The sequence below is a fragment of the Trachemys scripta genome, chromosome 2, assembly GCF_013100865.1.
Source record: "Trachemys scripta elegans isolate TJP31775 chromosome 2, CAS_Tse_1.0, whole genome shotgun sequence".
NCBI classification, from domain to species: Eukaryota; Metazoa; Chordata; order Testudines; family Emydidae; genus Trachemys; species Trachemys scripta.
The window spans coordinates 116,387,947-116,460,035 of NC_048299.1; positions in this window are offsets into that span (position 1 = coordinate 116,387,947).

A 72,089-nucleotide genomic window follows, 5' to 3' on the forward strand; every position below is an offset into this window, starting at 1 on the left:
AACAAGTGATGGAAGACTGAACAAACACATTCACACAGGCCTTCATGGTATAAAAAACAAATCCAAATTCAGAAGGCCCATTGAAGACAAGCAAGCTGCTAGGATTGTCAATATCCCAGTTCACAGCAGGAACAACAGGCAAGAAAATGGCAACATTGGTATAGTCAGGAATGGCTTGCTCAAGGAAGCAACTGTCTACCCTGGCAATACTGTGGCCCTAAGAAGGGCTGATTCCTCCACTGATAAAAACCAAGAGACCCAGCAAATGGAATGAAAACCAATCTTGACAGCCAAGTTATCCACTGAGACCCATGTAAAATTATAAACATCAATTAAATAAACCAGTTTTGTTACAGTTGCTGCAATAAGGGAAGAGACAAGACTCCTGGAAACAATGCTGGGAATCCTCATGGCAGGGTTATAAACAAAGAATTAACAAGGAGCCCTGGGAACTCCAGCCTCCTATCCTGCATCCTCAGCTAAAAATCTCCAAGCATTAAAAGGGCTTTGATAAAACTGAGTAACACCTCAAAATTGAGGCACCGAGGGTCCGGCAAAAAGTTCCCAATTAAAATCCAACCCCCTAGACCACCAAACAAAATGAAAGGCCATCTGCTTACAAGGAACAGGCTCATTCCCAAAGAACAGATGCTGCAAAGACTGTAACTGTAAAGTAGCAACTCTGCTCAAAAGATCAATGAGAGCTTGATCCCCTTCTACAGCAGGCATGTACAAAGTATTCTGCCTCAGCCAATAATGGCCAGACCAGAAAAAGTTAAAAAAAAAAATCCTTCTGAACTTTTTCTAACAAGAGTGAAGGGGGATTCAGAACAATACACTGATGCGACAACATAGAGGCAAATACATTATTAATGACTAACACCTAGCTTTGGAAGGAGAGTAGAGACAAAGAGCACCTCCACCTTTGGAACCCCCTCCAACTTTTCCACAATTCCCTCCCAATTCTGACACAAAATATCATTTGCACCTAGCATAATTCCTAGTTTCTTAAAGCCAGTTCAGCTCCAGAATAGACCCCAACAAAGTCAGGGGGTGGGAGATCACTCAAGCCCCCTGCAGGAGTGTAATCTTCCATCCATTTATGCGAGCTGAGAAAGCCTGCTCAAAAGAGTGCTGACATTCCATCAAAACCTGGACAACATAATCACGAGTAATAAAAATAGCCACATCGTCAGCATATGCAAAGACTTTCACTAGAGTACAAGCTGGAACAGGGAGAAAAAGGCCAGAAAGGTGCTTTCACAACATGCATAACAGAGGCTCGATAGAAAGAGCATAATGTAACCCAGAGAGGGAACAACCCTGACTGATTCCACTGCAGACTGGAAAGGGGGCACTCAAAACCCCATTCACCTTAATAGACTATATATATATATATATATACTGAATGCAGGAGACAAACACAAAACCAAAAGCACAAATTACGAAACAAAAATCCATGATCTACATGACCAAAAGCCTTCTCTTGTTCAAAAGAAATCAACCCAACATGCAAATCAAACATTTTTGAGGCCAAAATTACATCAAGCAATAATAAAAAGTTATCAAAAATGGACCTGTTGGGGACTCAATAGGTCTGTTCAGGGTGCACAACTGAACCAATCGCAGTTTTCAGTCTATTTGCCAAGAAATTTGAAAAAAAATATATATATATATATATAGTCGGAGCAAAGCAGGAACACATGTCTCCAATTCTTTACCTCCCCAAGATCCACCTTCTTAGGCAACAGGGTAAGAACTGCTTGATGACAACTACGTAGTAATATCTTCTTGCTGATGCTTTCCTGAAACAGCTGGAGCAAGTGAGGCCGAAGAAGGATCAATAGGCAAAACATCAATACCAGGTGCCTTCCTTGAAGCAAAGCCACTTAGGGCAGAAATCAATTCTGAGAGTGTCAAGTCCTGTTCAAGTCTGTCCACAACCAACGTTGAGATCCTAGGAAGATCCTCAAAGAGCTGCTGAATCTTATATAGACACACAAGCTCTATGAATACAGGTCTGAGAAAATATTCACAACAAAATTTCTAATACCCACAGGATTTGAAAACATTTGGCCCAACGATGTCTTTAAATGGCCATTCATCTTCCTCTCTGCATGTTTCCTTTCCAGGCCAGAATAAAAACTGAGTAGCAGCATCCATTTGAGAAAGGCCCTGAAACCAGACCCTAACCAGTGCACCCTGAACTTGGCTATCCTGCAACTCAGCATCATTACTACCAGGAACGGCTTTTTCAAGTTCCACAGTCCCCAACTCTAATTATTTCTGAACAGAGGCCCAGGGTTGTCTGCTGCATGTATTGCTGACAAAAACATTTAATATTAACTTTACCCACCTCCCACTATTCCCTCAAGGAGAGGAAAACATCCTGTGAGGCAACCCACGCTCCCCCAAAATAATTGAAGGGTCCTGAAAGTGAACATCTTATAAAATGTGAATGTTAAAATGCCTGCATGGAAGACAGTCCTGAATAGAGGGAAGAGATTATACAGATAAAACCAAACCATGTTCTGAAATTCTGGTAGGGACATTTGTCTCATTTGCGAGAAAGCAAATGAGACCAGGGGCAGCCCATCCATATAAGTGAACTAGGCAGTTGCCTAGGGTGCCAAGTTAAATGGGGTGCCAAATTTGAGAGGGGGAAATCAAATTTTAAAAAGATGAAATAAATACAAATAAAATAACGAAGATGTCATTATTTCAATTTCCGTGCGCATACAGAGGGAATATGAATTATAATTCATTTTGCTACATTTATGAAAATTTATTAATGTGTAAAATCTTTTATTTACTGCAAAAATAAATAATATTTTTGCCAAAAAAAAATCAATTTGTGATGTAGGGTCAAGATGACCCACTCCGCAAATTTGATAAGCAATAACTCAGCCACAATTAAATACATCCACCAGCGGCAAGAGCTGCAATGCTAGTGACACCTAATTAGAATATACATCAAGGTTGCATAGCCAGAAATTCATATAGAGCGGAGATATTGCGAGTTGATACATGTCAAACGGTCATTTTAACACACGTCGCGGGTAGATGGTTAAGAATCGAGCGAATATTGTGGAAAATTGTGTTTCTTTGTGACAAAGAATAAAGAATAACATCTTTCAGCATTATAAATCCAAAATGTGAGTATCTTTAAGCATTATTAAACCTTAGTGTTATTATCGGGCTGTATAATTATGAACTTTTCTTTGTTATAACTGTTTCACATGTAATAAATAAGGTCCATAAAAGAAAAGGAACAGTGTTCATGCTTAATAGACTACGAAAGTGATGATATCACACTCCAAACGGGTAACGATGAGGAAGGGGATTACTTTCCAAACAACCGGTGTTGGGTTATAATGTCAAAAAAGGTCATTTTGTTTCCATGTAAACGCTGTAACTAACTGTTTTAATAGATAAGTAAGTGTATGTTACTAATCATTGAACCTTTAAACAGTGAAAAGACATGTTGGGATGGCTGCAATGTGGTTTAAATCACCAACCATGTGGTGTGTCAATCATCCTTAACGCTATAATGCTTGCAGTTGGGAGCATAGTACATAATAATATTCAAATGCCCCATGGCAGAAAGAACAAAAAGAAAACCCTCAGGAGCTGAGTATCATAAACAAAAAGCTGAGAAGGAAAAGGATGAAGCAAAACAGCAGGGATCCTTCCTGAAATATCTTCTCTTCAATCCAAATAAAGATGGAAGCAGTTCACAGCATCCAGATGAAGGAAGTTTACTTGGAGAGGAGGTTAGCTCATATCCACATGGAAGCAGTTTGAAACAAGATGAAGGTATATTACTTCAAGATGAGGATAGCTCAGCCTCACATCCACAAAAAAGCAGTTTGGAAACTCAATACGATGGAAACACTTCTAGATGAAGGCAGCTCACAGCATCAGACTGATATGGAAGTGGAGAAAATGTATTCACCTTCAGAGATACATGCATAAATTGAAGTAAATGAAGCATAAGGAAGAAAGGATGAGGAAGTTACAAACAAGTTACAGTATGGAGACCCAGCTTCATGGCCCAGATGTGATGACAGTGTGCGGCAAATTCTCATGGAACATGGACCCGAACAAGTTCATGAATTTCCCTTCCCTGAGGATAGAAATAAAAGAAAATTCTCTGCTCAGCATTACAAGAGGAAACTCAATAATGGGGAAGACATTCATCGAAACTGGTTACAATATTCAGTGTTGAAGGACCCTGTGTTTTGCTTTTGCTGCAAGTTGTTTAGAAATCAAGCAACTGGTACATCACTTATTGAAAACGGTTCGAAGGACTGGAAAAACATATCTTCAATTCTATCTTCCCATGAAAGAAGTATAGAACATTTGGAATGTTTTCAAAATTGGAAAGAACTTGAATTACAATTGAAAAAAGGAAAAACGATTGATGAAGCAACAGAGAGTCCTGTGGCACCTTTAAGACTAACAGATGTATTGGAGCATAAGCTTTCGTGGGTGAATACCCACTTTGTCAGATGCATGCGTGGTATTCACTCATGAAAGCTTATGCTCCAATACATCTGTTAGTCTTAAAGGTGCCACAGGACTCTCTATTGCTTTTTACAGATCCAGACTATCACGACTACCCCTCTGACTATTGATGAAGAAAATTTACATGTGATCAAGGAAAAAAAGAATATTGGCAACAAATACACTGGTCTACAATTTTTGAGAAGTCGTCTGCTTCAGAGATAAAATGTGCTATTTATTATATATTTTGATGTGCCGAATTCAAATATGACAATTAAAACAACTGATTGGCTACTGTTTCTAAGATATTTAAGTTTTTACATTTTATGACTGTGTATATTGTGTAGATAGTAGAGTAAAATCATAAATTGTAAACCTAGGTCTTTTCATGTGTTTATGGTTGCTTTACATGATAATATTTCACCTGTCCTGTTTATGTAACACTTTAAAAATCAGCAGACGGGTTATATAAATAAAATTTATTATGAAACAAAAGGCAAAAAACTATTATGTGCATAGTTTAGTCCTATTCAGTGTCTACTCGGCACTTCTTGCCTTGTCTCTTATATTCATTAAATGGAGCATCTCTTGTCACTGTCCAGCAATAGTCTGCAAGCATTGATGGGCTCCATTTGCCCTGATAGCGTTTCTCCATTGTTGCAATGTCCTGGTGAAATCGCTTGCCTTACCTGTCGCTCACTGCTCCGCACTTCGGTGGAAAAAAATCTAGATGAGAGTGCAAAAAATGTATCTTTAGTGACATGTTGCAACCAAGGCTTTTGTATGCCTTGAGGAGGTTTCCACCAACAACCTGTAGTTGTCTGCCTTGTTGTTTCTGAGAAAATTTATTGCCACTAACTGGAAGGCTTTCCATGCCGTATTTTCCTTGCCACACAGTGCATGGTCAAATGCATCATCTCGAAGAAGTTCCCGAATCTGAGGACCAATAAAAACTCCTTCCTTTATCTTAGCTTCACTTAACCTTGGAAATTTTCCACGGAGGTACTTGAAAGCTGCTTGTGTTTTGTCAGTGGTCTTGACAAAGTTCTTCATCAGACCCAGCTTGATGTGTAAGGGTGGTAACAAAATCTTCCTTGATTCAACAAGTGGTGGATGCTGAACACTTTTCCTCCCAGGCTCCAATGACTGTCAGAGTGGCCAATCTTTCTTGATGTAGTGGGAATCTCTTGCACGACTATCCCATTTGCAGAGAAAACAGCAGTACTTTGTGTATCCAGTCTGCAGACCAAGCAAGAGAGCAACAACCTTCAAATCGCCACAAAGCTGCCACTGAGGTTGGTCATAGTTTATGCACCTCAAAAGTTGTTTCATGTTGTCATAGGTTTCCTTCATATGGACTGCATAACCAACTGGAATTGATGGCAAAACATTGCCATTATGCAGTAAACAGTTTTAAGACTCGTCTTTGATGAATCAATGAACAGTCTCCACTCATCTGCATTGTGAACGATGTCGAGGGCTGCCATCACACCATTGATGTTGTTGCAGGCTACAAGATCACCTTCCATGAAGAAGAATGGGACAAGATCCTTTTGATTGTCACGGAACATGGAAACCCTAACATCACCTGCCAGGAGATTCCACTGCTGTAGTCTGGAGCCCAACAGCTCTGCCTTACTCTTGGGTAGTTCCAAATCCCTGACAAGGTCATTCAGTTCACCTTGTGTTATGAGGTGTGGTTCAGAGGAGGAGGATGGGAGAAAATGTGGGTCCTGTGACATTGATGGTTCAGGACCAGAAGTTTCATCCTCTTCCTCTTCCTCATCTGACTCAAGTGAGAATGATTCTGGTGCATCAGGAAACGGCAGTCCTTCTCCGTGGGGTACTGGGCGTATAGCTGATGGAATGTTTGGATAATGCACAGTCCACTTTTTCTTCTTTGACACACCTTTCCCAACTGGAGGCATCATGCAGAAGTAACAATTGCTGGTATGATCTGTTGGTTCTCTCTAAATCATTGTCACTGCAAAAGGCATAGATTTCCTTTTCCTGTTCAACCACTGGCGAAGATTTGTTGCACAAGTGTTGCAGCATACGTGTGGGGCCCACCTCTTGTCCTGATCTCCAATTTTGCAGCCAAAAGAAAGGTGATAGGCTTTCTTAACCATAGTGGTTATACTGCGCTTTTGTGATGCAAAAGTCACTTCACCACAAACACAGCAGAAGTTATCTGCACTGTTCACACAAGTACTAGGCATCTCTGCTCACTTTGGCTAAACAGAAATGTGTCCCTTTGCAAAATCAAACACTGACAAATAAGAGAGCACGACACTGTATGATTTCTAGAGCTGAAATAGGACAATTTGTTCAGCAGGGTGATGTAAGCTTTGTTATGATTGCATCAGCCATGACTTCTAGGAATAACATGATGCAATTCATATCATGTATGATGCAATACCCGCTTCAGATTGCATCATTCATTTTTTTGCCTAAAAAGCAAGTACTGTCCAAACCCAGTCATAGATTTATTCATAGATCCAGTCAAAGATGTATTTTAGTCATTTCTGGTTTAAATTGAGATCCCTTCCCTTTATAACTCACTTATCCTCAGCCATTCCCAAGTCAAGGGTCATATATACTGACCCAATAGCATATCTTGAAAACTAGAGCCAATCAACAATTTTAAGCATCATTTTCATTCTCAGTGACCCAGAATTAGTAAAGTTTGACTACATTTGTTTCAGAAGCATTTTGGCTGTAGAGCAGTGATATTAGAGCATCTGATTGCTTTAGTGAGAGTTCTCAGTGGGCAAAATTTAGCATGCTGCGATAGAAATGAAAAATTATACACTCCGGGTAATGGAAACTTTTTAAAACTTGTTGAATGCCTAGCTTTGTTTGATCCAGTCATGAAGGAGCATCTATGTAAAATAACTGATCATGAAACACAGGTTCATTACTTAGGAAAAAATATGCAGAATGAACTGATTAAAATCCTAGCAAATGTCATTAAAAAGAAAATTGTAGAAGCTGCCCATTCTGCAAAATACTTTTCAATAATACTGGACTGTACAGCAGATGTGAGTAATTTTGAACAAATGGATAAGGAAATGTCTGCAGGTTTTGAAGTGCTCATAAAGGAACATTTTTTGGGTTTCGTACTACTGAAGGAGACGACTGGAGAATTTATGACTGAAACTATTTTACAAGAGCTTGAACCAATGTCATCATATGTTGAAAACTTACGTGGCCAATGCTATGATAATGGGAGTAATATGAAGGGTAAAGACAATGGTGTGCAAAGGAGAATGATGGAAATCAATCCTAGGGCCTTTTTCATTCCGTGCAGTGCACATTCTCTGAATTTGATTGTCAATGATGCTACTAGATGCTGTTTGGAGGCAAGAAGTTTCTTTGACCTGGTACAACGTGTTTATGTGTTTTTCTCAGGCTCAACACGCCATTGGGAGATTCTGACTCACCATGTGAATTCTCTAACTGTGAAACCACTTAGTCAGAGAAGATGGGAGAGTCACATTGATGCTTTGAAGCCTCTTCACTATGAACTTGGAAACATTTATGATGCCCTACTTGAAATTTCTGATTATAATACCTTTATTGGATCATCTGGCAAAACGGCACATTCAGTTGCAGAAGCTCTTGCAAATGGCCTTTCCAAGTTTAAATTTGTGACTTCACTCATTTTGTGGTATAATATCCTTTTTGAGATTAACCTCACTAGTAAGCAGCTTCAGGAAAAGAACTTGAACATACATTCTGCTATTCAAAAACTGCAGCAAGCTAAAAATATTCTGGAGGAATTCCGAAGTGATGAAGGGTTCGAAAGAACACTGGCAGATTCTCTCGAGCTTGCTGAAGAAATAGACTTTCTGACAGTATTTGAACCAGAGCCAGTTCACATTCAGCAAAAGAAACAGCAGTTTTCATATGAAGGATGAGACACACCAGAATCCAGACACATTCAGAATCCAAAACAAAGGTTCAAAGTTAATTTCTACTTCGCAGTCCTTGATACTGCTATTCATACGGTTGACGAAAGATTTCAACAGATGCAGCAGCTAGAGTCAGTATTTGGCTTTCTATATGATATCCACAGCTTGCAAAAGAAAGCAGCAAAACAGATAAGAGAATTTTGTATAAAACTGGAGTCAGCATCGACTCATGAAAATTCAAAAGATATGATTGATGCTACAGATTTGTGTAGTGAGCTTCAGGCTTTTTCAAGACAACTTAAGAAACATTCCACTCCTGAAGAAGTACTGAAATTTGTAAAATAAACTCACAGACAGTTTTCCAAACATTTTTATAGCTCTACGCATTTGTTTAACTTCGTCAGTTTCCGTAGCTAGTGGGGAATGTAGCTTCTCAAAGACAAAATTGATAAAAACGTATCTGCGTTCAACAATGGTGCAAGAGAGACTGGTTGGACTTGCCACAATGTCAATAGAGCATGAAATAGCTGGAATACTGGATCCAAAAGAACTAGTGACTGAATTTTCAAAACTTAAAGCAAGAAAAGTCATGTTTTAAGAACACAGAGTGTTTTTTTATTTGGAGTGTTTTGTAAATGCAGGTTAAAGTTATTCAAGAGTTTTCTTATTTCTTTCTATATTGGATGTGGTGGTAATGGCAGTTAAAGCAGGATAGCATAATGGATGATTTTGTATTTGTAATAATAAAAATTATAATTAAATTTGTAATGCATTTTTATTTGAAATCAGACTGAAATATCATCTAGCTGTCATTTACAAATCTATTCTGAAAATTTCGTGTCTCTATTTTATCTGATTTCAGAAACGTTGGTTGGACGGACTTACAAACCGAATAATTAAGCCACTGTTTAAAAAAACAAAACAAAAACGCTTAAAAAACATTAAAAGGAAAAAAAGGGGCAAAATGTTTCCCAGTTTACCAAAAACCTCAGCCTAGATCTGCCATTGAGGTTTGGGAGCGGGGAGCGCCGATTGCATGGCTCACCTAGGGCGCCAGTTGCTGGCAGCTAGTGTAGGGCCACCCCTGAATGAGATAAATCATGAGTGAAAATATCAAAATGTTACAAATGGGCCATAGAGAAAGAGCTGGTCCTAGTATTCAACCAGATGTGCTACTATACATAAGGGTGAAAATGTCGCCACACATTTGTTAGGTCAGAAGTCTGTAAAAAAGTTGAAAGTCACTGAGCAGACAGTGGCTGCAGTTCCAAATGATTCCCTTCCAATCTCTTATTAAGAGCACAATTAAAATTGACCCCCAGAATTAAAATATTACTTGTCAAACAATTTGTCAAAAGAGCATCCAAGCTCTAAAAAAACACACCCTGTCTTTCCCTACAGCAGGAACATAGCCATTAATAAAAAAAGATGATTTTGTTCAAAAGTAGCTCAAACCATCAATAGATAGCCTGGAACAACTTCCTGCACAACCATTGAATCAGGCTTCACCTTATCTGCAAAGAAAATGGCAATCCCTGAGCATTCAGTGGACCCATGACTCAGAAAACCTCCCCGCTCCAATCAACAAGCCAATCAGTTTGGTTACTATCATCTGTGTACGAGCCTTGCAAAAATAAAGTGTGCATCTTTTTCTGGGACAGGTATTCAAAAAGAACCATACATTTTTTAACACCCCTGCACCCATTCACATTCAGAGATCCTCATACAAAATTATCCATCAGACCAGTACTCATCAGAAAAAAATAAGAAAAAGACAGACACAGAACCTATCCGCCTCCAAACCTCAAACAAAAATACTAAATTTCCATTAATCCCCAACATTTCTATTGGTCATAGAATATCAGAATCATAGAATATCAGGGTTGGAAGGGACCTCAGGAAGTCATCTAGTCCAACCCCCAAAGAGACATGCACTTTGGTCACCATTTTTTTCAATCTGTAACACTTCTGTCTGTCAAATTCAGACATAGATACACATCTCATAGTATACTGAGCAGACAACAAAAACAGATTACAGTCAGGAAACCCATCTGCCACCTCTACTCCATTTTATCCTTAGTCTAATCCAGAAACCTACCAATAGCATCTGGGACATATCCCCACTCGGGGAGTTCAGGACCCAAAGAATCTGAGTTTGTCATCCCCCACACTCTGAGACTCAGAGGCACTATCAACTTCAACAGGGGGAACCTCAGAGAGACTAGAGGGAAGGGGTTGTGGGAACCACAGGGGCAAAACTACTCCCTGAGAATTGTCCATGCCCCCAACCAACAACAACCCTCAACAGCACCTTCAACAGCATGCTTCCCAGCTGCATTGACCAAACTAACCTTCTTCGCAGCACTCTCAGGAACTGGAGCCCCTTCTGCCTTTTTTCTGGCTTTGCCAGCAAACCAGAATCCACAGTCATGGCCATGGATTCCATAGCAACAGGCTCAGCCTCCGTTTTTCAGCCAGGTTCAGACTAAGAGGTCCCTGAGTCAGGAGCCACAAAGGGGTTGCAAAGGGATCACTTACCGCCCAGAACCAACAACCCCAGAGACATCTGCAGCCTCTTGGGACCCAGGCTCTGCCTCAGCCACCCCACCCTGTGCTTCACTTTCAGAACCCTCCCCCCACCCCCCTCCCCGGCACAGGGTCACCATTCCCGGGGGCAGCCTGCCTCTTCTTAGATTGTCCAGATATGTCAGATTCCCACAATGAAAACAGGCCATGTCCTCAGTGGCAACAAACACAATATAGTCACAGTCCCCAGTCCTATATTTCAGGGAAACTTTTCACACTTTGGAAGCAACATTTAATATCATAAAAACCTGTTTATTAAAGTACAAGATATTCCAAACCACTTGGGCTTTACAGCCCAAAGGAATCCTCCTAATAGGGCTGGTGATCTTTCTGCAACTCACCAGGTCTCTAGCCAACTGCTCATTTCCTAAACAAGAAGGAACATTAGAGATAGTGAGTTTAACAGCAGGTGTTGAGAGGAGCACTACAGGGACAAAAACACCTGCACAATAATCCCCTCCTCAACTACCTGCTCAACAAGGCTAAGTGTGGCAACAAACACAACAGCCTTGCTCATGTGTGTGGCATACTGCACATTTTTAAACCCAGTCCCCTATCCCACAGCTAGAACACACTCCTCTTCACAGATGCAGATCTGGAGGCAAAATCCACAACCCATGGGCATAGGTTAACCCCTCAGAATCCACAATTAACTGAGGTCTCTGTCCCCCCTGGGCTGACCATGTCATTCCAAAGGGCAGACAAAAGCCCGCTAAAAAAATAGAGAGAGAAATCCTGAAATTAAACCCACAACAACTACACAACTCTCAACCTCCTTCTCACAATCCTGAGAGAGAGAGAGAGGAGAGAGAGAGAGAGAGAGAGAGAGTAGCCTGGTGGTTAGAGCACTCTGTCACGCTGTGTAGAGTGGTTTATAATCTTCCTACTTCAGGGCAGCCTGGCAAAAGCAGGGCAGAAACCCCAAACTAGTGGTATGTTCTATAATTAGACTTCACCAAGCCAGTCACAAATGTGAACTCCTGAAGTACTACAAGAGTCTTATAATGGAGTCACAGATAGTCCCTGTAGAGCCACTCAGGTTAGCTGGACCATGTGATACTTACACCAGAAATCACAAAATATTCCAGGTTAAGTCCAGTCACTCCCAGGTCGATTTGCATACTAGATCTCACAGCAAAGTTAATACTGGTAGCCAATTCTTTAGTAAACTAAATAAAGGTTTATTAGCTAAGACTAAGGAAACAAGAATTATAGAGAGGTTAAAGCAGGTAAAAATATATGTACAGGTGAGTCTCAGTCTATAATTCCAAATGGTAGCAGGGAGCTAGTAATCTGACAGTTTCCCAAAAGTCTTTCAGGGCAACCCCAAATAATTCTGGAGATCTCCATCATCTGGTTCAGTTATGCTGCCCTGTTAGAATGCAAACAACCCAGAGATGAAGAATTTTTCCTTGTGTCCACACTTATAGCTTTTTCTCACAGAAACCAAGCTGACAGGGTCACTACCCAAGTGGGCTCTTTCTTTGAGGGCAGAGAGAGAGAGGAATGAATTTAGATTCTTTGATCTCTGATCTTCAAACACAGTGACCACTTGCCTTCAAATGTGCAAAATTTAGCACTTTCCTGTCAAAGATCTTCACTTGCATTACAGGAGGCTTCTTTCTCATTTGATGGTTTATTTATTTTCAGGGGTACATACAATGCAAATGTTTGCATTAGTTTTCATGAAGTTTAAACACCAAATACACTCTTATACATTTAACAATCACTTTGATCTATGCTAATAGACAAGTAAAGTGGCTTCCAGCTACACACTGGAAGTGTTCAGTGAGGTCTGATGCTTTGACATGACCTTGCACCTAGTCTGCCAGAATCACACACCTTGGAGGTAGGAGATCCAGGATCCAGTGTTGCTCCAAAAACTTTAATTAGTTATCCACAGTGGAACAGCTTCAATAGGAGAGACTGAGGGTGACCCACATCAGGATATTTCATAGGACAAGTTTAGAATAATAGAATCATAGAATATCAGGGTTGGAAGGGACCTCAGGAGGTCATCTAGTCCAACCTCCTGCTCAAAGCAGGACCAATACCCAATTAATCATCCCAGCCAGGGCTTTGTCAAGCCTGACCTTAAAAACCTCTTAGGAAGGAGATTCCACCACCTTCCTAGGTAACCCATTCCAGTGCTTCACCACCCTCCTAGTGAAAACGTTTTTTCCTAATATCCAACCTAAACCTTCCCCACTGCAACTTGAGACCTTTACTCCTTGTTTTGTCATCTGCTACCACTGAGAACAGTCTAGGTCCATCCTCTTTGGAACCCCCTTTCAGGTAGTTGAAAGCAGCTATCAAATCCCACCTAATTCTTCTCTTCTGCAGACTAAACAATCCCAGTTCCCTCAGCCTCTCCTCATAAGTCATGTGCTCCAGCCCCCTAATCATTTTTGTTGCCCTCCGCTGGACTCTTCCCAATTTTTCCACAAAAAATTGCACTCACCTGAGTGGTAGCAGATTACTATTCAAATCCTTTTTTCTCTTCAGGTGGAGGAGAAACTTGAACCAGCCGTTTCCCACTTCCTAAGTGGTATCCCTAGCCACTGAGTTTAAAGACCTCCTCACACAAAGGTGTTGTGTGAACTTAGGGGGGCTGATCTGGTAGCTGGCCTCTGAGCACACTTAATTTATCAGGCCCCACACATGACTTTGGTCAACAGTCAAATTTTCCCACTCTGCACCATGAGCAAAGAGAACAGACACATTTTGGGAGGGTGCTCAGAAGTCTGGGGTTTGGGTGGTGGGACTTGGGTCTGCATAATGCAATGTAGATACTGGATCTCTCCTTCTCCCTACTTTCCCTGCTGTACCAATTAAATCAATGGGCTTGTGGAGGGGATGAGTCAGGGTAAAGTCTGACACTTAAATACCAATTTGAGTTTCCAAATATTCAATTTGTATGTTTAATTAGGTGATTCTGTTTGAAAACTGGGCCCTGACTCTATAGGCAAAGAAGTTTCTGGTATAACTCAATTGACAATTAAAGTTATTGTATTGGAAGACTTTGTCCTTATCTCTGTAACTCATAAGAACATAAAAATATACAAATGGCCATACTGGTTTAGAGCAGTATCCTGTCTTCCAACAGTGACCAATTTCAGGTACTTCAGAGGGAATGAACACAACAGGTAATCATCAAGTGATCCATCCCCTGTTGTCTACTCCAAGCTTCTGGCAAACCGAGACTAGGGATACTCAGAGCATAGTGTTGCATCCCTGCCCATCTTGGCTAATAGCCATTGATGGACTTATTCTCCAGGAACTTATCTAATTCTTTTTTGAATCCTGTTATAATTTTGGCCTTCACAACATCCCCTAGTAAAGAGTTCCACAGATTGAATGTGCGTTGTGTGAAGAAGTGCTTATTTTTGTTTGTTTTAAGCCTGCTGCTTATTAATTTCATTGTGTGACCCCTAGTTCTGGTGTTATGCTCAAGAGTAAATAACACTTCTTTTTTAACTTTCTCCATACCAGTCAAGATTTTATAGACCTCTATCATATCCCTCCTTAGCTGTCTCTTTTGCAAGCTGAAATGTCCCAGTATTTTTAATCTCTCCTCATATGGAAGCTGTTACATACCCCTGTTAAGCAAAACAATTCTTTTCCCCAAGACAGAAACTGCTGAGAAGCAAGGACATAGTTTCTGTCACCCCTACCCATTTTTTTACCCTTCTCCATATCTTTTCCAATTGTAATATATCTTTTTTGTGATCGGGCCACATCTGCATGCATTATTCAAGATGTGGGCATACCATGGATTTATATAGCGGCATTATGATATGATTCTTAATATTCTGTTAGCTTTTTTGACTGCCACAGAACTTTGAATGGATGTTTTCAGAGAACTATCCATAATGACTCCAAGATCTCTTTCTTGGGTGCTGACAGCTAATTTAGACCCCATAATTTTGTATGTTTAGTTGGTATACAACTATGCATTATTTTGCATTTATCAATATTGAATTTCATCTGCCATTTTGTTGCCTAGTCTCCTGGTTTTGTGAGATCCCTTTGTAGCTTTTCACAGTTTTCTTTGGACTTAATTATCTTGAGTAATATTGTATTGTCTGCAAATTTTGCCACCTCACTGTTTTCCAAATTATTTATGAATATGTTGAACAGTACTGTTCAGACCCGTAGGGGACATCACTTTTTACCTCTCTTCATTCTAAAAGTTTACCATTTATTCCTATCCTTTATTTCCTATCTTTTAATCAATTTGCTGATCCAGGAGAGGACCTTCCTTCTTAACCCATGACTGCTAAATTTGCTTAAGAGCCTTTGTTGTGGGACCTTGTCAAAGGCTTTCTGAAAGTCTAAGTACACTATATCCATTGGATCACTGTTGTCCACAACAGTTATTGACCCCCTCAGAGAATTCTAATAGATTGGTGAGGTATGATTTCCCTTTACAAAAGCCATGTTGACTCTTCCCAACAAATCATATTAACCTATGTGTCTGATAAATCTGTTCTTTACTATGATTTCAACCAATTTGCCTGGTACTGAATAGTTTTTGTGTGTATGTGTACGTTTAATTTCAAAACTGAAATCTTATTGAAAGTACTGGAGTATTGAAGTGCTGGAATCATTTTCAGAAGTCTTTATTACATTTAATTTTACAATGGTGTCTCCAAGCATTCCTGTCTAAAAGTCAGATCTTGCTCATCATCAGTTTCATGCTGAGGAACAGTCTGAAATACTGTTACTAACAGTCAAGAGTGCACAAATTGCAAAGGGTGCTACTAGGTAACAAAATTATCTCTTGCTATATTGAATTATGTGGTTCATAGAATATTTCCAGTTCACAGAAGTCCTGAAGTCAGTGTCCCAAAGGCGGTTGAGAGTGCTCAGCATCTTGATGAAAACTCTTAGCAATTCATGGGATTAGATTCAATGTGCAGCTAAGTATCCCCAATGTTGAAGCCACTAATAATTACAATTAAGTTGCATTCAGGGATAGATTGTGACTTGGACTAGACACAAGAACAGGAGGAATAAGAATCCTCCCCCCCTTACATATCTGTATAATCTGCATATCTGTTTACTCTCCCCATGGAGTAGTCAGTGGTGAGGGGGTGTAGTCTCAATCCCCCAGTGCTCCAGCTATCACAGCTTGGAGTAAGAGGAGTGCAGGGAGACTAACCCTGAAGTGATGCAGTTTCCACCTCAAACTTAGCTCAGGGCTGTGTCTAAGGACATAAATAAGGCTATGTGTGGAATAAGGTACTACTCAACATAATGATGGTAGAATATGGCCCTTAATGTGTGCAATAGTATATCTGTCTTTATTTATACACCATTATCTCACAAATAATCCTTCATATCTTGATTGTGTATAAAGCATATTTGTCAAACATATGTAATTCAGTGAGCTTTTCAAGCAGTGAGGCTTAAGTTGTTTTTTCCAACAAAGTGAAAATTATTTCTATTAACCTTAGGGCTTGTCTACGCCGTGGAGTAATGTTATCTATGATGGTGTGATTTCTAAAGCACACTAACATGCTGCACATTAATTGGCCCAAACAGACCCAGCTGGTGTGCAGTAAAGATTCTCTAGTGCACCCTAATGTAGTACTGTTTCAAACTGTTTAAAGTACTGCATTAAAGTATTAAAGGGGAACCTTTAGTGTGTATCAGCAGGGTCTACATCGACTAATTGAGGGAAACCTTCCCATAGTTGGGACCCTCCTTCCAGACGGTGCTGGGGTTGCCTCTCGCACTGAGGTTACCTCTCCAGGGGAGGGAACTCCAGTTGCTAGGAAAAGGCAGGTATTAGTATTGGGAGATTCGATCATTAGAAACGTAGATAGCTAGGTCTGTGATGACCGGGAGAACCATATGGTGACTTGTCTGCCAGGTGTGAAGGTTGTGGATCTCTCAAGGCATCTAGACAGACTTATGTGTAATGCTGGGGAGGAGCCGGTGGTCGTGGTACATGTAGGTACCAATGACCTAGGGAAGGGTAGGAGAGATGTCCTGGAGGCCAAATTTAGGCTGCTAGGGAAGAGATTGAAATCCAGGACCTCTATGGTGGCGTTCTCAGAAATGCTCCCAGTTCCACACGCAGGGCCAGGTAGGCAGGCAGAGCTTCAGAGTCTCAATGCGTGGATGAGACAATGGTGTCGAGAGGAGGGGGTTACATTCATTAGGAACAGGGGAAACTTCTGGAATGGGGGGAGCCTATACAGGAAGGATGGGCTCCACATAAACCAAAGTGGAACCAGACTGCTGACACTAAACATTAAAAAGGTTGTAGAGCGGTTTTTAAACTAGGAGATGGGGGAAAGCCGATTGCTGCAGAGGAGCATGTGGCTCGGACAGAGACTTCTCTTAGGGGAGAGTCTAATGATAGAGAATCTCCAGGTTATAGTCAGGAGCAGAGGATGGAAGAGGATAAAGTAGAGGCCAGATCAGATGATAAACAGTCACATAAAAAAGAATCTGATACATCAGAAAAGGGCAGACAAATAAACAGTGACAAGTTTTTAAAGTGCTTGTATACAAATGCTAGAAGTCTAAATAATAAGATGGGTGAACTAGAGTGCCTTGTGATAAAGGAGGATATTGATATAATAGGCATCACAGAAACCTGGTGGACTGAGAGCAATCAATGGGACATAATCATTCCGGGGTACAAAATATATCGGAAGGACAGAACAGGTCATGCGGGGGGGAGGGAGTGGCACTATATGTGAAAGAAAATGTACAATCAAATGAAGTAAAAATCTTAAGCAAATCCGCATGTTCCATAGAATCTCTATGGATAGAAATTTCATGCTCTAATAAGAATATAACATTAGGGATCTATTATCGACCACCTGACCAGGACAGTGATAGTGATGATGAAATGCTAAGAGAAATTAGAGAGGCTATCAAAATTAAGAATTCAATAATAGTGGGGGATTTCAATTATCCCCATATTGACTGGGAACATTTCACTTCAGGACGAAATGCAGAGATAAAATTTCTCAATACTTTAAATGACTGCTTCATTGAGCAGCTGGTACGGGAACCCACAAGGGGAGAGGCAACTCTAGATTTAGTCCTGAGTGGAGTGCAGGAGCTGGTCCAAGAGGTAACTATAGCAGGACCGCTTGGAAATAGTGACCATAATACAATAGCGTTCAACATCCCTGTGGTGGGAAGAACATCTCAACAGCCCAACACTGTGGCATTTAATTTCAAAAGGGGGAACTCTGCAAAAATGAGGGGGTTAGTTAAACAGAAGTTAAAAGGTACAGTGACTAAAGTGAAATCCCTGCAAGATGCATGGACGCTTTTTAAAGACACCATAATAGAGGCCCAACTTCAATGTATACCCCAAATTAAGAAACACAGTAAAAGAACTAAAAAAGAGCCACCGTGGCTTAACAACCATGTAAAAGAAGCAGTGAGAGATAAAAAGACTTCCTTTCAACAGTGGAAGTCAAATCCTAGTGAGGCAAATAGAAAGGAGCATAAACGCTGCCAAATTAAGTGCAAGAATGTAATAAGAAAAGCCAAAGAGGAGTTTGAAGAACGGCTAGCCAAAAACTCCAAAGGTAATAACAAAATGTTTTTAAGTACATCAGAAGCAGGAAGCCTGCTAAACAACCAGTGGGGCCCCTTGATGATCGAGATACAAAAGGAGCGCTTAAAGACAATAAAATCATTGCGGAGAAACTAAATGGATTCTTTGCTTCAGTCTTCACGGCTGAGGATGTTAGGGAGATTCCCAAACCTGAGCTGGCTTTTGTAGGTGACAAATCTGAGGAACTGTCACGGATTGAAGTGTCACGAGAGGAGGTTTTGGAATTAATTGATAAACTTAACATTAACAAGTCACTGGGACCAGATGGCATTCACCCAAGAGTTTTGAAAGAACTCAAATGTGAAGTTGCAGAACTGTTAACTAAGGTTTGTAACCTGTCCTTTAAATCGGCTTCCGTACCCAATGACTGGAAGTTAGCTAATGTAACGCCAATATTTAAAAAGGGCTCTAGAGGTGATCCTGGCAATTACAGACCGGTAAGTCTAACGCCTGTACCGGGCAAATTAGTCAAAACAATAGTTAAGAATAAAATTGTCCGATACACAGAAAAACATAAATTGTTGAGCAATAGTCAATATGGTTTCTGTAAAGGGAAATCATGTCTTACTAATCTATTAGAATTCTTTGAAGGGGTCAACAAACATGTGGACAAGGGGGATCCAGTGGACATAGTTTACTTAGATTTCCAGAAAGCCTTTGACAAGGTCCTCACCAAAGGCTCTTATGTAAATTAAGCTGCCATGGGATAAAAGGGAAGGTCCTCTCATGGACTGAGAACTGGTTAAAACACAGGGAACAAAGGGTAGGAATAAATAGTAAATTCTCAGAATGGGGAGGGGTAACTAGTTGTGTTCCCCAAGGGTCAGTCCTCGGACCGATCCTATTCAACTTATTCATAAATGATCTGGGAAAAGGGGTAAGCAGTGAGGTGGCAAAGTTTGCAGATGATACTAAACTGCTAAAGATAGTTAAGTCCAAAGCAGACTGTGAAGAACTTCAAACAGATCTCACAAAACTAAGTGATTGGGAAACAAAATGGCAAATGAAATTTAATGTGGATAAATGTAAAGTAATGCACATTGGAAAAAATAGCCCCAACTATACATACAATATGATGTGGGCTAATTTAGCTACAACAAGTCAGGAAAAAGATCTTGGAGTCATCATGGATAGTTCTCTGAAAATGTCCATGCAGTGTGCAGAGGCGGTAAAAAAAGCAAACAGGATGTTAGGAATCATTAAAAAGGGGATAGAGAATAAGACTGAGAATATATTATTGCCTTTATATAAATCTATGGTACGCCCTCATCTCGAATACTGTGTACAGATGTGGTCTCCTCATCTCAAAAAAGATATACTGGCACTAGAAAAAGTTCAGAAAAGGGAAACTAAAATGATTAAGGGTTTGGAACGGGACCCATATGAGGAGAGATTAAAGAGGCTATGACTCTTCAGCTTGGAAAAGAGGAGACTAAAGGGGGGATATGATAAAGGTATATAAAATCATGAGTGATGTGGAGAAAGTGGATAAGGAAAAGTTATTTACTTATTCCCATAATTCAAGAACTAGGGGTCATCAAATGAAATTAATAGGCAGCAGGTTTAAAACAAATAAAAGAAAGTTCTTCTTCATGCAGCGCACAGTCAACTTGTGGAACTCCTTACCTGAAAAGGTTGTGAAGGCTAGGACTATAACAGAGTTTAAAAGAGAACTGGATAAATTCATGGTGGTTAAGTCCATTAATGGCTATTAGCCAGGACAGGTAAGGAATGGTGTCCCTAGCCTCTGTCTGTCAGAGGATGGAGATGGATGGCAGGAGAGAGATCACTTGATCATTGCCTGTTAGGTTCACTCCCTCTGGGGCACCTGGCATTGGCCACTGTCGGTAGACAGGATACTGGGCTAGATGGACCTTTGGTCTGACCCAGTACGGCCTTTCTTATATTCTTAATTAATGTGCAGCATTTTAGAGTACTTTAGAAATCATATCCACATAGAGTGTATTACCCCATTGTGTAGATAAGCCCTATTTATGATACATCTGAGATGTGACTCAGTACATCGTGTACATATATGGCACTAGGTACCATGCATTCAGGAGAGCAGAACACTTGCTAGCATTTGTGAGAAGTGATATTCCCTTATAAGCACATGCTTAGAAAAAATATTTTCATTCTATGCCTCATACTCATCTGGTTTTTTATCAAAACTGTTTTAGAAAGGTTAATTAAAAATAGATGATGAGCAAATTGGAGCAGGTGGGTCATAAGCAACATTTTGCTTAATATCCTGCACAGTTGTGTTTTTATTTTCCTTTGCATGTTATGATTTCAGTCTGCAATTTCCACCAGTCATGTTCATTATTTAAATGAGACAAATAGACTATTGTCAAAAAACGTGAACCAAGTGACATTATTATTCTGACCTAGTGTAAATATCATGACCTGTCTTGGAACTCCAGCAGTAAATAAAATGGTTCAGGCAGTCAAAGTGACAAGGGACCTGTCTATAAATCAAGCATTTAGACATTATGATACGTTTTATTAAAGAGCAAATGGATTTCTTGACATTATGCCTTGTACACAGGAGTCAGTAAATGTAAATGTAACCATTTGAAAAAAAGATAAAGCTGATTAGGCTTTTGGGACTGGAGAAAAATACTACTTTTACTGCATACCATCTTATTTTTACTTTTTTGTGATGTCTGTAGGACTTCTAAAATATCAGAGACGGATGATATACACTGACACCTACTTATTTTAGAAGATAGTAAGAATCTAAGATGATGAACATAGCCATTCATACAGATCAGTGTCTTAATCAACTCAATACACAAAACATTTTTACTTGACATAAGGCTACACATGATTATTTTATGCTTCATAAAAGTTCCATTATATTTGGATTTGAACTTAACAATATGAAGTCTTAGGAAAACCTTGGGGAAATCTACCCACATTTCTCCTTCTCTCATGTCTCGAGTCTAAAATTCCTGTAGAAAAGTATGGATTGTGGGAGCCAAGATGCTCTTACACACATGGTGGTAGCTATCTACAACCTCAATATGCTGTTTTAAATTTAATACAGGATTTTGCATGTACATAATCAAGTATTACATATTAGAAAATAAAGTGGCAAAAAGCTCTTTGAAACATAATTTAATATCCTCATGAAAACATAACAAATGAAAAAAAAAATGTTACAGTGTATGTAAAAAATAATCTTCCATATAGGCACACTAGGGGAAAAAAGACATTCTAAAGCTTCAGATGGTTAATCAAATATATTTTGCGTATAGGGATGAATTAAGTTTTCTAATATTAAAAATATTGTTATGTGCAGGATAGATTACTGTTAAGCCATCTGAAAATAATTTGCCTGGTCACCAGACAATAGTATTTGTACAAATAATAAACCTTAGCATATGGTCTGCCTGGGTCCAACTGATATAAATATCAAAAAGTCATTTTCTGACCCTTCATTTATACTTTCAGTATTAATTCTCCTGCCATTGCTATATGCTAGTACCTGCATGTATGGTTCTGTTTATCCCATGTGTTTCTGATCAAATATTCCCTGTAATTTGTTTCCCCGTGTTTGTTGTATGATCTGATTCTTAAGTGTAAACTGAAAAATGTCTTTAAAGAAATAACTTCTCATGGATTTTTTTAATCCTGTAACTATGAATTAATTCAGCCATATTAGATCATAAACCACTGATGTTAGAGGATGCCAAAAAATTAAATTTAACTTAAATCACCATCAAAAATGAAAAAAAAGTTATAAATATAAACATAACTAGCATTTTGCAGTAAGTGGTCATGATGCCTGTCAATGTTTAGATTAATATTCTCTGAATATATTTAGAGCTTCCTTTGGGGCCAACCCTACTCCCATTGAAACCAATTGCAAATGTATAATTGTTGATCTTGTGTGTGTTCATTTCTAACAAGGTTCATACATTGCTGTGTAAGATCTAATTTGCACTGGTTCATAGACCCTGAAGTCTGTAGAGGTTCACACTGGAATGAACCAGATTTCTCCTACTTCTGTGGTAGCAAAAAAACCTTGTTCTTTTTCCTACGTCCATTGAAATAATTGGGAGTCTTTCTGTTGGCTACAGTAATTAGGCCTTCAGATTTCAAGGACATTTTCCCTTATAAAATTGGGATATAATACTGTATGGGAACTGAAATATAAAATAAAGAGAGAGTTCCCAGTAAGGCCCCAGAGTACAGAGCCTAACTGAGGAAATTACAGAATGTCAAAATACATTAGACCATTGCTTGCTGGAATTATATACAAACACACAGTTATCAGCACCATGTGGAAATGGCTTCTGCAGAGCTTTGCTGACTTTTCTGATCAAATTAGATAGGATCAGCCAATCAAGGGTACAAAAGAAATATCCCATGACTTTCTTCTGTCATATGATCTGTTCCAATGAACTAGACTTTCAGCTGAAATTCACCATGACCAAATGCATAATACATTTCTTAGATCTCCAGTTAGAAAAAATGTTTGCAACGAAAGTTCACTAACATGAACGTAGTTTAAGTAAATTACTGTTAAAAGACAGACAGCGTTCAAACTCTAATGAACGCTATTTTGAGTTCTTTTATAATTCAGATCCAAGAGTCTGTATAGCTGTAAATCCTAAAAAATTGTGATAAATTAAAATATGTCCTCAGACTTAAACACTAAAGAAAAAGACTGACCTGGTCTGTATTTGGTGGACTTCAAAATGTTCTTGCTACTGGCTGAAAATAAATTCTGCTTGTTGACTGTCTAATACAATATTTTATACTTATGAAGCAAGCTGGCAAGAATGAATCTATATGGAGAAAAAGTAAAGAAAATAAATGTGAGTTACTCAGAAAAGAAAAACATACTGCTGGAAAATGGATACATAGCTGCTTGGAACTCATAGCTACTCTATGAGAAAAACTGCTACAACTAAATTCCTCTGGAAGTTTATTTCTTAAGAAATTACAAATGGAAAGGGAATTCTAGGAAATTTAGGAAAGGGGAAAATAAACACAGAACATTCTGTTATCTTGGAAAAGAAAAAAATGTCAGCTGATGGGGGAAAAAAGGCTGTGATCAACTAGACTGCAAGGGGAGGTGTCTGGAGCAGGTTCTGGAAATTGTTTCTGAGTTTTGTAAGGGCGTTTTCAGAGCTGAAGCCCATGTGATAAAGACCTGCTCTTTCACCAGAAAGAATGTTTGCTTACTATTTCATCATCCCCTGGAGGCGGAGAGAAAGAAAATAAGCACATCAGTTGTCATTATGACAGGATAAGAATGGGGCCATCATATTTCAATAACACAATGCAATGAGCAGCCCCATCGAGTGATGAATTATGGACTTTCTCTTTCACACTCTACTATAAGTTAATATTATCTCCCCAGGATAATTAGAGTGAAGTTCAATTACTGACCCTGAATTACCGTGTGGGCCACACCATGGATTTTGACACAACGTTTTACACATTTATCTTTTCACCTAATGCACTAAATCTGCATCATAGTGGTGATTAATCTTCCTGGGCCCCATCTAACTCAAACTATTCTTCTTGCATGGATTGGCTGGTCCCTGGAGTCTCCTTGAGCATAATATGAGCATGTCTATTACACTGTATTTTTCTGCCAATTTATGTCCCTTTTTGTATTCAGTGATTGTGGTCACTTCTGAAGTTTGGCCAAAAAGCTGATCATGAAATTGAAACACATTCAATTATGGAAGTATCCACGTCTGCATCCACCAACAAGGGGTAAGTAATTCATTCAGTGTTGTAAAACATACCTGTACAATCCCAATTGGAACAGATAGGCCCTTTTATTTCCACATGTAAAGGTGAAAGAAGAGAGGCTCAGTGACCCTCAGCAAGGCTCCTGAGGCATTTATAAATTTCCTGCAGTGCTTGTCATTTGTTTTGCTCTTGAAGAACACATTTCACTACCCTTGATCTACTTGTTCAATGCCCCTGTCTAATTTTCCCCGCACCACCGCCATTTTTGACTTTAAGGTACAGATGATAGCAGGCTCAAATCTCTCTAGTCAAAACAGAACTACATTTTCATTTAGATACACAAGTGGACTTTCAGATGAACAGATGAGTACTTGGAGCTTGCTGAATATACTCTGGCAATTTGTAAAGGCCCAACTCTGTCCCCCCATCACTCATGTTGAGTAGTATCGTACTCCATGAGTAATCCCATTTAAATCAATGTGATTATTCAAGGAACAAGGTTTTTCTCAGGGTGAAAGAAAGCTAGCCCTAAAGAATCAACCTGCACTAGGGATTACACTTGTGTGCACTACACATGTGCTGAGGGGAGTAAGGGGGTATGAGAGCCCCCTTTACACCACTGCACAAGATATCTTGGATCTTGGTGGACAGGAGCAAGGGTATGTCACACTGCAATTAAAAACCCACCGCTGGCCCTGTGAGGTGGGAAGATCCCAGAGCCCAGGCTGCAGCCCCAGAATGAAATGCTAGCCCTATTAAGTGAGTGGCAAAAAACCCATTGATTTATTGGGGCCAGGATTTCAGTCAAAGTTTGGATCTAGGCAAGTTTGGTTATCCACATAAGCATTTATTCTGTTTTAAATTGCTAGTTTGACTGTAGCCAAAAATGGACTATAAAGGTAATAATAAAAAGTTAACCATACTTTTTAAACTTCAGAAAAGTTTTAGTTGTGAGTCACACTCAGTCCAAGTTTTGGGTGAAATACTTTAGATCAACCAATCCTAATTTTGACTCTTCAGAAAATAATTCTTCACAACATTGTTTATACAAAAGGTCTATACGTGTTAATAAAAATACTCCTACATGCCAGGTAGAGTGCCTCTACACACAGTGTCTTAAGTCCTGACAAACAATGAGAGAGAGAGGAGCAGGAGAAACAAATAAGGCTGTACAACACTTTCATAGTAAAAATCTGAAACCAGCCAAAGATCAACAAATCTAGCTAAGGTTTGAAAAAACTTTCATCGGATCTTTTTGATATCACCAAGTTTTAACATTTCTCTGGATGACTTTTTTGTATTCTCTTCCTGTCATTGTTATTTTGCAACAATTACTTAAAACAAATAAATATTTAACTTTGAAAACTGAGCTGGTTTATTAGGTTTTATGCCGGAACTTTTTTAACCTATGAAATCAGTATAACCCATCAGTGTAACAGCAAAAGTGTTGAAACTCATTGGCATTTCACAACTGACCTGATGATATTCATCAATATAATTTGAGTTTCACATCGAGTTTCTAGGTTCATTTGCACCCTAAAGTCAAAGCAAAACTATGGGGTTATGAAACCATGTAATTTGGACCAACCTAAATCTGGTGGGGTTCACAAAGCTACAAAAGTGAGCTAGCATATGACAGATATTTCAAAGGAGGTCAGCTAGAAGAGGTCTCACTGACACTACTTTGTGCACTCCTCAAATACGAAACAATGGCTTATCTGTTTAGCTGTGTCTTCCCCTTGCTTAATGGGAATTTTGTTGAGGTGTAGAGCTGGGTCTGAATCAACCCCTTTCTTGGTAACAATCTGGAGAATAGGGGCATGGCTGGAGTGGTTTTGTGCTTTGGCTATCTTTGGTTGCAGGAATAGTCTGTCCAGGCTGTGTACAGTAGGCCTTAAGTCAGAGCAGCCTTCAGAGTGCTCTAACTTCATGGAGACTGCAGTGATTCCCATTTTGCCCCAGAATCAAGGAGCTAAAAAAGTGGCTTACATTTGCTTTCCCATCAACCCCAGTCATGTGCTCTGTGTAGATCAGTGAAACCAGAGAATCTAGACCATTTATTTTATTTTATTCATTTAAAACATTTATAGGGCACTCATACACAATGCAATGAATGCATAGTACAAAATATTAATGTTCACTGAAAGAGAAACAATCAATGTGAAGTGAATATTTTAATAAGATGTTATGAATGGGTCCATGCCAATTTTAAGACTGGGGTCAGGAAAGATTTTCAGATCCTCATAAACAAAAAAATTGTATCTTTGCATCCCTTGACCCTAATCCCCACCCCTCCATTACTGCCCATTCTAAAATCTACAAAAGGCCGGAGCCTGTTATTTGTTTTCCAGACCCTAAGTACTATGCCAAATATTAAGTACAAATCAGCCTAGAGGACTCTCCATAGCCCAGACCATGAATGGAAATAATTAAACTGATTTTTCTGTTCAATTTGGTTTGTGAAAGATGTCACTGGCAAACCTCTATGGGTTGAGGATTCTTTGGTAGCCTAGGCTCATGAGCCTTACTGTGTCTTTGGAGAAAACCGTTTTTTTGCTTACTACTGTATATTTTAAAAGAAAAAAGAAAAATATATATGTGAGTAAATGTTTTTCTTGCTTGCTCTTTCTCATATTTATATCCAGTAAAAACATCACTCATAGGCAACAGAGGGTCCTGTGGCACCTTTGAGACTAACAGAAGTACTGGGAGCATAAGCTTTCGTGGGTAAGAACCTCACTTCTTCAGATGCAATAATGGAAATCTCCAGAGGCAGGTATATATCAGTGTGGAGATAACGAGGTTAGTTCAATCAGGGAGGGTGAGGTACTCTGCTAGCAGTTGAGGTGTGAACACCAAGGGAGGAGAAACTGTTTCTGTAGTTGGATAGCCATTCACAGTCTTTGTTTAATCCTGATCTGATGGTGTCAAATTTGCAAATGAACTGGAGCTCAGCAGTTTCTCTTTGGAGTCTGGTCCTGAAGTTTTTTTGCTGTAAGATGGCAACCTTTACATCTGCTATTGTGTGGCCAGGGAGGTTGTGTTGCTTTTTACAGATTCAGACTAACACGGCTACCCCTCTGATACATCACTCATAGGCAGAGTGAAGCCCGATCTTGCCATCATTGCTTAGGGAAACCTCCCATTACCCTAATTAGCAGTTTTTCCAGAATAAGGAGACCAATTTTAAGACTTTATAATCAATGAGTGAAACAGATTGAGCACTACAGATTGGCAGATTTTCTTGCCTCAGAGATTCACCATGTGGGTTGGGGAACAGCCCAGAGAACTTCTACTCTGGGAGAACGCACAGTCCAGGTCAATTGGGAGGTTTGGGGGGAACCCGGGCCCACCCTCTACTCCGGGTTCCAGCCCAGGGCTCTGTGGACTGCAGCTGTCTATAGTGCCTCCTGTAACAGCTGCATGACAGCTACAACTCCCTGGGCTACTTCCCCATGGCCTCCTCCAAACACCTTCCTTATTCTCACCACAGGACCTTCCTCCTGGTGTCTGATAACGCTTGTGCTCCTCAGACCTCCAGCAGCACACCCTCTCACTCTCAGCTCCTTACGCCTCTTGCTCACAGCTCCTCACACTCACACCACAAACTGAAGTGAGCTCCTTTTTAAAATCCAGGTGCCCTGATTAGCCTACCTTAATTGATTCTAGCAGCTTCTTCTTAATTGGCTCTAGGTGTCCTAATTAGCCTGCCTGCCTTAACTGGTTCTAGCAGGTTCCTGATTACTTTAGTGCAGCCCCTGCTCTGGTCACTCAGAGAACTCTAATGCAGCCCCTGCTCCATTGTGGCTGCCTCCAAGATGTACGGAAATGTCGTCTTCTTCCTAGCATCGGAGGCCGCCGCCCAGGAGGCAGTGGAGAAAGGCCTGGCGGTGGGGGGCGTGTACGTCCCCCTGGAGCCCCTAGAAGACCTGGGCGCCCAACTGGTCCTGACTTCTGTCCCTCCCTTCCTTCCAAATGCCGCCCTGTTACCCACCCTCTCTACCCTGGGAAGGCCAATCTCTGTGGTCAGCCCTCTCCCATTGGGCTGCAAAGACCCCGCCCTCCGTCATGTCCTCTCGTCCGCCGGCAGGTACAGTTACAACTGCCGCCGGCGGCACGTGACGATGAGGCGCTCGAGGGGTCTTTCTTGGTCCCCTACCAGGGGGCCCACTACCGGGTGCATTATTCAACGGGGGAGGCCCGGTGCTACCTCTGCCGGGCAATGAGACACGTCCGGAGGGACTGCCCCATGGCCAAGCACGGAGGGACATCCGAGACCCCCGAGCCCTGGCAGGGCGCTGGCCCCATCATCGTCGGCGCCCCTAGCTGCCCGGCGCCCGAAGCCGCCCCTCCTCCTTTCCGGCCCACTAATGCTCCCGCTCGGGCCCAAGAGGTATCTCCCCCAGTGCGCCTAGACGACCGGGAGGGCCCTGCCTCTGCCTCCTGCGATCTGGCGGGGCCTGTGGAGGAGGGTGAGGTAGGGATACCGCTGGGCATAGAAGAGGGCATGCCCCAGGGAGAATCCTCCCTCCTACATGCTACCCCACCATTACCTCCCCGAGTCCCTAAGCCTTCGCCCTTGCTCCCTGACCCAACACCTGTTAGCCAGCCCCCAGATGATGCCATGGAGGGCTGGTCCTTAGTACAGGGGAAGGGGGGCAAGCGGAAGGCTCGAGCTCCTCTCCTCCCATCTGATGCGGTAGCCCCCTGGAAGACCAGGAAGGGGGGCACCGATGCTGAGCCTTCCGCTTTGCCTCCAGGTGGATTTTGTCCACCATTGCCAGCTGGGGAAGACGTGGCAACATCAGAGGATAGCACTGCCCCTCCTCCAGAGTCCTTTCCTATGAAAGCCCCTGATGGAGCCCCTCTTGCTCCCTTACAATCTGAAGCCCCTGCAAGCACCAAGGCAAGCGTCGCTTCGGGTGCTGGCGGGGAGAGCCCTGGGGTGGTGGATGGCGATCTCCCCTCCATTTATGAGGAGATCGAGGCTCTGGGTCTGACCCCGGTTACCCAGGGGGAGGACGACCCTCTGCCAGCGGTCCTCGATCTGAGAGACCTCGCCTCAGGCCCCCTTTCCCCATCTTCCGTCCCCTTACCCACTGCTTCCGCTCCCGCCTCCGAGGAGCCCCTGGACTCTTCCACCAACCCGGCTGCAGATGGCACCCCACTAGCGGCCGCCGAGCCTCTTGAGGCGATGGCCAGTGCCATGCAACTGGGACCCGAGTCGCCAGGGGACTCCCTCATGGCTGAGGGGCAGCCGACCTCCTTTCCGGGTGGGGGCCCCATCGTTGATTCTCCACCTACGGATGCCATGGCCTTGCCATCTGCCTTGGAGCATGAGTCTGACATCGCCGAGGGCCCACCTCCCTCCCCGCAAATCCCTGAGCCCATTTGCGGGGTGTTACCCCCCCACCCAGTGGCCTGGCTGCTGGGACCCCCGATCCCAATATCGCCCCTTCCCCTGTCCCTATTCCTGATTCCAGCCCTACCCCTAACACCGACCCCGTCCCTGTCCCCTCCACTTCCCGTGATGCTTTTGCCGCCCCTAGGGCTGTCTCCTTCTATATCCCAGAGGATGACCCCCAAGGAGTGGCCTTTGTTTTTCCCTGTCCCGACCCACCAGGGGCTGCTATTTTCCCTCTGCCGCCCCCCATTGAGCCAAGATCTGAGGCGGGCCACGTGTCGTCGGCCCATTGGACGCCACGTCGAGGGTCTGGCCCCTGCTTGCCCGTCTCGGTGGGCCACAGGGCTGTGACAGGGGCCACATTGGGGGAAAGCCATAGATCAGTGACCCCACCCCCGCATACGCTGAGAGAGGAGCTACGGGTGTTCCTTGAGGACGTCCGTGGCTCCCGCAACAAGGTACAGCTTGCACTCCAGCAATGGGGGGATTTTCATCAGATCCTCCGGGCTGCAAGGGCCCTCATGGGGGAGGGTAAGAAGACCGGGAGGCAGGCCGCTGCGGCCTACCAACGGGTCCGCCTCTTCCGTGACTCCTTAATCGCCCACGCGGTAGGTCACGGATTGTTGCGCGGCCCGACGGAGGCCGTGAGCGTCTCTACTGGCGAAGATCCCCCCCAGCCCTCCTTATGGCACCGATCATCTTTGCAACATTAAACACCCAGGGCTGTAGGATGGGTCTCCACAGGAGCCAGGTGCTCTCCTTCCTTCGGGAGGGGGGGTACTCTGTGATTTTCCTGCAGGAGACCCATACGGATCCGGCCGCTGAAGCTAGCTGGCGGCTGGAGTGGGGGGACAGGGTCTATTTTAGCCACCTCACAGTTCGTACGGCTGGAGTGGAGACCCTGTTCTCCCCCGAGGTGCTGGGGGTCACCGAGGCTGTGCCAGGCCGCCTGCTGCACCTCTGGGTCCGCATGGAGGGGCTTGAGGTTAATCTCGTCAACGTTTATGCCCCGACATTGGGCCCGGAGAGGTTGTGTTTTTATCAGCAGGCGTCCGCCTTCCTCGACACCTTGGATCCTCACGAGTGCCTGGTCCTGGGGGGGTACTTTAATGCCACCCTTGAGGAACGGGACCGCTCGGGGACAGCACGCGGCCGCCGCGGATGTCCTCCGGGAGATCGTCGAACATCACTCCCTGGTGGACGTCTGGCGCGACCACCACCCGGATGATGTTTCGACATTCACTTTTGTCCGGGTGGAGGTCAATCGGTCGTACCACTCCCGATTGGACCGCATCTATATGTCACGCTTCCATCTTTCCCAGGCCCACTCCTCCAGCGTCTGGCCGGCCCCTTTTTCAGATCACCATCTAGCCACCGTGACAGCCTCTCTCTGTGCGGAGAGGCCGGGGCTAGCCTATTGGCACTTTAATAATAGCTTGTTGGAGGATGTGGGCTTCATGGCGTCCTTCTGGGAGTTCTGGCTGGCCTGGCGAGGGCAGCGGCGTGCCTTTCCCTCGGCGCGGCGGTGGTGGGACCTGAGGAAGGTGCGTGCCCGGCTCTTCTGCCGTGACTACACCCAGGGCGCCAGCCGACGGAGGGATGCGGCGATAGGGCAGTTGGAACGGGAGGTCTTAGAGCTGGAGAGGCGTCTGGCCACCAGCCCCGGTGATCCATCCCTCTGCGGAGCGTGCCAGGAGAAGCGGGAAGAGCTCCGGACCCTCGAGGACCACCGGGCCCGAGGTGCCTTTGTTCGATCCCTCATCCGCCTCCTTCGGGAGATGGATCGAGGCTCCCGCTTCTTCTACGCCCTGGAGAAAAAGAGGGGGGCCAAGAAGCACGTCACCTGCCTTCTAGCAGAGGACGGCACCCCCCTCACGGATCCGGCGGAAATGTACGGGAGGGCCAGGGCCTTCTACGCATGCCTTTTCTCCCTGGATCCGACCGATCCTAATGCTTGCAGAATGCTCTGGGATGAACTCCCGATGGTCAGCATGGGCGACCGAGACCGGCTGGAGCTGCCTCTCCCTCTGGCCGAGTTCTCGGAAGCCCTCCGCCGCATGCCCACCAATAAATCTCCGGGCATGGACGGGCTGACCATGGAGTTCTACCGCGTGTTTTGGGACGTCCTTGGCCCGAACCTTGTCACCGTCTGGGCCGAGTCCTTGCAGGGCGGGGTCCTCCCTCTTTCGTGCAGGCGAGCTGTGCTCGCCTTATTGCCGAAGAAGGGGGACCTCCATGATTTACGGAATTGGCGTCCCATCTCGCTCCTCAGCACGGACTATAAAATCATAGCAAAGGCCATCTCGCTGCGGCTAAGGTCTGTGCTGGTGGACATGATCCACCCAGACCAGACCTACACCGTCCTGGGCTGCACCATCTTCGACAACTTGTATCTGGTCCGGGACCTCTTGGAACTCGGGTGTAGGGATGGTCTGTCCTTCGCCCTCCTGTCCCTGGATCAGGAGAAGGCATTCGACAGGGTGGACCACGGGTATCTCCTGGGCACTCTGCAAGCGTTTGGCTTTGGGCCCCAGTTTGTGGGTTTTCTCCAGGTGCTGTACGCCTCCGCAGAGTGTTTGGTCAGGCTCAACTGGACCCTGACTGAACCGGTCAGCTTCAGGCCAGGAGTACGTCAAGGGTGCCCCCTCTCGGGCCAGCTGTATGCTCTGGCGATCCAGCCCTTCCTCTGTCTCCTCCGTAGGAGGTTGGCAGGGTTGGTGCTGCGGGAGCCGGAGCTGTGGCTGGTCCTGTTGGCGTGCGCCGCCGACATGCTCCTCATGGTCCAGGACCCGGGCGACTTGGTGTGGGTGGAGGCTTGCCAGACCATCTATTTGATGGCGTCCTCCGCCCGGGTCAACTGGGTCAAGAGCTCTGGCCTGGTGGTAGGGGACGGGTGTCAGGCGAGCTCCCTCCCACCCGCGCTTCCGGCCATCCGGTGGAGCGCGGGTCCGCTGCTCTATCTCGGCGTTTACCTTTCTGCCACGCATCCGTCTCCATCGGAGAACTGGCTAGGGTTAGAGGGCAGAGTGTCGGAGCGGCTCCGGAAATGGACAGGACTGCTCCGGTGTCTCTCCCTTTGAGGGAGAGCACTGGTACTCAATCAACTAGTCCTGTCCATGGTCTGGTACAGGCTCAACACCCTGGTTCCGGCCCCAGGTTTCCTGACCACCCTCCGGACATTGATTCTGGAGTTCTTTTGGTCAGGACTGCACAGGGTCTCTGCGGGGGTTCACCATCTACCCCTGGAGGAGGGAGGGCAGGTCCTAAAGTGTCTGCATGCTCAGGTCCACGTCTTCTGCCTCCAGGCCCTGCAGAGACTCCTTTATGGTGCAGGTAGTCCGGCATGGAGCGTATTGGCGCACGCCTTCCTGCGCCGCTTCCGAGGGCTCCGATATGACCGGCAGCTCCTTTGTCTCCATCCGAGAGGTCTTCCGCAAGGCCTCTCCGAGCTGCTGGTCTTCTACCAGGACCTCCTCCGGACCTGGGAACTGTTTTCAGTGACCAGGTCCGTGGCGGCCACCGTGGGGGCAGATCTCCTCGCGGAGCCACTGCTACACAACCCCCAGCTTCATGTGCAGGTGGCGGAGTCCCCCATGGTGAGCCAGAGGTTGGTCCTAGCAGAAGTCACCAAAGTCGGAGACCTCCTGGACTACAACCGAGGAGACTGGCTGGATCCCCTGACGCTCGCTCAGCACATGGGGATCTCCAGACCTCGTACTCCCCGGCGCGTACTTCAGGAGGTGAGGGCTACTTTGCTGCCCGCTGCCCGGGACTATCTTGACCGGGTCCTGTGAAAGGGCACGCCCCACCCACCCTCCACTCCGAGCCCTCCAGACTTTTTCATCGGGCCCCTGCTCCGTGGACCCAACCAGCCCCCTCCCCGTCCATTCACCATGAGCCGGCTGCACCATCTACAGCCGGTTCTGTTCCAGACCGCGCCAAGGAAACATCTATACACGCTCGTGCTCCATGTTCTTCATGTCCTCACCCTCGCGTCCCGCCCCGATACGAAGTGGCGGGACCTTCTGCCACCTCTGGAGGGTGAGGAGCCCCGGTGGGCCAGCCTTTATTCTGCTCTGATCCCGAAGCCCACCGGGGACATCAGTTGGCGGCTCCTTCACGGAGCCGTGAGCACAGGCGTGTACTTGGCGCAGTTTACCCCTATCCCAGACACCTGCCCCTTCTGCGGCGTGAGGGAAACCCTGGCGCATGTTTACCTGGAGTGCGCCAGGCTGCAGCCCCTATTCCGGCTCCTCACGGATATTTTGTTAAGATTTTGGTTGCACTTTTCTCCTCACCTTTTTATTTATGCACTCCCTATCCATCGCCCCACAAAGTCGCGGGACCTCCTGGTCAACCTCCTTCTGGCCCTAGCGAAACTGGCCATCTATAAAACCAGAGTGAGGAAGTTGGCCGATGGAGTTTCCTGTGACTGTGGGGCGTATTTCAGGTCCTCCGTTCTTTCACGTATCCGGGCAGAGTTCCTCTGGGCGGCGTCCACTGGCTCCCTTGACACCTTCGAGGAGCAGTGGGAGCTGTCCGGGGTTCTCTGCTCGGTGTCCCCCTCTGGTTCGCTTCATTTGACCCTTGACCTCACTCCTGTCCCTGTTCTTTTATTAGTTGTCCCCCATAATTTTTTGGTCTCCAGGTCCTGTGGACCCCCCCCTTAGGCTGGGGGGGATCCTTTAGCAGTGGGCGGGCTTTGCCCGCCCACTTCCTGAATCCCAATAGGTCTGGTCACTCAGGGAACAGAAAACTACTCATCCAGTGACCAGTATATTTTCCCTCTATCAGACTCCTGTACCCCACTGGTCTGGGTCTGTCACACCAGGCAAACCACAACAAAGAGCAAGTTCCAGTTAAGACAAACCTAGAAAGTTGTTTTGGTTCACCTGACAATGCTGCTACTTTTCCACTACAAAAGTACTGTTTGAGTTGTGCTACCATGATGCACAGAATATGCACACACCATGTCCAGGCACAGGATGAGAGAGTTTGCTAATTGGTTAAGCCTGGCCACCATCTGGCAGACACGGCCTCAAACATCAGTAATCCAGCTAAATTGTGCAGATGCTGCTCTGAACTGCTGTAAATAGGCTCTTTCAGCAGCCAGCATCAATCCAATGTAGAAATTTTCTTTCAAAGAAAGCAAAAAAGAGGATTTTGTTCTATTCAACTTCTCGCTGTGAGTCAGAAGGGAGAAGATGCGTGGGGTTGAGGGGGACAGAAGATGGGAATCAAGCCTATACTCTAGTTACATTGCAATTATGTTGGGTCAGATTTTAAAAAAGTGTTCTTCATTTGTGGATAGACAATGCTATGCACATGATCAACTAAGCACGCAGTTTTGAGCACTGCCACCTGTGTAAGCAGGTGTTCAAATTTATCCACACTATGTGCAGGTGTTCATATTTGAACAGTGCATGCACACGTGTTTGCTTTCTTGAGGTTAATGTCTGTACAAAAAATTTCCTCTTATAATACAAGAAACGAACTTCACCATAGTTTTATTAGTAATGCTACACAGTGCATTACTGGAGAAAATTCTGTTCTCACTTTATACCCCAAAAAGCCACACTGAAAGCATAGATGTATCCAGAGAAAAAAAATCTGGGGGGAGATCAAGACAGTCAATTTTGATCAACATAAAGAGAAAATTGGGAGTGAATCAGGGTAATGATATAGCTGTCTCCAGGCAAATTTCTGACCCACAGTATATTACAGTCCATCTTTTAGAAAAAAAAAATCTGGTTATTTTTGTATCATTTTGCATCTACCCACTCTATTAACAAAATCTTCTCAAAATATACTCTGTCTCCCTTGTCTTTCTCATAATACTTTATTTTTTTCTTTCCTTTACTGTGTATCTTATTATTTTTCCTCTTTTTCAGATTATTTCCTCCTCAATATTATTTTTCTACATTGTGAAATAATTGTGTTTCCCTTCCCCCAGCTCTGTTTCCTTATGCTATGATCTGTCTCTCCTTCCCCGGAGTTTTCAGTGTCTCTTTCCTCTCCCTTTATCACTCCCTGTCACTGTTTCTCTCATGTACCTCGGTTCCATTGGTGCAACAACTGTTGGAATACTGAGTCCAGTTCTGGGGTCCTCAATTCAAGGATGCTGATAAATTGGAAAGGGTTCAGAGAAGTGCCTTGAGAATGATTAAGAGATTAGATAACATGCCTTATACTGGTAGACTCAGGAGCTTAATCTATGTAGTTTAAGATTAAGGGGTGACTTGATTACAGTCTATAAGTACCTACATGGAGAACAGATATTTGATAATAGGCTCTTCAATCCAGCAGATTCAATCCAGCTTCCAATGTCAGGAAGCTGAAGCTAGACAAATTCAGACTGGAAATAAGGTACAAATTTGTAACAGTGAGAATAATTAATGATTGGAACAATTTACCAAGAGTTGTGGTAGATTCTTTATCACTGGCAACTATTAAATCAAGATTGGATTTTTAAAACAGATATGCTGTCATTCAAAAGGAGTTATTTTGGGGAAGTTCTGTAGTCTGTGTTTTCCTGGTGATATAGATGAACACAATGGTCCCTTCTGGCTTTGAAATCTATGTATCACTCTGTACTGTCCCCACTTTTTATCTTCTCTCACTCCCATTCCCATGTCTCCCTCAACATACACTCTCACATACACTTCTTGATTTAATTGGGGATTGGTCCTGCTTTGAGCAGGGGGTTGGACTAGATGACCTCCTGAGGTCTCTTCCAACCCTGATATTCTATGATTCTTCACCAACCAAATTCAGCACATATACTGCAGCTTTCTCCTTAACATTAAGCAAGTGCACAAATACACAGGGGTGCTGGAACAATTTGGATAGTAGAGGTGCTGAGAGCCATTGAACACAACTATAAATCCTGTATATGATGGAAACGACTTCAAGCCAGGGAGTGCTGCAGCACCCCCAGCACCTTTCGCTCCAGCTCCTATGCAAATATATGCAGAATTCCTCAGAATACACTCAATCGTGCAGGTTCCTCCTCTCTATCTGGTCACACACAGACACATTAGCTCTTGTAAAGTTCCAACCTACATAGAACTTCTTACACAAGTGCATCCAACTTCCCTTCCCCCCCAAAAGCAGCATCTCCACCTCCTCAGTTCTCTCTCTCTCTTATTATCTCATCCCCACCATGTATGCACACACATGTGCGCACACTGAGGTAATCCCCCTTTTATGTATAATTTCCTAACTTCCATACTGTCTTCCACACACAGAAACAAAGAAGTAGAAATATGCACGTTCCAGAGTTGAGTGAACATGAAGAAGTCAGGAGGCTGTGAAGGTGCTTTTATCTCTTCTATTCATATCTTTAGGTGTTATAAACCTGACTGTAACCTGTCCAACTACACATGCAGTTCCCCACTCTTCACATACTTCAGACCTCACTTGTTCCTGATCTATTTCTCAAAACCAGTTGGCTGTGTTCCTTTATAACTCTCAATGGCTAGATGTAACCATGTTGCTTTAAAAAAAAATAACGTTTTTCCTATATTCAGTGTAGTTGTAACTGTGTCAGTCCCAGGACATTAGAGAGACAAGGTGAGTGAGGTAATATCTTTTATTGGACCAACTTCTGCTGGTGAGACAGACAAGCTTTCGTGCTGCACAGAGCTCTTCTTCACGTCTGGGCAAGGTACTCGCAGCATCACAGCAAAATGCAAGGTGGGAACAGATTGTTTAGCATAAACAGATAGCACATATTGTAAGAGACAATTCAATGTAGAGTGGCCTGTTAACACCTCTACAGTCATAGGACAAAAAGAGGGGGTTAGTGGGTTACAAATTGTTGTAATAAGCCATAAATCCAGTGTCTCTGTTCAGTCCATGATTTTTAGTGTTTAGCAGAGTAATAAATTTAAGCTCCTAGGCTTGTCTTTTGAAAGTGTTGTTCAGGTTTCTTTTGAGGATGAGGACTGAAAGGTCAGATATAGAGTGATTGCTTTGTGAAAAGTGTTCACCCACAAGTGATAGGATGTTTTTGTCTTTTATCATTTTCCTGTCTGAGTTCATTTGAGAACATAGTGATTGCCTAATTTCACCCATATAGTTGTTATTAGGAAATTTAGTGCACTGGATAGCAATATCACATGTTGTGATAGGCATGTGTAGGATTCATGGATCTTGAAAGATGTGTTGTGGACAGTAAAGTATTGATCGTATTAGCAGTGGAGATATGCCGGTTTTGCCTCTGTTGTTCTGTCAGGGTCTGATGCTGCTCTGAGTTGGTGCATCCTGGTCTTTGGGGAGTTGGCTTCTGATGACAAGATTGAAGAGTTGGGGGGGTTGTTTGAAGGCCAAAAGTGGGGTTTCAGGAAAGATTTGTTTCAGGATGGGTCCCCCTCGAATATGAGTTGCAGTTGTTTAATGATACCGTAGAGTGGCATTTTAGCAACCAGACAAGTGTCCAGGCCATTGCCAGTTATTGGAATGGACTATCAATTATTCTGCTCATTGCATTTAGCTATTTAGTACACCTTTGCAGGAATTTTAGCATAACTAAGGCAAGCCAGGAGGGGTAGGCAGCTATCTCATGAAGTGAGATTGACTTTACATCCTCTCTGACATATTGGGGCAAATATCTGTGAAAAACAGGAGGTCTGGATATATTTTAGGATTGTCGTTATGGGGAAATATATATGTTAGCTGCCAGACTAACAGCTCAAAACTGCTTGCTTAACATTTATTTTTAGTTACATATTTTTGTAACTCCTGATTTTGCCTAATGGCTGATTTTGTTTGGTAAGCTATGTAACACTTTTGATTGAAATGCCTTTGTAACTTTTTGGGTATGAGAGGAGAATTATGGGTCTGGGTCAAGCAGATCACTTTGTGGACACATTGGAAGGCTCTCCAGCCACAGACGGAAGGCTGGCCACCGGAAATCTGCAGCTGAATCACCTGAATACCACTTCAAATTCCTGAGGGGTAATCATGAGAGGTAATCATCAGTTTGGGGTATCCTATAACCTATTGTGTTTGTATGTGCTTGAAACTAAACAAAGCAGTGACTTCCAGTAAAGGCATTCTAGTTGGAGTTCTGGAGACTAATAAAATACTGGCTTTAAGTGAAAGCACATGGTTTTGATTTGTTTGCGTCAGACATATAGCAGTCAGAAGTTCTAGGTCTCCCTTTGTCTGTCCTGATACCACTTCACAGAGAGTAAAGTTACCAAAAGCTTTGTGTTCGGGGGAACCCTGGTAACAATACCCCCTTATGGGTTCCACTGTGAGGTGATAGGTGGGGTATGTGGTCGGGAGGCAATTTATTTCTGTATTGAAGCAAGTTATCTCATGGAATTTCAGTGGGTCATTCCATGATGCAATCTAGTTCTTTGGTGTAATGTACTTGTTTGGTGAAGGCAGGGGTGCTAAAACAATTTCTATAGTGGGGGTGCTGAGAACCATTGAACCAAACTGTAAATCCTGTATATGATGGAAACCACTTCAAGCCTGGGGTGTGGCAGCTATAGGTGAAGGTGGTTTTGAGTGTGTTAAGGTGTGCCATGGTTTCTACCAGAAGTGCCGTTCTGTGGGTTGTAGAGTATTTGTAGTTGGTTCCATTTTTTGTTTTTGTGTTCAGTGGCAGATATCAATTTTTTAAATAAATTTGTTTTGGATTTCTTGCATGTTTTCCATGTAACTTTCCTAGTTTTTTTTCCTCCAGTGTGTGGGAGCATGTCATGAATTCTTGTTTGAGGTAGTCCCTGATGGAATATGTGAGGTGCAGTAAGTGGTTCCTCAGTTTCTCTAAAATCATCTGTGGAGAGGTTCAGGATATTTGGAGTTGTATGTAGTGGTTAAATGGTTATAGATGCTGAAACCCTACTGAAAAATGATAAAAGACAAAAACATCCCATCACCTGCACTTTCAAAAAGTGATCACTCAATTTCTGACCTTTCAGGCCTCATCCTCAAAGGAAACCCGCACAACACTTTCAAAAGATGAGCCTGAGAGCTGAAATTTATTACTCTGCTAGACATTAAAAATCATGGACTACACAGAGACACTGGATTTATGGCTTATTACAACATTCAGTAGCCCACTAACCCCCTTTTTTGTCCTATATCAGCAGAGATGTTAATGGGCAACTTTTCGTTGAATGTTCTTTACAATATGTGCTAACTATTTATGCTAAAAAATCTCTTCCACTTTGCATTTTGCGATGATGCTGGAAGTACCTTTCCCAGACATGAAGAAGAGCGCTGTATGGCTCAAAAGCTTGTCTTTCTCACCAACAGAAGTTGGTCCAATAAAATATATTACCTCACCCATTTTGTCTCTCTAAATTTTTTCCTGTCTGTAAGAGCAGCATCTGCTATAGCTCTTGAACTATATGCATATTGCATCATATAAACTGTCCCTAGGGCTTCTTTCATGTCTATATAGGGCACTTGCTCAGCATATTTTCTCGCTGAATCAATAATATAATATCTGGGCTTTATAACAAGAAAGGAAAAACCATCTTTTTGCTCATATGTTCTGTCTTAACTAAACTAACTTATGGAACTTAGCCACTGGTTTACAAAATCGCATGCTGTGCCCCAAGTAGGTTTTGTATACAATAATTTATACAAGTCTCAAAATGACTGGTGTTATACAATACTACCAGTTTTTGCTTTGTGAGTATTTTATATGAAAGAGTTAATTTTTTGCCTGGAAAATTTGATTTGAGAAAAGTTTGAGGGAATTAAATATATATCTAACTTTTTACCTGCCTACCAAAGCATGATTTTTCATGGGTTGTGGTGGTGGGGAATTTTCCCCCACAGCTTTGTAAGAGACTGTCACTGGCACCCTATGAAGGCAATAGCTCCCCAGGAGAGCAGCAGAGAAGCTTTCTTTTGCTGAGTTATCAATAACTGTGCTAAAGATTACTTTTACACATACCATCTGCAGTCTTGATCTGCCTTTTGAATGGCATTCACATTTCCTTAATCTGAAGGTTCTTCCCTCTTCCAAACCCATTGTCATTAATCCTTTTTTGCTTTAATTAGAGTTTATGGTAGAGTTGTGTGAAATTTTTTGGTCAAATATTTTTTCAGAGAAAATTGCAGATTCAGTGATACTGCAACATTCTGCTAATTCATGATAGTTTTGCCAAATTGTTTTAACCAATCCCGCCCCCCAAAAATACCCCCCCCAAAAAAAACCAGAATAAAACAAAACAACAGAAACAAAATCCCCCAAACATTTTGATCTCTTGGTTTGAACTGATATTTTGTTTTAAATTTTCATTTCATTTAATCAAAAAAATAAAAACAAAGATGTTTAAGAGTGGAATGGAACATTTCGATTTTGCTTAAATAAGACAGTTCATTTGACCCCCAGCAACTTTTATTTGACTTTGATTCACTGAAAATTTAGATTTTTGTTTGATTGACCTGAAAAGATTTTTTTGTTTGTTTTGTTGGTGATTTTTCAGAATTGCCAGCCAACTGAGAAATCCATTATTCATCCAGCTCTTCTTTATGGGACATTTGGTAAAGTCTAATTTTGAAGATTGGTAATCCTGAGCCCTGTGTTTCTTTGTCTAGACCAGATTGTGCCTGCACTGGTTGTTGGGCAGGAGCCACAGTTCCCCAGGGTTTACTCCGGGAGGAACAATGCCTCAGGAGGTGCAATCCTTCTCTCTGTTCGTCAGAAAGGAGTGCGCATGCCACATCAGCTGTTAAGATGTTACAACCTGCTACCTCCTACATAGCCAGCCAACTCCTCAGGGTGTAATAGAGGGGATGGACAGCTATGTCTCGATGTGCATCCAATCCCCTTTGGGGTGACTTACATACCCAAGATAGGAGACAATAGTCTCATGTGGCCTTTTTTCCAGCCCCATATATCTAGCAAACCTGGATGCTCTGCCATACTTGAGAACCAGGTTTAAACTAAATCTCTCTTTTAGGACTTTTCAAAAAGTTTGAATTGTTTTCCACTCCAAAAATATTTTAAAAAGTCCTTTAGACTTTTTTCTGGATTTTTCTGATTTTTCAGTGAAATTAGTTGAATGGTTCTCAGAAAGGGAGGCATGCGGCAGTGGGAGGGGGAGAAAAATAAAGTTTCTTAGCTTGAGGAGTGTGTATCTTCCCCCAAATCTTATACTTGTTTAGATTGAAGCTTCCAGACACCATCCTGGCAACAGAGTAGCAAAGAACATTGAAGTGACACTCTCGCGGAGTTAGGGCGACCAGACAGCACATGTGAAAAATCGGGACGGGGGTGGGGGGTAATAGGAGCCTATATAAGAAAAAGACCCAAAAATCGGGACTGTCCCTATAAAATCAGGACATCTGGTCACCCTACGCGGAGTGTCCTCCATTAGAAATGGAGGAGAATATGAGAGAAAACAGCCCTCTCAAATATAGGTGAATTCTGCTCAGGGAAATTGTGATTCAGGTTCCCTTATCATCCCTTATATGCAACATTTCTCTGAATCTTAGGGTGCTATTAAAAAGGTCCAAAACCCATTCCTGGTAAAATAGCACTTGGACTGGATTACCTTGAGTCGTGTCTTTGAACAATGGAACCATTCTCCTTCATAGTACATCCCCCTATGTACACCTCCTTACGTGAAAAATACTTCCCCATACTCAAGGACTAAACTTCCCACAGAGGTTTAAGTTCCCAAAAGAAATGTGTCCTTAGCAAAAGAACTAATATAGGTTTTATAAAATTGCTGGAAATGCTATAAGCAATTCCAGAAGCATTTTCTGAACTACTATCCTCCTTCTTTTATCAGCCTGAAATGTGGAGCCAAATCCTGCTGTGACATACACCCATAAAACAGATGAGGTGTATGTGATGGTAGAACCTGGCCCATGAGTGCTATTGTTTTATAGATTTCTAAGATTGTGTCATACTATGGACAGTACATATGTGGAACTGTAGAGTGATAGAATAATAGACGTAAGAGACAGAAAAGATTGATTATATCATCCAGCCTATTTGCCCCTCATGAAGGATTCTTCTGTCAGGTTCATTTTCTAGAGCTTTGTCTCTTCTAGTTTTTAAGTTCCCAATCTAGTTTTCAACCTCCATTTCCTTTGGTGACTTTTTTACATCTTACGCTCAGAAAGTTTTCCTTAGAATTTAGCAAAATATTTCCTGTTCTCCCTTTTGTCTGCCAGGGGAAGATATAGATGATACAATATTTTTTTCCTGTTTTTTATTTGTTTTAGAATAAAGTCAAAGAAAAATGAGGATGCATAAATTCTCACAATTGGAGCTGGGCTTCTGATAGCAGTGCTGTCATTCACTGGAATAGGTCTTTAGAATGAATAGAGAGAGACCAAAATTCTAATTTAGATTTGGATCCAAATTTTGAACACTATCTGAGGTTTTGCTTCAACCTAGTGTAGAAATAGCCCCCTCCCCCATCCCTGAATTTTAGTGTTCAGATCTTAGGATTTGGTTCCAGACCATATATCATAGTTCTAGAGATGATAAGAGCATAATCTCTATCTTCTAGATACTCCTCAGACAAATGCAGCATAAATAAAAAATATTAATAAATGGAAAAATACCTCTGTTGTCCTAGGTACTCAAAGAAAAGTGTTCTTGGAGATGGTGTTTGTTTTAAATTTTACTGAGGGGAAATATTGTTATATTGCACAGAAAAAGAATATGGGCCAAATTGAGTGAATCTATTCTCCACTTCTCATACCTCAAATCCAGATTTGTTTTGGTGTATCTGAGAGCATAATTTGGCCCTATGGTTTTCCTCTAGGCTACTGTCAGTATATTCCACCATACTGCTTAGAAAAGGTGACAACAAATCAAATTATGCCCTAGGCATCATTATGTATCTTTGTGGCTGTGCGGAAGAGCTATGCAGGTGCCAGCATCCCTGGCACACAACAGCACAACAGATATTTAGGAGAGGTGGGAGACAGGTGTGGAATTATGACTGTACTTTTCAAGGTGATTCTGGCCAGCCTTTGTCAGGGATGCAGTAGGGCAAGGAAAGTTTCTTACTCCCTCCTGTCACCTTGTCCACTCAAATAAGTGCTGGTCAGAATCTAGCACCATATTACCAAAAAGATACAAACAAAATGTGAACCTATCAGGCAGCAGAAGTATTTCTAGAATATTCTGCCCTGATTTCACACTATTAGCAAGCTGTGACAATTGTTAAAAATCAACCTCTTGATTATAAGAATTCAGGGAAATCAAATAGAAATCAGTGCTTTGATTTGCAGTTTTATTGTGTATGGAGTTATTTTGTTACAGCTTGCTTACAATCTCATTAGGCCTAAGCACAATACATGCACACATAGTATAACCAGGTTGAACCACATTCTTAGGGGGCTCTTCTGTCTCACAAATTCCTAGATGGGCCTCAGGCTCCAAAGGAGGAACGGTCTGCTCTCCTTGGCAGCCAGCTGTAACCTTCTTCCATTCCATACCATTTCTGACCATTTATTGAATCCTGCCTCGTTTCAGCAGAACTGCAAGAAAAGCTCAGAGTTTCCTCTTGAAATGGTCACACTTTATAGCTCCTGCAATTGTTAGAATGTACCGCTTCGTAAAATATGACAACTAACCAGTGGATTGCAAATAGGTACTCTTTTCTGGCATTTTTTTTGCAAAGAAAATGTATAATACACTATTCCATATTTTAAAAATCTCTTTTTATTTACAGTCCTTCCATGCATGCAAGTTGCAAATTAACGTGTTAGGCACAAAGCAAGACAATCCAAGACACTTTATGCAAATGCTGATAACTTTTCCACTTTCAGTTGAAGTTTATAAACTGCTGCAAGTTTCTAACATTTCAACCCTACTGTAATTATTAAACTTCTTGCAAGTGGACTCTGGGAAAACAATATAACATATCTTTCTGTGTATCATTGTTTTACACATAGTCATTTGGCTAGGGAAAAATACCCCCCTATAGTAAAAATTCATGCTTTCTTATGTTGCAAAGGATTCAAAAGGAATATTAACATATCATATTCTTTATGATATAGAGTTAATATTCAACACTTGCAATCCTCAAGTCAAATATAATAATGAAATCTCCTGTTATTCAGAATCTTTTAACTTTTGAGTATCACATCATCAAGTCACGGTAATAATTGACTCTTAGGCCTTGTCTACACTCCAGGGAAAATACAATCTAAACTACGCAATTTGAATTACGTTAACAGCGTAACTCAAATTGATGTAGCCTAGATCTACTTACCGTCGGGTACATACTATGCGATGTTGAAGGGAGATGCTCTTCTGTCAACTCTCCCTACTCTTCTTGATCCGGGGGCATACAGGAGTTGACGGGAGAGCGATCTGCAGTCAATTTAGCGGGTCTTCTGTAGGCCTGCTAAATCGACAGCTGATGCATTGATCACTGCTCTTCAATCCCCTGGTAAGTGTAGACAAGCTCTTAGTTAAGAGTGAACCTTTACTATCCATGTTTTTCATTAAACAATGGATACAACAATATACCAGCTATTTGGATTTTTTTTTTAGCAATTCAGCTGTGACGCTGTCTCGTGTTGGAATCAATAGTCCAGTTATCCCAGGCACACATTTGTAAGGAACATTCATGTCATTGATTCTTCTTTATAACCAAGGACCAGTCAAAGCTTACTTGCTAACAATAGTGCACATTTATTGGTATCTGTAGTACTGTATGTTTTATAGGGATGGATAATCCAGGAGAAATGTTAGTCCCAAGTAAAAGAGACTGAAAGAGCTACTGAAAAGGGAAAAAAAGAATCCCAAAGGACTTTTAGATATGTATCAATTGATTGATTGATTGATTGATTTTACTATGGAAGACAATGTTATGGGCTTGGATAAGTTTATTGATTCCTCAGCAGCTTTACTTCTTGGGTATTTTGGAACCTCCTGCTAGTTTAGATTAAAAAAGCCATTGCATGGATTCACAGGATTAGAGTATTTTGTTAGATCTCAATTTCATTTTCCTGCAAGTGGAAATTTTTGAAGAACAAAATTGGTGGCATACATTAGGGGAAATAAATGCAGTGATTCTGTTTAAAGTGAATACATTAAAATATACTATATGCTATCAATTATGATGTGGTAAAGATAGTCCATGAAATTAACCTAAACAATCAAATAACCCTTTGATTATATTTCAGTAGCTGACTTGCATTGTAGCATTTCAGAAAATTGAATTCAGTTTTATAAAACATATGTTTAAAAGTTGTACACTTTCAATAATTATACTATGACATCCTTATTTTATGCAAAGCTAACTAAATATTGTCATATTAAAATAGCAAATCCAATTCATTGCTTATGAAACACATGTTTTAAAAAAAATAAAAGGCACACTTTAATTATTTCAAGAGCGTTCAGACTGGCTCACCAGCCTACTGAATATTGCATTTGTTTAAAACTCAATCATGCAAAATGAAGACTCGATTTGAAAAATTTTAATAAAGATAACCAGACTATCATTATATCATTTGAATGCTAATCGGTACTTTCATTCAGTGGAGGGAGCACCGATAGTGTCAACTTTGCTGGAGGCTCTTTATTTCGCAATAAAAACATTTACATTCTAATGATTTTATTAAAGCATAGTAGCTGTCAGCATCCCAGATGACTCCCTGGCAAACTGTATCAGTTATCAACTCATATTGCCTTTATCAAAACCACCCAGTGGTGAGCCTAGGCCTGCACAATGAGATGTCTATTGCTCGGAGAGCTGGTATTTAATCATTTCTTCTACAGTATTGTTCTGCTTACAGTGCATAAATAAGTGCTTCAAATAACCCCAGAGTGCTACTGACAATGAAACAAAGTATCGGTCCTATTTATCTTTCTCACATTCTTCAGAAACCTTCTTCTCCACTTCTTTTTTTTATTATTTTGTTGTTGTTGCAGGTACTTTTTTATTCACTATACCCTATCATCATTCAACAGCTCTGAATTTCTTCATGATGAGTAGTAGGACTCACAGATAGAGTCAAAGAAGGTGATATTTTTTGCACTGGAAAGTGATATAATGAATACTGGAAATAACTGGATTAGAAGTGATAGATGGACTCTGAAGCAACGTTGACCTCAAAAGAAAAAACAAGGGGGAAAAATAGGTTGCCTTTTTTCCCCTTGTAACAAAGAGAATGTTCCTTTTGTTGAGAAAAGAAGACGCAGGTGGGGGTAGTAATCACAGGCTTCTAAACCTCCTATGTGGACCTTGTCTACTTTCTGTTAAGGGACACTAAATAAAAGCAGATGCATACCATACATTGTCAGATTTTTTTCTGACTAAGCATGTTGAACAATGACCTGGAGACAGCTCCCTTAATAGTAGTGAAATTTTATCAGTCTCAGCACAGTGAATGTTTGTTTTTAAAGAACAAAGTTCTCCCCATAGCTTTGTTGCCTTTGTTTTTAAAAATAAAAGTATTCTGAGGTCTGCTTTAAGCTGGGCCCATTCAGAATGTCTTTCCACTTCACAGTATAAATTGCCTTATAACTTGATTGTGTCTAGACTATACCAAAGATCCATCCTGATGTGATAATTTCTTTGAATAAAAACCTCTTCAGTAGGGATTAGTTGTTGACGTTGTTGACTACAATCAGCTAATTCCTTGACAGAGGAAGAAATAGCAGTTATTACAGGCATGTGCAGACTCTGATATGATTTGAGTTCAGTGTCCTAACATCTTATTCTGTTTTAATCTCTGAACATAAATTCAGATCTAGTGGGATATTTACTTGCAGAGACGTCTTCACATTGTTTTGCTTTATGGCAGCAGTCTAACTACCCAGCCGTGTTATTATCTGCATGGGAGAAAGATGTTTAATATCAGCAGCAGAACGTATTGTGCAAATCAATAGCATATCAACATAATCAAAGTCCTCAGCTGGAAAATCAAGTGTGTGTAGTCTAAACAATCTGAAATGCCATCCATATGTGCAGAACAGTCTATTGATCTTACAACTGGGAGGCAACCAGGAGATTTAGATTCTTTTTCTGATTTGCTCTGTGGCCTTGGGCAAGTCACTCAATATTTGTGTGCCTCCATCTGTAATAATCATTAACTGCCTTTGATTAGTGCTTTGGGATCCTCTGATGAAAGGCAGTATATAAGACAGAGGAGCAAAGAAAAAGCTGAGAGACAGGAACAGAGAGAGATGATGATGCTGGTCCAATCAACAATCTGACACTCGCCCATTGGTTTATATACAGTGCCACATCACCTAGTGCTATCCCATGATTGTGACCTGGCCTTGGCCCCAAATAAATCAGCTGGGTGCCAGCTGGTGGTGAGGTTTGCCAGAGCTGAATGGGTGGGAGCTTGGCCTCCAGCCCTGATGAATCTTGCATCACCCACCACATAGTTAATTATGAGGGTTTGGGACTGGAAGCAGATTTGCCCATTCTGAAATGCTCTCCCTCTGTGCCTAATAATTTCCATTTTAATGCTAATAATGTATGTTTTTTAACTTGCCTCATGCTTGATCCTTACAAAATATTATCCAGATCAACAAATAAACAACAATTGTCTCCAATACAGTCAGAAAATCAATCAGCTACTTTTGAATATACTTCACATTTTTCCAACCGTTGTTAGTTCAGGGCTCGGAGTTTCTGTTTGAACCTGTCCTGCTCACTTTATGTTGCAGCTCTATTTACCTGACCTCTTTGATATATCAATGTTAGCAAGCATACACTCTGACAAGCTAGGTCCAGATATAGAGTCTTTCAGACATAGAAGCTGTTATTCCAACCTGCTCCCCTCCAACTGATATTCAAATAAAGACACTGATGTAACACAACACATTTTTATAGTGTGAAGTAGGTTTAAAAAAACAAACCAAATCAAAACCAACCCACCAACCAACCAAAACAACCCTACCCAAAAAGTTTGTGAAAGCAACTTTACAAAAAAAAATAAATTTCTCAGGACATATTTTAACATTTTCCCTCACTACACAGATGTTTGTTGCAACTCAGAAAAATATGTTTGGTTAAAAAAAATCTTATTTGTGAATCATTGTCTTCATTCATTCAGCAATATGAAATGGCATGTTACAAACAGTGCTGAGCATTTACAAACTGTTTACCACTAACTAGCCATAAAAGCTGTTTGTGCATACATGGCCACTTTGAAAACATTATTCATTTTGACATAACTCAGTGTCATGAATTCACTGGAGTCACTCTGTGTTTCAGCAGTGGTGACTGAGATCAGAATCTGGCCCCACTGCCTCCCTCCCCTTGTACCACTCTGCGGCTGTTTCCACAGCTCTAAAATGTACACTGGTGACAAACTCTGAAATATACTGAATCTAAGAACTCCACATCAACAGGAAGCAAGGTAAGTACATATTTTTCCTTTCTTATTGAAAAAGGAATAATTTTGAGAGTTGCCATCTTGTTATTTCCTGTCAATCGAAGAGGTGTAAATCCATCTTTTAAAATGTCATTTCAAGATGCCAAAAGTTGGAGACTCTAAGCTCTAGATTTTGAGGGGATCTGGCATCCTGACACAAACTTTGAGCTAGAATAAGACTGGGAAAAAAAAAAAAAAAAAAAAAAACCTAGTAGAGCTGGTCAATTTTTTTGTGTGGAATAGTTTTCCATTGGAATATGCATTTTCATCTGAAGTGAAATGTTTTATAGGAATGTGTCGATTCCAATAACATTTTCAATACAAAAATGTTGAAAAGAATCATCTCAACTTTCTTGTTTTGTTTCATTTCAATAAGGTAAACATGTTTCAGTTCAATTGTCTTGTTATTTTTAATTCCATTAGACTGTTCTAATATATTATATAGAGATATTTCAACAATCTATATTTCATACTTAATATTTATAGTATTATATTACATTTCAAAATCATTGAAATAAAGCAATCTGATGTTATCAACATGAAACATGTTCCAAATCAAATTCTTTATGGACTTTTCATTTTGCCAAAAAAATTAAAATTTTCACTTTTCATTCTTATTCAGAACAAAAACACACTTTGAGATGTAGAGATTTCCCTTTGGATGGAAATCACATTTTCAAACAAAATGTAAATACTAGTATCTGTCACCCCATGAGGTCAGTTTTGGACTTTAATGATTTTAGTATCCTGTATCTAGATGAATTTAGTAGCCTCCTTCCTTTACTCACAGAAGCAGTTCCATTGAAGTAAGTGGGTCTACTTGTATAAAGTGAACTTTAATTCTGGCATTTCCTAACTTTTGAGTGCTTGACTTTGCAAACTTAATAATGTTCTTTTTAATGTAGTCTCTCTGTGTGTAATGTCCGAGATGTTTTAAAAAAGGAAATTGAAAAAACAAACAAACAGAAATTCCATTATATTGACACCTGCATGGGTCATAAGCAGTGTTGGAACCTTTAGATCCACCACACAGACCCCTTCTGCATGAGCTGAGTAACTGATAGCAGTAGTAGGTTATCATCCTATATGTGGGCCAAAACTAGAGGGAGATGGAACACCTTGCCAGAGGGTTTTACAAACATTTCCTGATAATGGAGGAATCATAAGACTCAGAAATGTTGGATTCAATTCCAGATTTTGGAGGGGAGTGTACTCTAGACTCGTCTGTGCTTTCCTCGTAAGCTTGATCCCTTTTGCCCCATCCCCTCCAACCTTTCCTTGTCCCTTTCTTCTCTCCACCTTGGCTCTTCAGTCCAGGCCCAGTCTCCACTCCTCAGACTTCTCATCCCAGTAAGTCCTAGTCTATCCTTCCAGACTTCCAATCTCTTTCTTCCTTGTATTTCCAGTTCCATTCTCCTTGCCCAACCATTCTCAGTTCTCCCCCACACCTCTACTCCTTGTCTTCAGTTTCCTTGTCTAACCAGTTGCGGTCTCTCCTTGGTTCCCAGTCCCAGTCACCTTGCTCAGCTCCCAGTCTTCCCTTTCAAGGCTTCCTACCCCACAGTTGTGGCTTTTGTCCCTGCTCTATTCAAATCAGGCAGCTTCTTCTTCCATGATAACCAGGACCGGCTCCAGCGTTTTTGCCGCCCCAAGAGGCAAAAAAAAAAGTGCGATCTGCAGCACTTTGGCGGCAATTCAGCAGCAGGTCCCTCCCTGCCAAATTGCTCCGTTGGCCACTCCAAGCACCTGCTTGCTGTGCTGGTGCCTGGAGCTGGCCCTGATGATAACTGCACCCAGCAGAGGGTCACTAAGAGCATAGGATAAACAAACTCCCTGTTCTCAGTTCAGGTGCCTGATTCAAGTTCTGGTACAGCCTGCACCTAGAGCTGCAATTGCAGTGGAAGTCCTACTCAGTCCTGAGCTTGGGCATGCTAATGCAGGTGGAATCCTTGGGAAATTTAGCTGCTAAAATCTAAGACATCTCTACAGATCATGTGTGAAGTGCAATTTTCAAAAGCTCATAACTTGGCCAAAATTGGGCAGATATTCAAGAAGAAAACTATAGGTACATCTCTGACATAAAGGCCATGACAAATTTCAAGTCCCAAAGAATGAGGGTGCTAGAGCTTCTCAGCGAAAGATCGCTAAAACAATTTTCATCCAAAGTACTGTATTTTTCCCTAGCATTGTTGTCAGAAATGGCTGAACCATTTTGGCAAAAAAATTTCAAGAACTTTTCAATCTGAGGCAGACATTCTGAATGAAAATTTTCATCCCATATGATTAAAGTTTGGCAAAGATATAAGCAACTGGAAACAGAATCTTATAGTGGGAACTGCTGGGCAACCTTAATAATATGCAGTGTTGGTCCCAGGATATTAGAGACATGAGGTATGTGAGGTAATATCTTTTATTGGACCAACTTCTGTTGGTGAGAGAGACAAGCTTTCAAGCCACATGGAGCTCTTCTTCGGGTCTGGAAAAGGCATGCTATCAGACCCACTTATAATTATTAAGCTTTAATGTATATTCTTGTCTTCTCAGTAAATTAAGCCTAATTAAAAGTACTATCACTGTAATTCCACCTGTTAAGGTTTTGATGCTGCTTCTAGGGAAGCCAATGTCTCCAAGCAGTGCAGGGTCTAGACTTACACGTTCAAAATTCTTACTACCAAAGTATGATGCAAGTGGGGATGTGGAGCTAGCTCTGATTTACCTCCCTGCTTGAAGTTTATAAACCTCTAGACACTAAGAGTGAGTTAATACTTCTTGAGCAAAAAATGCTAACTTGTTTAAAAGGTAATTAGTGAATAATTCCTTTAGTTACTTTCCTCTTTTACCTTCTCATTGAACTTGACCTTGCTGTCCATAGGAAGCATTATAAATTTTGAAAATCTCCCATGAATTGGACATTTTAATGAACTACTCACAGCAGTCACCTGTCAGCGGCCAGTATATTTGAGCGAGTCAGTGAAAATTTATCTCTCCTGCATAATATGTAACACTGCTTTTCACAGGGACCTGGACTAATTTAACTCTGCTGTTTTCTGAATTAACAAGGCTTGTCTTCAAACCTTTCAACATAGGAACACTCTGTTCTGTTATTATTTTATTGCTTGCCTTCCCACCCTCCCTCAGGACGCATGTTATTTAATCCATCTGGAGCCTTAGTAACCAAGTTCCCCTGCTCTCCCTGACCCCAGTGATTTATGTTTCATATTTCATGCTGTGGTTGGTCTTTTACAACTTATATCTTCCCTCCTTCTCCTGGTCAATTTTTTTTTTTAGGAGGAAGGGTAAATATTTGACAAATGGACTGTTTGTCATGCAAAACCTAATACAGTTACAGTTAGAGAGGGGAATAACTCAATTTGCCAAGACCTAAATGCTGATAGATCATTGGCTGCTGCTAGGCCAAGGGCTGTGCCACTCATAATTTTTCCCACTGATACAACTATTTTATAGAATATGACATACATCTTTAGGTGTTAACTCATCCCTGGTATAATTTATCTGTCAGGAATCAAAGTGAAAGGAAATAAAATACCACAACAGAGTCATATTGTTAAGTCTTATATTCCACAGAGGGCCACTCTTGCCTCTCTCTCTCTCTTTTTCTCTGTGTGTGTGTCTTTAAGTACATATGAAAAAAGGGAAGGAAACAAAGAAGAAAGAGGAAGAAAAAAGAATTTGCACTGTGAACATTAGACTTACAATCAGTCTCCCTTTACTCAGTGCATTACTTCTTCCATGTTCATATCCTTCTTATCAGATTTCATGTTTAATGCCCACCTTCCACCCCCACCAACCTGCACCCACAAATCTGACAGAACACAATAGTGCTGATAAAATGGAAGCAAATTTCTTCTATTAGTGACTGACAGCAATTTGAACAAAATGAAGTTGTATCATGATATCGTTATATATACAAGGTGCAAATAACCTAGTTTGAATAATCACAGCCTGTGTCCTTTTAAATGATTTTTTCTCTCCCATTTAAAGGGAGGCCTTTGATGTGATAATATTAATTCCCTCTGTGCTGGAAGGAAAAAAAAAAAAAACCTAGGAGAAGCGGAAATTAAATGAGTAATGCAATGTCTGTCAATCTTTTAAACCAGGGCCTTATTAACAGCTAATCATTTTGTCATTTTGTCGCTCAAAGTAATGAATTTGATAGGAGGAGAAGGGAATGTTTTATGTTTATTTTTATTAGTTTTAAACAGAAACAGTTGTGGAAATATTATATTATCAAGACACACGCATTTAAGTGGTTTCTGTTCAGCATATCGCTATTTTTCTTCCCTGCCAGTATCTGATTGCCATAATTTTGAATAATCTGCTTGTCTTTCAACAAAAAAAAAAAAAATCGAAATGGATATTCATTTGAGGCATAGCATGGGGTTCCATCATTGGAGATGCATTAAGCTTTTGTTAGGAATTTCTTTACATCCTATTTATTCAAAAGTATCTAGGTAATTAATCGCTAACAAGATAGTTATGCAGCTTGGAAATTACAGTATATGTTTCTCAACCTCCAGAGTCTGAAGGCCAGAAAACCCATGAAAGATCCTGTGAATAACTTTCTATATTTAACAGTGCTATGTACAGCTTTGATTTATTTTGAGATTTAATACTCTAAGGCTTCAGAGACATTAAACATGTACAGTACTAGGACACATTAAAAAAATTCATTTGCTCAGGATGGATTCTCTGTCAGTGTCCCTGTAGCATTCTCCTTTGAAATGTTAGGGGTGACCTCTGGATTTTGACTACAGAGGACTCTCACATTAAGTGTTGAATGTGGTGCCATTATAGGACTCGATCTCATGTCAGTGGGAATTTTCCCTCAGCAAAGACTGCAGTACCAGGCACATACCAAATACAAGTAGCAAGAGTCTTTTTTTGAGTTCCAAATTTTAGTTTATTTCATTATTCCAGTTCATATATGTGTCCTATTTGTTTACTGTATATTAGCATTTACTTATTTTACACATATCCAGTTTTTGAGCTGGCTCCTAAAGGCTGCTGAATGGCTCATGAATCTAGGGAAGCATGTAGTTAATTTACCACACATACATGCACCACAAATTACCTTCCTTCACAAGGTGATGTGATTATTAAGAATGCTGCTACTTTAAAAATGTACTGTGCATTTAAGAAGTTCAATATGCACAGGCTCATAACGCACAAAAAAATCAAGACCAATTTTTACTAGAACACTCAAAGGTTCTTCATAGTCAGGATATTTTTCTACCAAATTTCATCTTTGAACCCTAAGACATTTTGATGCTAGAGCTACTGGAAAAGGGGAATACGCATTTTTTCCTCTCTCCTATTTGAAAACATCTGAACTCACCTTTATGCAGAGATGAGACTTGGAAAATTTCAGTCCAATAGACTGGAAGTTGAAGCTAGACAAATTTAGACAGGAAATAAGCCATAATTTTTTAATAGAGAGAATAATTAACCTTTGGAACTATTTACAGAGGTTGTGGTGAATTCTCCATCACTGGCCATTTTTAAATCAGTATTGGATGGGTTTTTTAACAAGGTAGTATTTTCAATACATTTTCAAAAGGAATTATTTTGGGGGAGTTCTAGGGGTTCTGTTCTATAGGATGGCAGACGAAATGATCATAGTGGACTCTTCTTGCCTTTGAATCTGTGAATCTATCAAAGCCTCAGAAAGTGATGGCCAACAATATAATACAATATTTCTACTTCTATGTGCACACACACATATAGAGTCATAGACTTTAAGGTCAGAAGGGACCATTGTGATCATCTAGTCTGACCTCCTGCACAACGCAGGCCACAGAATCTCACCCACCTGTAATAAACCCCTAACATATGTCTGAGCTATTGAAGTCCTCAAATCATGGTTTAAAGACTTCAAGGTGCAGAGAATCGTCTAGCAAGTGACCCGTGCCCCACGCTGCAGAGGAAGAAAAAAAAAACAAGGCCTCTGCCAATCTGCCCTGGAGGAAAATTCCTTCCCGACCCCAAATATGGCGATCAGATAAACCCTGAGCATGTGGGCAAAACTCACCAGCCAGATACCCAGGAAGAATTCTCTGTAGTAACTCAGATCCCACACTATCTAACGTCCCATCACAGGCCATTGGGCATATTTATGGCTAATAGTCAAAAATCAATTAATTGTCAAAATTAGGCTATCCCATAATACCATCCCCACCATAAACTTAACAAGCTTAGTCTTGAAGCCAGATATGTCTTTTGCCCCCACTGCTACCCTTGGAAGGCTGTTCCAGAACTTCACTCCTCTGATCGTTAGAAACCTTTGTCTAATTTCAAGTCTAAACTTCCTGATGGCCAGTTTATATCCATTTGTTCTTGTGTTCACATTGGTACTGAGCTTAAATAATTCCTCTCCCTTCCTGGTATTTATCCCTCTGATATATTTATAGAGAGCAAACATATCTTCCCTCAACCTTCTTTTGGTTAGGCTAAACAAGCCAAGCTCTTTAAGTTTCCTTTCATAAGACAGATTTTCCATTCTTCTGTTTCTGTTTGAATTCATCCTTCTTAAACATGGGAGACCAGAACTGCACACAGTATTCCAGATGAGGTCTCACCAGTGCCTTGTACAGCGGTACTAACACCTCCTTATCTCTACTGGAAATACCTCACCTGATGCATCCCAAGGCCACATTAGCTTTTTCCATATAACATTGGTGGCTCATAGTCATTCTGTGATCAACCAATACTCTGAGGTCCTTCTCCTCCTCTGTTACATCCAACTGATGAGTCCCCAGCTTATAACAAAAATTCTTGTTATTAATCCCTAAATGCATGACCTTGCACTTTTCACTATAAAATTTCATCCTATTACTATTTTTTTTATTATTATTGCGACACAGGAGCCAGCAAACAGAACTGTAAACAGGGGAGTTTGAGTGGGAGTTTTGTTGGAGGAGAAGGCATTTGTAGAGGCTGGTAGAGGCAGTGTGCTGGGAGAGAAACTAAGCCCTGATTAGGGAGCGGGGCTTCTTTGATTAGGGGTCCTATAAAGGTAACCAGCCAGTCAGGCAGCAGCACAGACAGCTGCAGTGACACAGGAGCCACACATATTTGCTGCTGTTCTTCATCTTTAGGAACACATTTTCTTTCTCTGTAGTAGACAATTTCTACTTATTTTATTTTTTTAACTATTTTGTTCATTTAGTGTCCAAGGCTGTAATGAACATCTATAGAGAATAAAAAAATTACTTAGGTACAGTTTTTGTTCTCTACATATACCTGTGTAGGTACTAGAAATTGGTGTGAGTAAGGTACACCTATGAGAGACACAGAGGACCAAAATACCTGATGAATTATGTCTGGTCTCATGAAGAGAACAATGACACTGACTGGGAATGCACTCCAATGCATATCTTCAGAGAACAGGAATTATCTGGAAGTATTTTGTTTTTCATCAGTAAGTCTTAGTTTTCACTAGCAGAATCTGCTCCTTGCTTACTGCAAAATTCACAGAAATCTTTAACAAAAACAGATAAAAGCTGATTAGCTTTTTTTAAAAATATTTAATTTATAAAATAGTTACTTACATTTAAGATGCAGAATTCATCACATTTCTCTTGAGTTGTTATATATCTAGGCCAAAATTTTCAGAAATAGGAACCTAAAGTTAGACTCCCAAAATCTATATTTAGACATCTAAATAAGTGGTCTGATGTTTTAAAAGTATTGTGTACCTAGCAGCTTCCATCTAAATGTGAACTGCTGGACACTCACACTTTTGAAAAGGAGGCCACTTATTTAGGGGTCTAAACACATTTTAGGAGCCTAACTTTAGGCCTCTAATTTTTTTAAATCTTGGCCATAGGGACCAATCCTGCTTCAGTAGAAGTCACTTTGAGCTTTGTCACTGACTTAAATGGGAACAGAATGATCCTTTACCTTTATGTACATTTATTTATTTTAGCACACTGTAGATACTTCCCCATATGCTGCATGCAGGGCAACTGAAACACAGGGTATGTCTATACATCAATAAAACACCCATGACTGGCCCATGTCAGCTGACTTGGGCTCAAGGGGCTTGGGTTGAAGGACTATAAAATAGTAGTATAGACATTTGGGCTCAGGCTAGAGCCTGGGCTCTGGGACCCTCGGGCTCTAGCCTGAGCTCGAATGTCTGCACTGCAGTTTTATAACCCCTCAGCCTGAGCCAGGCGAGCCCAAGTCAGCTGACACAGGCCAGCCAAGGGTGTTTTGCTGCAGGGTAGACATATCCACAGAGGTCCATGAGAACTCATGAAACAATGTTTTTTCCTGAAAACCAGAACACCTCTAGAAACCAAAATGGTAAATCACAGAATGTGTGATTATTTTTCTTATGTGAAAAGTAAGATAAGCTGCATATTAAGACAGAAGATTGGCACTTATTTAATAAGGAATAATGTTTCAATGTCCATATTCTCTGAGTATGCTTAGCGTTTGGCCATTTATGTCATCACCATAGTTTACCTTTTATACACAGGCTGAGGAGGTGTGACTTCCTCTTCCTTACTATTCCAGGGGTACCTGTATTTTGAAAACCTGGAGTCTAATCCTGATTTGGCACCAAAAAGTTTTCCTGGCCGCCTCAATTAATTCAGACCCTACAGATGTTGAGTGAAGGAAACATTGTGGAGTCTCCATGGCCAAAAATGTGACACTTTTCTAAATAGAGCCTTACAAAATTGATTATGTGTTACTCTGTTTAGCATCCTTTGGGGTGCATCACTTTGCTTTTCAGGCAATGCCTCATAGTAACAGTATAAAAATCAATGAGAGAAATAGCACTGTTCTAAAACTATTTTACAAAACTCCAGCTACATGCCTTCACCTACATGACAAGAATCATATCCATTTTATTCTTTAGAAAGCACTAGAAAAGGACTCACATCTATCTTAGTTAAATGCTTGTTATAGCCTTGGCGTTGGAGTGCTGCATTCTCTTTGTGAATTATTACTTGAAGCTCAGTTGCTTAAAACCCTTTTATGTCTCTATGTCACATTCAGGACACTCAAACGGCTTTGCAGTCTAAGCAGTAAGACCTATATTTTGTGTGCTCTGATAGGATGATACACTGAACAAGTTATTTGGGTCTGACCATTTATTTTTTCACTAAATATGTCTCAGTGTGCCTCATCTTCTCTTTCAAAAAGAGGGAGGGAAAACTATAACCCAAAGCATAACATTTTAATAATATTTGCTATTTCGTCCATCTGTATACCTAAACAAGTAATTTTGGTTAAAAAAAAGGATTATAAAGCACACTTCAAAGGTGTGTCTTACACTGACACACTAAGGGTATGTCTGCAATATAAGACCAGGATTAGTAGAACTTGAGTTAGCAGACCATGGGTTTGTTAACCTAGGATTTGAGCATCTACTTTCGTTTGTAACCCCAGTTTAGGAATAATTGAACGCTGGGTCTGAACCTGGGGATTCAGCGTCTGTACTGTATTATGTGGGCCCAAGTCCAACCACCCACGTCCCAGACTTCCTAGCACTCTCCGAAAATGCGACTGCTCTAGTTCTTTGTTGTGCAGTGTGGGAAAATGTGACTGTCCAAAGAAAGTTGGCCCATAGGATTGTAGGATACTTTTGATGGACTCCCAGAGCATGAGTCCAGTGGGTCTGTGTCTTTCCTGCAAAATCAACAGGGCTTGAACCCTGGGTCCTGGCTTGACTCAGGCTCAGACCCTGCACACCTGTGGGATCCTGAGTCGCAACCTTGGGTTAACACACTTTGTGTGTAGACAGAAAGGGGGTTAGGCTTAAGTATGAGTTCAAACACGGGGCTTACATTGCAGTGTAGACATACCCTTAGGCTTCTGATATTATACTACACTCCTCAAAATGTGTGATTGCTTGTATCCACAATATATATATTTATTTGCAGACATTTGCTTTTATCCTACTTTAAAAACATAAAAAAATATTTAAATGCTTTCAGGACAGAAAAAAATAGAAATTGTAATTCCAAGTGTTGCAAAGTAAAACTCAATGTTATATCCACTGTTCTACTGATCTATTGTATGGATCATACACATTTGCCTCTTGTTTACCTGGGCAGAAAATGTGTTAATGTGTATTTCAAGCTACTTCATCCCATTTGAATAGTTAATTAAATGAAAGTCAAATGTAATCTTAGTTCATTATTACAATGAGAAGGAGGTACTCTATCAGATTTAGGCAAGCAAAGATCACATATATATTTATGTTCCATGTTTTAGATACATAAAGAATAGTTATTAGAGATAATTTTTAAACAAATGTAATTACATTCTATGGGCTACTTTCAGAAAGATGCCTGGAAATAAGCATAATGGTCTCACAGACAAACACATAAACACAAAGGGCCCATGTTCTCACTGGAACTAGCCCCAGACACAGCTCTTTCATGCTGTCTATACCTAACAAAAACAGGACCAATTTGCACAGGATGTTGTATATATTTCTGAAGCCACTGATGACTTAAGTAGAATTTGTACATAAACAGATCAACAACTTTTCCTGATTTCTAGACAACATCCCACACAATCACAAAAGTTGTGTGGAGTAGCCTTTCTGGAAAATGAGTCAAAAGAGAATTAGCCAACTTTTGCCCAACTTTGTGTAGCAAATCACGGATTTTTCACTCTTATGTGTATGACCCACCAAAATTTGGCTTTCTGTATTTTTCAATATCCACAGCCCAGGACCTGTAATGGAATTCATGTGGGCCAGTCTTTCCATCTATGCAATCCTGCTGAGGTCCAGATCGTGTTGCAGGACTGGAACCTATGTATGCTACACACCACATATGTGTATGTGAGGTGACTATAGAAATTACATAGGAACAGTGATTTGTATGCATATGTTTCTGCAGAGTGCAAAGATCCAGACTGAAAAGAAGAATGAAGATGTATTGTAAAATGTATTGAGAAGCCAGGACACTTGCTCTCAGACTCTGTTTCAAGTCTTTATCCTTTGCACTATATTTTGGAATGTATAGCACAGTCATGTGCTTCACAGTCTTTACTGAAAGGGCAAACCATTAGGGCAGATTCCAGGAATTATGCTGATTTTAAAATATTTCAGCCATTCATCATATAGACTAAGTGGTAATTTGACAGGGAAGAGGGGGAAAGTTTGCCTTAAATGCAATTTTCAATTCATATTAAATAATTACTACATTTTATTTGATATATATATATATATATATATATATAGGAAAACAATTTTAATTCTGTGGAATCTTACATTTATGCAGATTTTTAAAGCATCCTAAAATGAGAATTATTTCTATAATTCAAGGAGACCTATAATACACAAAGAGGGCATGGGTGGCCATCTGCACTTACAGTACTTTGTGAGTGATACAGTGTGTAAGGCCATAGGACAAGTGTCCTTAGCCACCTGAGAAGTGTATTAATGGCTCAGCAGTGGACTTCCTGTTATGCCCTACTGTTACAATGAAATATACTTTTTTTAAAAAATTTAAAACATGGATGTAATTAAATGGGTTTAATTCTAGGCATCCTTCCAATCTAAAAAATTGAGCTCAAGAGCAGAAGTAGAAAATATAGAAACCCATTTTCCGTTATTTCAATGACTTTCATTATTTTCTTGTATTTAGTTTTTTCTCACCTTATTTTATGTTTTCGTGTATGTGATTTAGCAATTCTCAATATGCAGACTGAGAGATGAGAAAGATTATTATCATTAAGGACTCTATGAAATCCTTAATCAATAGCCAACAGTGCAGTTCCTTTGGACATGTTATGAGGTTTGTGATGGTTGCATTGTTTAGCGGTAGTCCACAGGAATCCTAACTGGTTCTTGGTTCTGCAACTCAGTCCCTTCTGACATTGTGGAAAATATTTACAGTCTGATTTACAGAGCTGCTGAGCACCTATAATTTCAACTGCACTCTGAAAATCAAGCCCTTAACCTTTCTTAGCTTCAGCTTTGTTTTTGATAGTCTTCCAGTGGGAGTTTTGCAGCATAAGGGGGTCAGGATTGTACCCTCTGTTTGCAACAGCAACCTTCAGGGCTTTTGAACCAGCAAAAAGGGTGGGGGGAATGAAATTATGAGTGATGGGATTCTAATGTAACTTCTCATGGACTAAGGATCAGAGTGTGGCACACAGCTGAAGCCTATAGTAAGGTGTGGTGTGGAGTCCCACGTCCCCAGGTAAACACCAGGAGTATTCCCAGAACTCCTCTACCACGCTGGCAGGAGTGCAATTTGTGACACCCCTTTAAGAGGTGCAGAATATTCCTCCCACAACCTCATGTGTCACAATCTCATATTTGCCACTTGGCAAGAGTGGGTGTTCATGCACCCACACTCCCACCCCTCTCTGCCCAATTTTGGTGAGTTGCTCTCAAGGGAGAGCACCTTTCCTGAGTCAATAAAGTCTGAGGGCAGACAGAGAGTTCCTTATTCTCCTCTTCTCCAACTTCATAGACAAATTAGGGCTGGCCATAATCTAGCCCTAGAAGTACAGAAATGGAATATGTTAGAGCTCCCCAAATGTTGTTCAGCCTGTGTAACTCCTACTGAATTAAATAGCATTTCTGCTCAAGGAATGGGCCAGACTTGTATCCCATTGAGGTTAGTCTAAAAGAAAATTAGGGAAAGAGCTGAGTGTGCCTATTTAACAGCAATATGGGTAGCCATTTGGCTGAACACAAAGGACATTTTTTTCTTTTCAGTGTTTCTCTAATTAAAATTTAAAACAGACATTACTTGACTCCTGAATGCCTATTCAAAGCTGAAACAATGAGGAGTCCGGTGGCACCTTAAAGACTAATAGATTGTTAAAAGCTAGATTATTCAAAGCTGGTCTTGTGAACCACAGCAAATGGTGGATGTGCAGAGCAGAGCATGTCAACAACTCTCATGATCTCTATACTAGTGGAAAGTTGCATAATTAGAGGCAGCATATGTAAGGCACTATCAACATTGGGCACTTGCTTTCTATCCTCATGTAGTTTGTAGGTACTGGGGGCATTAGATGAGTTGGTGATCCTAATTGATACATGAAGAAGTGGATTACAGCCCAATGGCCAAATCCTTCATTCTAAATAAGATAGGACTTGGTTGCGGTCTACTGTGGCTGTGATGTTCAAACTAATCTTAGCTAAGAGGAATAATTGGAAAAGATAGCAAAAAAAAAAAAAAAAAAAACACCCCACAATAGTTGGTCACCTCTGAAAGACCATTATAACCATATTAATTTAGGTCAAGACTTTCAGCAATGCTGAAGGTACTGATGAGCACAGTTTCTATTGAAAGCCAATGGGACTTATGCATCTTAGTCCTGTAAGCACTTTTGAAAATCCCATCCTTAATATGCTACATAAGTTCTTCCCTCAAACTTACATTTGCATATTATGTTTTTTTTTCCATTAAAGGTTTGCATTTGTGGTAGAGCGCCTTCTCTACCTCAGTGGGTTCTATCCTTCCTCTTAGCAGATTCCTCTTTCCCTGGGAATTTCCCCACACTCCTGGGTTTATTGTCCCCACCTTCTCTGAGCAGCAGTTTCTCCCAGCCTCCCTGGCAGGGAAGACTCTTAGTCTCTGGTAGTTCCTCCAGGTGTAGTGGGGGCAGGCTAGGCACCCAGTTTACTCCCCTCTGGCAGAGTCTCTTCTCCCCAGACCTCTAGGGCCCAGATGGGCTGTATGCCCTGTTGGGCAGGGTGTCCCCTACTCTTCATCGCTGTACTGTGTGGTGTGTCTCCTGCATTTATCAGTGTCTACACTGTCCAGCTCTCCAGTAGCACACATGTTCCCCACAGTTCCTATTGTACATGCCTATATGACTGGAGGGGAGGCTTTTAACAGGTTCTGGCAGGCTTTTGATTGACCCCAGGTGCCCTAATTAATCTGGAATAACCCTGTTCAATTACCAGGGGGAAAAGTGCCTTGCTTAGCCTGGGGTCAAGATGCTTGCCTTCTTCCAGTCTTGTGTGATGCTGCTGGGCTTGCTCTAGCTTCCCTCTGAGCCAGGTCCCCATCATCTACTCCCTTGCTGGCTAGTTGCCCTGCTGGTTGGGGGTGGGCCTTGCTGGCCTGCCCTTTGGAGGGGAAGTAAGGGGTTCTTCTGTTTTCCACCTTGCCTGGGTCTCTCCTGGGTTGCTCTGCTACTGCCCTTAGGGAGGAGGTAGGAGAGCTACTATAGAGCTGTGTTTGGGGTTGCCACAGTTTTCTGTGAGGGGGGAGTCTGTGTTGAGCTTTTCCACTTTTGCTCCTGTGGTGGTTGGTGTTGGTGTGGGAAGACAGGGGAGGGGTATGGAGCCCTTCTCCCCAGTCCATCTCTCCCCACTTAGCTACCACAACTGTTTCTGCCCCCGCCCCTGCCCCAAACACTACTAGAGGCCATTTTCCTCTCTGTGGCCCAGTTGTTTGCCTTTTCCCTCTAATTACCTGGGGTTTCCCAGAGGCAAGCAAGGTTTGTTATCCAAGCGCTCATGGGTGCACTTTTCTTCTTTCCACCCTTGGTTCTGTCCCCCATCCTCTAGCTGCATTTGGCTGGTGGTCTTTCTTCCCCCCTGCCTTGCCTGCTGGCCCTCCCTTTGTAGCAGTTGGCCCTCTTTCCCTTTGCTGCCTGCCCTGTTCACCCCCATTTGGCTGCTATGTTTGCTCCTCTCCCCTGCCCTGCTTCCCTAGGGGCCTCTTTCTTTATTGCTTGCTTGTTAGTTTGCTTGCCCCACCCTAGTCCCAGGGTGCTAGCTTGTTGTTAGCCCTGCCCTTGTTCTTATAGGTTGTTTTATTTATTTTTTTATTTTTTTGATCCCTCCCTGTGTTTGGTCCCCTAACCTGTGGTTACCTCACCCCTCCCTTCTTTCATGTCCCCTGCTGTTTGTCCCTCCCATTTGGCCCTGTTTGCTTGTGTACCCACGCCCCTCTCTCTCTAGCGCTTGTGATTCCCTTCCCCTTTTTAGTTGTCTCCCTCACTGTTTTACACCTCTCCTGTTAGTTTAGTTTCTTTCCTCCCCAGAGTAGCCGGAGGAGCCTGTTACTATCTTGTGCTGGAGTTTGTGTCCCTTGGTTTCTTGTGTCCTTTTCCGTCGGCGACCCCCTCCCCTGTTTCCAGCCTAGCAGGGAGAAGTGGCGGCCTCCTTTCCCCTCCCCCTTTCCCCTTTTCCCCCCTCCCCAGTGGTTGTTCCTGTCCCTCCTTCTGCATGGTAGGTGTTTTGGAGGGTGGGACCTCTCTGGGTCCTCCTGTAGTCCTCCCCCAGCCTGTTCCCCTGTCCACCTCTATGATGGCTGTCTCAACCGCTGCTGCTGGGTCACTCACCATTGCTGCCACTGAGGCACCAGCAGCAGTAGGCATGGGTAGGGACGCCACTGCAGCTGTGACCTCTCTGCCTCCATCTCCGGGGGAATCCCTTTGGCCGGTAGGAAGGGCTGGGGGACAAAGAAGGGCAAGAGCCCCACCCAGAAGGTGACCCCACCAGTGGGGTGGCTCTACCTCCTGCTGCAGCCCCTCTGTCTGCCACACCCCCCTCCTTCCTCTCCTGTTGTTCCCTACACCGTTTTGGAGGACGACCCTTCCCCAGAGTGTGTTCCCAGGTGGCTGCAACCCCTCCACTAACTATCTTGCCATCTAGCTCAGCCATCTCCCGGAATACCATCCCTGATGGTCAAGGCCCCTTCCCCACCCTCACCAGGAAGCACAGTGTGCGTTGCCTCCTGGTGTCAGCCTTGCTCCACATGGAGACCTACATATGGGTGGTGGGGCCCAAGGTTGTGGTGGCAGCCTCCAAAATGTCTGGGAAGGTGGTTTTCTTCCTGGCATTGGAGGTCACTTCCCAGGAGGTGGTTGAGAGAGGCCTGGGGGTGGGGGGTCTACACTTCCCCCTTGAGCCTCTGGAGGCCCTGGGCATACAGGTGATGGTCACTTCTGTTGCTCTCTTCCTCCCTAATGCTGCCCTTCTGCCTTTCCTCTCCACCCTGGGGAAGTCCCTGTCCATTCTCTGCTCCCTTCCATTAGGCTGCAAGGACCCCACCTTCCACCATGTACTATCTTTCTGCTTGCAGGTGCAGCTTCAACTGCCGGCGTGTGGTGGGGAGGCCCTTGAGGGGTCCTTCCTGGTGCCCCATCAGGGGACTCGGTACCAGGTATACTACTCCTCGGGGGAGGCCTGGTGCTTCCTCTGCCAGGTGATGGGGCACGTATGGAGGGACTGCCCCTTGGCCTGGCACAGAGGGGTTCTTGGAGGGCTCCAGCCCCATCTTTGCTGGCGACTCTAGCCGCCTGGTCCCTGGGGTTGCCCCTCCTGCATCTGTGTCTGCAATTGTTTCTGCTCGGGTCCTGGAGGTGCCCCCCCATGTGCCCAGACAGGCAGCCGGACCCCGCAGCCATTGTGAGCAGTTGCGCGGGGCCTCAGAGGAGAGGGTGGCAGGGCTGTTGGTGGGCACCGTGAGGGGCTTGCCTCAAGGGGCGTCCTCCCTTTCCCCTGTTGTCCTGCCCTTGTCTTCCCCTTCCCTTCTGCCATCGCCCTTGCCCCCTGGCTCTGTTCCTGCCAGCCAGCCCTCTACTTCGGGGTGCTTGTGCAGGGGATGTGTCATAAGCAGAGGGCATGGACCCAGCACCTCCCCCTCGCTGCGGAGGGGGAGGAGGCCCCCTACAAGATCATGAAGGGGGCTGCTGGTGCCAGTCCTTCTGCCACTTCCCTGCTGACACCCAGCTGTTGGATTTGGCTGGGGTCGCTATAGCAGCAGAAGAGGGCAGTACCATCTCCCTCCTGGAGTCCCCTCCTGAGAGGGCCCTGGAAGGCACCCCCTTTGCCATCTGTGTCCCCTGTTGGCACCACAGTGCTTGCTCTCGAGGGGAACCCTGTAGTGGCGGGTGATAATTTTGCCTCCATTTTTTAGGAGATTGAGGCCCGGGGTTTGACCCCAATTACTCAGGGGTCAGCTGACCCCCATTGGAGGACCTCTGTCTGGGCGGTTGTACTCAACCCCTCCAATCCCTGCTCTCACCTCCAAGCTGCCCCAGGGCCCGACCAGCTGCGAACAGCAATTTGTTTGAGGCCCCCTGTGTGGCCACGGCCATTGCTGAGCAGTTGGGCCTTGAGTCCCTGGGTGTTTCCATCTCTGAGGCGGGGCAGCAGCCCTTACTGCACCTGTGCCCCCTGGTGCTGAGACCATGGGCACTGAGTCCATAAAGGTGACTGGGCCCAGCACCATAGGGGAACCCCTTTTCTTTTCCGCCCTTTTGGTCTCTGTGCCTTGTTGGGAGGCACCACATTCCAATGGTCTTGCCTCCTGGATCCCTGATCCTGTCCCTATCCCTGAGTCCTGCCCTGTTCCTGTCCCTGATCTCATTCCCGCCCCTTTTTTTGTCCTTGCCCCTCTTTCCTCTCCCTCCCCTGCTGTTGCAACCCCCGGGGTTGCCTCGTTCTCTTTTTACGATAGCTCCCTAGAAGCAGTTTTTGTGTTTCCTTCTCCTGGCCCATCTGGAGCTGCTGTCATCCCTCCGTTGCTGTCCCAGTGCCGGGGGTTGAGACAGGCTCCGTGGTGTTGATAGAACAGGTGCTGCCCTGGGGTCTGTCCCCTGCTCACCTCTCTCGTTTGGCCATGGGGCCAGTAAGGGGACCCAACTGGGGGACAACCAGGGGTCTGTGACCCGGATCCCCACTGCACTGAGAGACGAACTCTGCTGTTTCCTGCTGAATACCTACGGTTCCAGGAACAGAGGTACAGCTAGCTCTTCAGTTCTGGGAAGATGTTCAATTTGTCCTCCGGACCTTGAGGGCCATTTTGGGAGAGGGCAAAGGGACCAGGAAGCAGGACTCTGCAGTCTACCAGCAGATCCGCTGCTTCTGTGACACCCCGAAGGCTCTTGGGGTTGGTCACAGTTTGCTGCAGGATCCAATGGGGACTGGTAGCATTACTGCCCATGAGGATATTCCCCAGCCCTCATTATGTCGCAGCCCATCTTTGCCATTTTGAACACCTGGGGCTGTGTGTGTGGGGGAGGGGAGGGAAGGGGTCTCCACAGGTGTCAGGTGCTCTCCTTCCTTCAGGAAGGGGGATACTCAGTCATCTTCCTGCAGGAGACCCACACGGAGTGGAGGGATGGGGGCATATTTTAGCCACATTTCAGCTCGTCAGGCTGGGGTGTTCTCCCCCAACCTACAGCTTGAGGTGCTGGGGATCGTCGGTCATGCCTGGTTGCCTATTGCACCTCTAGGTTTGGGTAGAGGGGCTGATGTTGAACCTTGTCAATGTCTATGCCCTGGCATCTGGCCCCGAGCATGTGTTTTTCTTCCCGCCTTCCTCTGCTCCTTAGATCCTTGCGAGTGCCTGGTCCTAGGCAGAGATTTCAGCTGCATCCTAGAGGAGTGGGACCGCACGGGGACCGAGTCAAGCCTGGCCTCCACAGACATCCTCCAGAAGATTGTGGATCACCACTCCCTGGTGGATGTCTGGCATGACCACCACCTGTATGATGATTCTATGTTCACCTATATCCCGGTGGAGAATAATTGGTCATGCCACTCCCAGTTGTACCACATTTACTTTTCCTGTCATCATCTTTCATTTTCCTCCAGCGTTTGGTTGGCTCTGTTCTTGGATCACCATTTGGTGGCCGTAATGGCCTCTCTTACTCCAGAGAGACCGAGGCCTGCCTACTGGCATTTTAACAATAGCCTGCTGGAGAATGTGGGCTTCGTGGCATCCTTCCATGAGTTTTGGCTGGCCTGGCAAGGGCAGAGGCATGCCTTTCCCTCAGTGCTGAGGTGGTGGGACTTGGGGAAGGTTCACGCCCGGCTCTTCTGCCGTAACTACACCCGGGGGGCCAGCTGGTGGAGGGATGTGGCGATAAAGCACTTGGAATGGGAAGTCTTAGAGCTGGAGAGACATCTGGCAGCCAGTCCCAGGATCCATCCGTCCTGTGAAGGGCGCCAGGAGAAACGGGAGGAGCTCGGGGCCCTTCACGACCTTCGGGCCAAGGGTGCCTTCGTTTGATCCCTCATCCATCTCCTTCAGGAGATGGATCATGACTCCCACTTCTTCTATACCCTGGAGCAAAGGAGAGAGGTAAAAAAAAGCACATTTCCTGCCTTTTGACAGGGGATGACACCCTCCTTACGGGTCCAGTGGAGATCCACCAGAGGGCCAGGGACTTCTATACTGTCCTTTTCTCCCTGCATCCGATTGCCACCGCTGCCTGAGGAGTGCTTTGGGATGACCTCCCGACAGTCAGTGTGGGCGACAGGGACTGGCTGGAGCTTACTCTCACTCTGGCTGAGTTCTTGGAAGCCCTCCGTCTCATGCCTAACTATAAATCCCTGGGCATGGACGGTCTGACTGTGGAGTTCTACACCATGTTCTGGGACATCCTCTGCCTGTACCTTGCCACCATCTGGGCCGAGTCCTTGGGGAGCGGGGTTCTCCCTCTGTCATGCAGGTGGGCAGTTCTTGCCTTGCTGCCCAAGAAGGGGAACCTCTGCTACCTTCGGTGTTGGCGTCCCGTCTCGCTCCTCAGCATGGACTATAAGGTTGTGGCAAAAGCCATTTTGCTGCGGCTGGGGTCCGTGCTGGCGGATGTAGTCCATCCAGTCCAGATCTGCACCGTCCTGGGCCGAAGTGTCCAGATGACTGGAGTGGGGCCTGCAGTGCACCTGATCATAGGAAGGACCATAGATGCCTTGGGAACTTCTACTGCAAAAATGTAGGTGCTGAGAAAGTTTGGGGGGCCACTGAGTCGGGGTTTTGTGAATCTCAGTGTGGCCTAATTCTGGGATTCAGCCACCTAAGTCCTTTTGTGAATCCAGCCTGAAGTAGTTTATATTTCAAATCTATGTTTGAATAACTGGACTGCACACCCTTTATATTTGTAAGTGGAAAGCAATAAAATGAAGTGTGTGTGTGTGTGGGGGGGGGGGGGGATGAGCCCAAATTCATCCCTGATTTAAATCCATTGATTTAATGAATTTAAACTAAAACATGAGTGAGTATGGAGTTTGGCATAGTAAAGTATAGATCAGAGAGTGGAACCTGGCACTTAAGTCAAAATATTAAAACTTGAATACTTAAAGATGGTTTTAAGATCCTATCTTTAGGCATCCACAATAATGGCTTGATTTTTTTCAGAGGGGCTGAGCACTTCCTATCCCCATATGAATATCAAGTTCTTTGAAAACCTGGACAGTTCTTTAAATGCCTAGATACAGATTTTGATGCCTCATTTTATCTACTTGTCTATCCATTTATTCATAAGTATGTCCATCTACCTATCTGTGTCTCTATCCAGGATATAGATTTAGATTTTATGTTGTGTGCATTACTGTAGTATCTAAGCACTTGTGAATTTCCCAGTGGGCTTTGCTGAATTGTCTGTTCTTCTTCCATTACGAGATGTTCTTTAGTTTTAGGATATGATTATATTTTCTTCTTAATTTTGTAACCCTAATTTTGGCCTTTTTTATTTATTCATTGTTTGTTTGTTTGTTCATTCATTCTAGTTTTCAACGCTCCCCTCCCCCAAAAATAAAAAATAAAAATAAAAACCTGGTAAATGATGCCAGGTAAAATCAGATACATATAGTCTTTAAAATTATCATACAGTGTAGGTTAGTGAGTGTTACCCTATTTCACATATCACCATACAGTCAAGTGACATAAAGTACTTCAGCTAAGAGTACAGTTTCAGTATTAGTGATAGACATCACCAACTGCTCTACTGCAAAGGATTCAAAACATGACAAAAATCAGTTTCAAAGTACTGAAAGTCATTACTGTGGGCGTCCATCATTCTCCCACCCAGTTTTGTTTGCAGATTAACCTCAGGTAGACACTAGGGAGAAGAGAGAAGCACAATGAAATAAGGTTTACATGTAACTAGTTTGTAGATTTGTAAATTTAGCCTTGTTGAGCAGAAATGTAATTTATTTTAGTTAACAAGCTGTTCACCCCATCTTTTTTGTTGTTGCTGTAGCTGTTGAAGAAACATCAGATCTTAAGAAGTCTTTCACATTAATAAAGATAGGGAATGTGAGGTCTCTCTTACGTGCATTTACATTAATCATAAACCTGGGGTGCGTGTGTGTGTGTGTGTGTTTGTGTCTCTGTGTGTCCTCTGTTTGTCACAGTACTTCATTAACTTCTAACTTCATTACAGACTAGGTTAAAAAGGAAGATGTACTACAAAGGCAATGACTTTATTCAAATGTGTGACCTTCGTGCTTATGATTTATTAGAGTAATATTGTATAGGGCAATATCACATAAACATAACATATTTATCAAACACATCTGCCCAGTAATGTGTGGTGAGCATAGAGAAACTGAATTTATATCTTTCATATCAAGGATCCGTTACGAAATGCACTAGCTATTAAATGTTACTGATGCTGGTTTGGTGGGTTTTGCTGAGGCAGGGGAATATTTTCTCTTCTCTTATGATCAGTTACTACATAATTGATTTGCCTTTTGTCCCGCTGTTTTTCAATGTTCAAGTTCTGTTCAAAACATTTTGAAAGTGAAATGGTGTCTTAGCTGTTTTTTGTCTTGTTCATCTGATGATAAATATTACAGGCTGTTTCCACTTTGCTTTGATAATGTGGAGATAGGATGTTGTATGGCATGATCTTTATTGACTATTAATTAGCTACATGTCCTTGAACAACTAGTATTGCTTTCCTCCTACATAGAGTTTCACGCACTATGCAAACCAAATATATGTAGTTTACAGTAGAGTTGTAAAGTTAACTCTTCAAATCTTAATTATAAGAAAGAAAATGTTTATAGAGAGGTTTTAAGAAGACATGTGGTTAGTGTGACCCACTGAATACTTTAAATTTGAATTAATTTAAAAAATAATTTTGGATGCAATTTCTCATGTTATTTTAAGATATTGTTGCAGTAGTTAAATCTTTTGGTTTATAGGTTCACTGATACATTTCACACTTACTTTGCATTTGGCATTTAGAAATGGTGTTTCATGTACATTATCAGAATCTTAACAATATTTTTTTTTATCTTAAGAGCAGAATTTCCACCTTACAGTGTATATACCACAATTACTAATTACTGCTGAGACCTTTGTGCTCTAACTCAGAGGCCTATACCCAACTTCACCCAGGCTTCTTCTATATTTATAAATAATTTTTGGCATATTTCTGACATCAGGTTCTCATTTGCAGCGTAAACTAATAACGTAAGATGGAATGGGAAAGACACAGAGATAATCCTCAGTGACCCTTGGGGTCACACTGTGCTTTGCTATGAAGATGAAAAGAAATGAGCTGCAGCTCAGCCCTTTAAATTAACAGCAAAAGATATCAAATCCTTAAACCGTTTAACAACTTAATTTGACTTGGTTTTGTTTTTCTTTTATATCTTGTGGGAGAAGGATATGGGGAAGCTTGATTAGAGTAGGGGGAATCTGTTCTTTCCTATCCAATTCTACTAGCCTTTGAACTAACATTTGGAAATATGAGCTTACTTAATATTTAAATCTTTTTACTGTATATTTATTAGGTTTACAAACCATTCAGTGTGTAAACCAATTCTCTGATAAACTGAGCATATACTATTTTTTAGCTTTATATTTTGCATAATTTTAATACTAATAACTGAGCACATTGGGAGCACTTTGCAAATCACTTCTGAAATATAAACATTAAACACACAAAGACTATATCAAAAAACGATTTTGCTGAAAGATGATTTTCAATCTTTTAATCTTTATTGATTCTTTGTTTTTGTTTTTAAATACATTGTTTTAAAAAGGTGGTTCTGTCTCTTTGCTTCTCTTTATTATATTATTTTATTACTCTATTTCTTCCATTTGCATATGCAGGGAAATAATAGTATAGTGTTGGAGACATTGGAATCAGTACTATACAGCATTAGATTATGTCACCAGTTTAGGATTGCTTTTGAGTTCATTATAAAACCTGACAGAAAAATAAGATGGATTACATGGCTACCAGCTGAGCTAAAGTTTAGATTACTTCTTTCTCAGCATCCTACGCATAACACTTTTTTTTTCAAAATTAAAAACAAAAAACA